We start from the raw sequence: 72,089 nt of genomic DNA, 5'->3' as shown, positions 1-72,089 counted from the left end.
GTTCTTTTCTCCAAGCACGTAATGAGACATATGAAGAAAATTGTTGTTGTTGTTGTTGTTGCCAGGTGTTGTTTCAGGTACCTCAAGCTACTGTACTGATGGTCATTAACAAAATGCATTTAAAAGGTCTTTGCTCAGTTAGTTTAGCCTTCCAAAACATGTTGACTTGACTATCATGCCCATGCACTAATGCAGCTGGTTAACACTTTGTTCAATTCAACATTATTTTCAAAGTGCATTTATTTAGGATAAGGTTCACCATTCATGCTTTAGAGACTGACCATATGGTTACTAAAGCCTGCCCATTTAAAGGTGGTGTTTTTAGTCTTATTTGAGGGAATGTTGTTCATGACCTTTATGACATACTGCATTAGAGAGTCCTGCCAGGTAAAACAAATGACAAATAATTCGTCTGATGATCTGAAATGCAGTCAGCCACTCAATCAAACCCTCCACTGATTATGTTGCTCAAGAGAACAAAGAGGAATAGTAACTTCCATTAAAGACGAAAATGTAGATATAGGGCTCAGCTATGAAGTGTAGTTTCCTGACAATGTTTTCCTTTCTGAGTTCTGAGGTAGTTCTCTGGAGAAATCACACAGGTGCTTTACTGAGTGACTCATAATCTCATATCAACCTAAACTGCATTCTTCAATGGACAGCCCATTACCCAGCAACAATGGTAGTTGTCCCTTTGGAATGGCTATTGATGCAGGTAACTGATTCCATTTAATGCCCCTTGAAAGGAGTAGCCTATGAAAACCCTGAAAGTGGTTCTCAAGCCACCATTAGTACAGTATGTTCTAGCCTGGGGACCAGATGAATCTGAGAGCTCATGTCATTTGCACTGGCACATTTCTGCCGGGCCAATAACAATTGTTGATCTGAGACAGATGACCTGGACAATGCCTTCATTGACAAGATAAAAATATTGTTGCTGTATTTCTGACAAGACTCTGTATAAGTTTAATGTACCAACTTAAGTTTAATTTACCCGTTGGTAATGCCCCTTGGAAATCGAAAATGGACTCCTATGGCCCAAAATCAATATCTCAATTGGTCTGGTGTTTTTTCTCCACAAAATTCCACTCTCTCCAGTTCAGTGGTCTTTTATTGGTATAGCTGAGTGCTGCTACTTTTCTGTTAAAATATACGACAGAACGGACAGAATGCTATTCTTTCTTAGAATGTTTATTTCAGCCGTACGACCATGTAACCGGTAGCTTTCTCGCTTTAGACACTCCTTATCATACATTTTCACCAATGCCCAGGACACAGAAGCTCACAACTATTTAGTGTAAAAATACAAAGTTGCTTTATTTTAAAAAATAGTTGCAATAATTAAAGTTAATTAAAAGAGGCGCATTATAGTCCACAGTTTTCAAACTTAATCTGAGCTGATCTGGCGAGTGGTAGAGAAGGACAAGTAGTCTGGAGCTCCCATTTAAACTTCCTGGTAAGGAAACACAGGGCTCGTCTCCGTGTTGTAAGGGTCTTGATCTGTTTTGTAGAAATGTATGCATGTCTATAAAAATTCGACAGGTGCTGGATACTAGCAAATACGTAGAAAAAAGGAGGAAGAGGAGGACGAAGGGGCCAGTGAGGACGACTGGTCTACCGAGGAGGAATGACCAGTTTCAGCTCTGGCTCTAGTCCTGACTCTGGTCTCAGAGGATGAATGGTCGACGGAGGACGAGGGTTCTCCAGTCCCAGCTCCGGTCCAGGCTCCTCAACGCTTTCCTGTCTCGGCTCCCCAATGTTCCGCAGGTCAGTCTGCAGTCCCCTCTCCAGTCCTGGCTGCCCGACGTTCCGCATTTCAGTCTGCAGTCCCTGCTCCAGCCCCGACTCCCTGACGCTCTGCAGTCTCCGATCCTCAGCACTCTCCAGTCTCCGATCCTCAGCGCTCTCCAGTTCTGACTCCAATTCTTTTTTCCAGTCTCAGCTCCTCAAAGCAATCCTGCACCAGTGCCTGCCCCGTGGTCCGGTCTGCCATTCCCGGCTCCGCGCTGGTCCCGGCTTCCACTGACATTTGGTCCCTTCCAGTTCCCCGGCTCCCTGTTCCCAGGGTTCCTTTGCCAGTCCCGGCATGTCCCGGCACCTCAACCTGCTCCGGTCCAAGCAGCCCAGTCGCCCGACGTGTTGTGTGTTTGTGTGTTTGTAAAGCTCAGTTTCTTGACACACAGTGAAAGCAATCATAAGAAACACAGCAATCTATAGTCAAGTTAATTTGAGCACTACAACCTCACCCCAAACCAGTGCTTTTCCCACCACCATTCAGGCTGACATCTACAGATCTTCTGTAGTCTATTGTTAAGTCCCTATTGAGATCAATGAACATTTAATTTAATTTTTAGTCTCTTGCAATGCTAGTTACATAAATATTTCATTTATTCAAGTGAACTTTTGAAAGGAACACTTTTGGGAATAAAGGGAATAAAACAACAACAATTAGCTAGCCAGGGAAACCCCAAGGTTAACATTGTGCAACCCACCGAGTTAATAATGTAGTGGTCCCTGTAGTCATGTGTGGACTAGTAGCACATTACACTTCAGAAATTCAAGATATAGCTGTTTATCTCATTAGACGCAATGCGCAGGCGAACGTAAACATTACAAAGGGAGAATGGATGGGGACTTGAGACATTGAAGGCCATTTATGATCTTTAACATGTTTTATTGTATACATTTACATGTATTGTAAGTAACACAAATTAAATAGTTACTACTAATGTCTAATTTGAGATTTGTGTCTAAATTAATCTTAAGCTTTTAAAGGCACCTTCAGAAAAACAGAAGCCTTTGTGTTACTATTACAATGCAAATGACTGAATTGACCCTTTGGGAGTTTGGCTGAAGGATGTTTTCTGCATGTGAGGAAATACAGTAGCCTATATAGCCTCTAACTATATGCTTTCATTAAAGTGCATCCTGCTGATGGCGGAACAAGCCTGCATGTCGATTACATGTGAAGCATGAAAGTATTTACATACCATTCATTTTGTATGCACGTTTTCGCACCTGAAGCTATTTCTAAAGGCTACATCGCCACTGGTGAAGGTAATGAAAAGATCATGCATTTCTAATAATAAATGGCACTAATGGTATTTACAGAACAAACATATAGCCTAGCCTGTAGCAGCTCAATCTGAGATGAAAATTTTTTGAAATTCCTTTAGAGCACAAGTGATACAAATGCAAATACTGTCAGTGTTGTATAAAGTACTAGAAAGCAATACTTGAGTAAAAGTACAAGTATCGTACTAGAAAAAGACTTTGGTAGAAGTGAAAGTTACCTTTTAGAATATTACCTGACATCACCATCAAATCAGAGGATATTTTAGAATATCACCTGACATCACCATCATATTACCTTTTAGAATATCCCCTGACATCACCATCAAATCAGAGGATATTTCAGAACTATTAACGTGGACAGCTCCCCTTAAGAGCATCTTAAGAGCAGTGCACGCGCATTCACACTACGAGCATGTTCGGGAAACAGTTGGAAAAACCAAACGAACGATCGTAAGATGAATCGTAAAAAAACCCTCTTAAGAGTGTGTCTCCGTGGGCCCAGTTTCCCGATAACGACGGAGACACGCTCGTGTGCACTGCTCTTAAGGGGAGCTGTCCACGTTAATAGTTCTGTAATATCCTCTGATTTGATGGTGATGTCAGGTGACTGCACGTCACAGCTATAGGCCTACTGTTTAAACTTCGGATCTACACATTAATTCACATCAATACGAAAATAGAAACACTTTGACATCTGCATGTAAGCATCCCAAGTAGGTTATATACCACACACAGACATAAATACTTGTAATTATTTAAGATTAGATTGTTGCACCATGCAATACTTTTTCGCTGTGTCACTTAAGAACACGTTTGAAGATAAGAAACAAGTCGAGTAAGAAAGTGAGGAAATGTGTAGGCTTAGATTTTGATGCAGTAGGCCTACAGACTAAACCACATGTTCCTTTCTCTGCTTGTACCCTTATAGGCCTAATAAAATATAGCCCTCACTTAGCTAAGATAATGGCAAACTATTCTGGCAACGTCTAGTTTATAACTTGATTGCATTTTTGTCCGCTTTTCATCACATTATTATGACCATTAAATGTAGGCTATGCTATTTTGCACGCTAAAATCTGATTCATCACAGGTAAACACAATAAAGAATGGGAACGTAAGTTGGATTATGTATTCTAAGTTGTAATTCCTCTGTAGGTCCTGTTGGTGACCTCAGTGAGAAGTACTGTTAAGACGCTCTTAGCCGGTAACGGGAACTCTGGAGCACTCGTAGATCTACGAGTGTTTTCACGATGCTCTTAAGCTACGATGGTTTCGGGAAACAGTCGGCAAATCTTAAGACGTTCGTAAGAGGGACTTTACGACGCTCTTAGGCTTAAGATGCTTTCGGGGAACTGGGCCCTGGTCTATGATAACGGGAGGTCCTCCAGTAGGTGCTCGTGCTTCCATGGCGGTTTCAGTTGTGCGTCCTTCTCCTTTAGCAACAAACAAGCGCTGAAATAGAGCGTGCAGCGTGCGGAGCGTGCGTAATGCAATCTAGGAGCAGTGATTCGCCAAACCCCCCTTATTGCAGTCGCACACATTTCTTCTAATTTTATGTTTTAGTAACGAGTAACGAAGATGCTTAGTGGAAATATAACGGAGTAAAAGATTACATTTTATCTAGGAAATGTAGTGCAGTAAAAGTGAAAGTTGACATAAATCTAAATAGCGAAGTAAAGTACAGATACGTGATATTTCTAGTTAAGTACAGTAACAAAGTATTTGTACTCCGTTACATTACAACACTGAACACTGTTGTAGTTATTGAAGCGGTCTAAAATGCAATGCTGACTTCAATGACACGAGTAGCTGAAGAGATATCAGCATATTGTTATATATAGGGCACAGTAAAACCTCACTGATCCATGCCATTGTCTGAACATTGGCCTAATCTTAGCTTCAAATCAGGTATTCCTTACACAGGACTTTCCTTGCACAGGGCTCCTAATAACAAGGTCAGAGATAAAAACCAAGAGCATCTGAGCATTGTCTAATGTCTTGTAGAGGAAAAATTCTGATAAATCTTCATGCTGAATCTTTGTCCTTTAAAGACTGTTGTCTTTTAATGACCCAAAAGTTGAAAATCCATTTTGTTTTTCCTAAAATGACTGCAAGGAAAACATTTAATAAAGAAAAACAGAAAATAGTGACTCCATGGAATGATATCTTCATGTTCAGTTGGAATCTTTAAGGATATGGAATGTTATGTTCTTTCTGTATGCCCGAGGCATATCAAAATCAGAAGAATCATGATGGTTTGTCCATGTATGTTTACACACTCAAGAAATCTGGTCATGCAGATACTAACTCTTTTGTAAGTACTGTATTTTCTTTTCATTCTTCTCTGAATTTCTCCTGGCATGTGTGATGGTTCAACCTCCTGAACAGGGGCGTAGCCAGGATTATTTTATAGGGGGGGCCAGCTGGGTCCAGACTTTTTATTGGGGTGGCACTTGGGAATCAAAACTACAATATGAAAACTACTCAAAAGTTTTGAAGATTAGGATACCCTGTTTTAATAACGGCAATAAATTGTGTAAAGCCAACACTGATACACAGGTCCATTCACAGACAACCTGAACAGTTTGTTGTCCACTCCAACACATTTTCCATAAATAGGCCAATGCTATAAAAAGTACATTATGATAATGCACCTTACTTAATCAGTCATATTCAAATGATGTTAACTCAAAGAACAATAATAAATACTACAAATATGGTATGCAGATATTTAATCTTATACTGATGGCAAAACTATATTTCTTTCTGTTATCCACTCCAAGTACTTGGCTGTAAGTAACATGGCTCTGAATTAAGACATTAACCCTTAGAACCCTAGACTGTTTTAAGGGCTTTTTCACTACCTTTAGTTAGAAGCATTTATGCTGGTCATTGTAAGTGCCATACACAAACAAGAACAATGAGCCATGAACAAAGTGAAGGGAAAAAGGTGTTTCTTTGTCGAATAAATTGGGATGCAATGTGAGTCTTGAATTGGATGCCATGTAGGAATTTGCTAGGATCTCAAAACCGGATTATGAACATGCTATGCCATAGAGAAACACATTATAGCGTTGGATTATGAACATGCTTTGCCACCACAACAACACACAAAAACGTGGGGTAAGTAAGTCGAGCTATATGAAGTTATTATTTTGATGTCACTTCGTCTGTTTTATAAGGATGTACTTGGTATCAAATGATAGCTCTGTGTCTCCTCTTTCATCTGACATGCGTTGCATATCTATCCGATCACGGGTTCGTGAGTAGGGCCTAATTCAAACGAGAGTAATGGCTGTGCAGCGTTGGTTTTTGTACATGATGTTATTTTGCAGTCACGTTGTCTGTTTTTATAGCCCAGAAGGATTGATATACTTGGTACCAATGGATAGCCCTGTGCCTCCTCTTTCTTCTGATATGCCATATCTATGCGATCACGGGTTCGCGAGTAGCCTAATTCAAACGAGAGTGTGGGTGCGCAGGTGAACTAAATATGATGCAATTTGATTTAATTTCATGATTTTTTGTATTTTCATACTTGATCGCACAGACAAGTGTTTAGTCTCGTTGGAAAGCCCCACTTCTGCTCTGTCACGCAGTTAAGGTTTCATCTCGTTGCAATTACCGGAGCAATGTAACAAAGAACTCAGGCAACGCAGCAGCCTGCCTCTGCCTGACCAGCTATGGCAAGAACCACACGCAGTCAGCAAATTATGTTTTTATAAAGTAGCCTAGCCTAGGCCCTATTAGCCTACTTTTATTGGAGCCATCCGGAGATATGTGCCTAATATGCTTGCATTTCACCCGAATTTTATCGAAATATTTTTGTAAAGCGTTACCGCGGGCATCCGATTATTTCTGATCAGCCCCACACGTCAATGTCAGAGCCTACCTAAGGACAGCCCAACGCAGCTCACTTGGCTATCGTGACACATTCTAACATCTTATTAGCATTAATGTTCCAACTCATCATCAACTCACCTGTTGTTACTGAGGTTAATTAATAGGCTAGTCTACTAAGTGCTTTTAACAGATGACTTGAATTGTCCTACTGCTGCACTAGCCTACTCACGATTTGATCACAACCGTGGGCTACACTTCCTGACTGGGCCAATGGTCGTAGATAGAGTGCAGTAATTTGTTCAGTCCCTGCTTTGCAAAGTGTTGGCAAAGTGCCGTCGAAAACGGCAGCAATTTTTTTTTTTTTACTTTTCACTGAACGGAGCTGGGGGGGCCAGCAGGGTGGCCAAGCTTTGACCAGTGGTGGCCGTGGCCCCCCCTGGCCACCACGTAGCCTGGCCACCACGTAGCTCTGCCCCTGCTCCTGAAGGAATCTTCCTATTTTTCTACAGCAAATGTTCAGTCAGCACTCACTCAGGCAGAGTTATAGAGTATTCCGTCTAACTATCAAACCTGGGGAGATGGTATGCATTCTCCACTTCCTGTTTCCTGTCTTGTACTGCGATGCAAGCAGGCTTTCAGTCATACATTTTGGTGAGGTGAGTTATATTAAAATGTATTATAAAAAGGGTCTAATGTGCCAGTTTAGTTAGATGAATGATGACATCCCCTGAGATGACACAAGCTTGGCCAACAGTAACACTTGCGAGGCAATAGATCACTGCTGTATAAAGGCCCTCACTTGATGGTTGAGCTGCTCTTGTGCATACTTTGGACAAACCCAACAAACAGTGTGTTTTTGTACGGGATGGGCTTATGTTGTTTAAATAGTCCCACTACAACCAAATACTGTATATGCTCAGATGTCCTATTTTTACAGTAATGTCCCACATTGTGTATAAACCACAGGCCAGTGTGTGATGCAAGCTAAAAAACAAACAAACACATTAATATCATATTAACTTGCCCTGTATATTAACCTCATAGCTGAAGAAATTTAGCAAAATCAATGTATAAACCTCTGCTAATAGTTGGGAAATTATGGTACGTATGTCATACATACTGTATGAGAGTTATCACTAGCTGCCCCCTGTACATTCTGAAATGAAACATTCACCCACAATCATTATGACCGCTGCACAGCGAAGCAGCGATGATATAGGTTTAGTCACAGTTTTTTTTTTTTTTGCATGTGTAATTTTCCGTCAAGGATTCCCAGAACACGAAACTTGGTACGTGTTTATGTTTATGTGTGTGTGTGTGTGTGTGTGTGTGTGTGTGTGTGTGTGTGTGTGCGTGCATGTGCTTGTGCTTGTGTGTGTGCCTGTGTGTGCGCCTGCCTGTGTGTGTGCATGTGCATGCGTACATATGTCTACTGTGTGTGTATGTGTCATGATTACTGTGAATGTATGTGTGTGCGTGTGTATCTGTTTATGCACATGTGTGCATATGTAATGGGTTAACATGGCCCCTGGAGGCAAACATACGCAAAAAATTGGTCATCCAAGCCCTACGGTTCTCAAGATATTCACAGAAAACTCTGTTGGTGTACAGTCACTAAATGTACACATAAATTAATTTATTGTATGGCCCCCCATGAACAGAAGTCCACGAAACTTGGCATGCATTCAGAGGGTGTCATAATGATCCTACACTTTCAATTTCCTACACTTGCAGTTTTGACCATGTCAGCCATTGTGAGATATTACAACACCTAATTTTTGCTTTTTCATTTTTAACTAACTAGGTGGCGCTATAAATGAAATGAATGGTTATGGGATGGGTTGACATGGCCCTTTAAGACCAACATACAAAAAAAGGTGGTCCTCCTAGGCCCTGCGGTTCTCGAGATATTCACAGAAAACTGTGTCCGTCCTACCCTCCATTTAGGGGGTCCAGTCCGGCGGGGTGGGGTGGGGGGGTCGACAGATCAAAACGAAAAACAATGGTGCCATGCTATCCTTGTGGGGCTACATGCCCACCAAGTTTTGTGCACCCTGGACTTTCAATGTCTTGGGAATCCTTGACGTAAAATTACTCATGCAGAAAAAAAAGCAGATGAAAAAACACTGACTAAACCTGACCGCCCGCTTCGCTGCACAGCGGTCATAATAACATGCTAGTTAGGGAAAAAAATTATAACTCAAGAGTGTCTGATTTCTGGTGGCTGGCTGTATTGATCAAATCCCCCAAAACACATTTGGCAATCATAAAAAGGTTGTGTAATGTCAAACATTGTGCAGTAAAAGTGAAGAGCAGCGTGTGGTTCCAGCGTGTGGTTTATGCCCCAACCAGCCGCCACTCTTCCACAAGAGGGTAACTTGAAAACTCAATGTTGAGGTGTAGGAGTTTAAAACTCCTTTCAGTCTGTCAGTACAGTGAACATTAAAGGTGTGTGTGTGTGTGTGTGTGTGTGTGTGTGTGTGTGTGTGTGTGTGTGTGTTCTTTTTAGCCCAGTTTTTAGGCATCACTGAACTAGAACAGTCAAAACAAATGCTTTGTATGTACTGTATGTCTGAGTCAGAAAAGGGAAGGGAATAGCCTAGCATCAAGTGACAGCAGACCCGTGTTTTGTGTTTGATGTTAATTAGTCCTTATGCTTATAGTTATGCTGTGAATTAATTATATAACAAACTTAAAAGAATCATCAAAATCATCAGAAAAAAATACAACCAACTTACTTGAAACTGTGCTCAAAAAGAACTACAAAGAAGTCGAAGTGGGCCTGTCAGTCAGTCGCTAATGACGGCACCCAAAATAGTTATCCTCTATTCAAGGCAGAAATTAATACTCAGAGAGATGGATTCAATGCTGTATTTTGCAAGTGAGGCGTCCTGAGAGCTTTTCTGTCATGAATATTTTTTGAGAAAAATTAGGATTTACTCTTTTGCTTCTCTCTCTCTCTCTCTCTCTCTCTCTCTCTTCAACTCCACTCTAAGCAACTGAAAGCCCATTGAAGCTGTGCGATTGTTATGGCTCCTGATTGAAAGGGGAAATGCTCAAGCCCTTGCTTATTGTTGGAAAAAAAACGTCAGGATACAAAATGAATGAGCTGCGCCGTGTCATATTTCTCTCCCTGTCACTTATCCCCAGAGTTTCACGACTGTGACGCTTTAGTACATTTGTTCATTGCCATAATGTCTCTGATAAGCGAGGGCTTCTGTTCCATTATAATAGGTCCCTGTGTTACACTATTGTAAATGTGCTGAGAAAATAAGAATAAAAGAAATTATATTAGAATGTGTAAGATTTAGATTTTTACCTTCACCACTCCAAGGTAGGTTGGAAACGTCTCTTGACTGTTTAATAGAACACTTCATTAGAACACGAGCTAAGGCAAGGAAGAAATTGCGTAAAATTCACTCGTTGCTGTTTCTCTACCACAGAAAATAACTTCAGTATAGAAATATAGACACATAAAGAAACAGAGATAATAAAAAGCTCTTGTTTTTACCACAGTGCTCTTCAATCAAGTTTGGGCTGTCAGCTTCCTAGAAAAGAAAAAAAAAAAAAAAAGAAAGACATAACTTGTCGAAAAGATGATTGCTCACGAAGAGGTACCCTCCTGAGGCAGGCAGGCCTAACACGTGGGCATCTGATGAGTAAGCTGATGAGCGAATTTCATTAAATTATTAATACTGTGAAAACAGTAAGTGTGGCATTGACAAAGCAAACACAAGAGTTGTAATGAAGACAAACAATGTATAATTTAGACTTGCTCTTAGAGTAGCTTTTCCAGAAAATATTAGCTCAGTGAAAAAGCTTACAAAACCCCTTTTAAAAATTAAAAACAATATATGTAGACCTCTGAAGTTCGCCTACAAAAAAGCTGCCATCTTTGAGATCCGGTATCTTGTGATTTTTCCTATGGGAAAATAACATGGGGATTTTGAATTATAACACCTGTTAAACTCTCAAAATCAACTTATCACTACCACTTCATTATAATGTATAAATTGTGAATATTTTGTGAAATGTGGCATATTCATGAAGGTGCCATATACTGTATACTCTGTTAAAGGACAGTGTGGTATATATAACAAAACAGCTGTGCTTACACCTGCCAATTTTCTTCAGAACACTTAACCAGAGCATGTCAAAGAACAGATACAAAAGGATATATCAGCAGTGGAATTGTGAAAACCAGTGTTTGACAAATGGAGCAACCTTGCTGTGCTGTGTTCACTGAATCATGCCGTATATCAGCCATCGCCTCTGCCTGGGCTGCGCCATCTCATTCCACCCGCCTGTTGTCCTTGAGGCGAGTGGGCCGAAGCCAAATAATTTTGAGTGTGGTAATCTACTTCAAGGTGAAACAATTGTCCTCTCAATTATTTCAGCGTGACATATTCAGGTCCCCACACAGAGGACCTGGAAATAGAAGCACATAATGGAGGGGGGTGTGCCTCGTGTTAGGGAGCCGACCTCATATTTACCCTGATGTGAACTGTCAAATAACAATGGGGCTGCATCTGCGGAATGGCCATCTCAGGGCCACAAAAATAGAAAGCATAGTAGAGAAAAAAGGAGACACACACACACACACACACACACTAACACACACACACGGGTACATCACAGGAGTGGGAGGCATCCTATTTGAGATATGGCCCAATGAGGAAGGTTTAATGACAGACAGATGCATGCTTTTAGCCGTCACATTTTTAGAATTGGGAGCTCATGATTCTTTCATTGGGCGTTAAATAAATGAACAGGGTGGATTGCACTGCCCGGAGAGATACAGAACGTGGCATATGTCCCAAAGAAATGGGCCCCGGCAGAGGGACTTTTGGACGGCATTCCAGCTCGGTGTTCAAGGCCCATCTAACTCTGACTTGGCACACAGCTTGCAAGGAGATTCACAGTACAGTGTGTGTGTGTGTGTGTGTGGATGTGCGTATGTGTTTGTGTGTGTGCGTGCACGCGCACAAGTGTATGTGTGTCTAGCCTTTGTTTTTGTTTCCATTTGGTTTATAATGAGCACTGGATGTGTTCAGCGATCATTTCAAAGTTTGAGGTGGAGGTCCCCAGAGAGCTGCACCAGACATAAGCCCGTGGACTCGGAGAGATAAAAGACTCCGAAGGCTGCAGTCAGAGTCCTCCTGCACTGCTCACCGGCTCCTCTGAATACATCCATATTTTAACGTCTCAATATTAATGAGATGCTATCCAGTATCTACTGTCAACTTAGCAACATGCAATGATTAAGATGTTTCATAAACAACAACTTTATATTGATGAAGAAGTGTTCAGCATGCTTCTGATGCCTGCGCTCGGAGGTACATTGCTAAATTGTCTCCTAAGTTATATATTTCATAAGGCCCTCAGTCGGTTTCTGCATCACAAAAGAGGAGAAAGAGGATTGCAATACATGATTTATGGAGCAGAGCAGAGTAGAGCAGAGCAGAGTAGGTCTAATGTGACCTTGTGAACTTCGGGTTCTAAACAAAAAAAAGTGGAATGTGCAGCTGTCTTACATAATGAATTCAAAGAAAGATCGATCAGCCAGTATCCAATCATGCTTTCATCCTTTCATCCATTGGTCTGCCCATGGTTTAATAAACATCACTGCAGATAGGTATGCTATATTCAGTTGCTATTTTCCCATTTCTGGGTAAAGTGCTGAACAGAGCCGGACAGTAACGGAGTACATTTACTTGAGTACAGTACTTGAGTACAATTTTGAGGGATCTGTACTCGAGTATCATTTTTGGGGAGTACTCATGACTTTACTCAAGTACATTTGAGAGGCAAATATTGTACTCTTCACTCCACTACATTTCTATCCATAACCGTGAGTACCTGTTACTACTTCTAAAAAAAAAAGGAAAAAAGAAAAATCTCGAAAACTCTCAATTTGTTGTTTCCCTCTCAAACGTGATTGTGCAGCCGCCACTGATTGGGACAACCTATCAGCAATCACCTTCAGCTTTCCGCCAAAGTCAACTCCATGGTCAGATTTAGATAAGAGACGAAACCATGGACGAAACAATGGATGAAGACACAGCAGGTCCATCACGGGAATGTGCCAACCTGTGGCCCCACCTCGCCAGACTATTTCAATTTTCTGAACAAGTTAATGATACTTTTCGCTTCAAGTGCTTCAATTACAAAATAGTATTTTGTATTTGAAATATGTATGATTGATTTTACTTCCAATTAATTTTATATTCTCCAAGGTATTAACATTAAAATTTTTCATAACTCCATGTAGGACGTTGCTGTACATAAATGTAAGCACTGTGGCATTAGTAATGCAATATTTAGAAAATGCAGGCTACTCTTGTACTCTTGATACTCAAGTACTTTTAAAAACAAGTACTTCAGTACGTTTACTTAAGTAGACATCTGACTGTTGTACTTTTACTTGTACTTGAGTAAAATTTAGCAAAGGGTATCTGTACTTTTACTCAAGTAATGAAGCTGTGTACTCTGTCCGCCTCTGGTGCTGAATGAACAACATCTCAAAGCAGCATATGTGAAGAAGACCAGCTCCTGTTTCCACCAGACCTCATGGTCACATATGTTTTCACCAGACTTCCCCAACAAGGAAGAAGGCTAACTATCTGATTATATGTTGAATATGTGATTATTTGTGATCATTCTGGCAAGCCAGACCATACAGCAATGGTTGTGGTGTGGGGGTACACTCAGAAAAATAATTGGTTCTTCAGAGAGATGCCACAGAAGAACCTTTTGTTGTGCTTCAAAGAGCCCTCAAGCGGTAGTTCTGTAGTTTTTGGGCTTTTCCTGCCTTTAATTGGACAGGACGGACAGTGAAGAGAGTGACAGGATGCCAGCAGTAGAGAGAGATGGGGTGGGACCGGAAATGACCCAGGTCGGACTCAAACCCAGGGCCCCGTGGGCATGGGGACCCGAATATGGTATGGATGCTTTGGCCAACTGCACTAGTACAGGAATTATGAGGAACCATTTCCAATGTGAAGAACCTTTCACTTGATGTAGTGGTTCAACACAAAGTCATGTTTCTTTTTTGCAAAAAGTGTGATGCTGATGATAATGTGCTTATAGTTGTGCATATCTGAGCTAATGTTTCGATCCATGAGTGTAAGGTTTCACTAACTGTGGGATACCTTTGATTTTAGTGTTTAAGCAATGGTAAAAACTGTAAAAACATTTGTACCTGTGCTCAAAAACAATGTCTTCATTGTTTACAATACAGTAAATGTATTTTGCATCCAAAAAATCTCAGTGGATCCAGCATTTATTGAAAATCCAGTAAAAAATAAAGTATTGAGAATCGGGATTTGTGTTTACAGTTTTGAAAAAAGGGTGGAAGGTTTCAAAAAATGTGTTGTGAACAACTGTATACTGGAAAAGACAGGCATTTCAGTACTGTAAATGAGAAGTACATTGCAGTCTACAGCTTACAATGTACTCTGAATGCCTCATTGATAGTTTCTGTCCATTGTTGATATTAGCCCGTACTGTTCAGCAACCTGTTTACACTCTGAACTAGCTTATATTGGTTATGTCACATCATTTGAAACAAGTGTGATAAATCGTTGTGTTAAACATATGACATTTGTGCTTTCTTTGTGTTTACCTTTTTCCACTTGTGGTTACCATTATGCATCATAAGTGCATCACAATGCAAAATGTGTTTTATTGAATGAGAATGTGTTGAGTTGTCTATGAAATCTGCAAATTGTGTTTTATATGTGAAAACTGTTTAAGATTTTGCCAAAAGGGTGATAGATTCAAGAAATGTCTTTTGGTTCAGAGAATGGTGTTTAGTGTTTTAGCAATTGTGAAAATATGTAACTGTAAAATCAACAATCAGTCCTAAATACTGCGCAACAGGTTGTCAACAACAGAAATTGAAGGCAATGTTATGTAGCACAGAATGGAAAAGGAGGAAAAGATATTTTTTCAAAAAGTTTTTTCATGACAACTCTGGCTCTTAAGTGTTCTGAAGAATATTGGCAGATCATGCACATCTTTCAAAGGCTGAGAATTAGTGTATGGTTTTGTATATTTGGTATGGGTATATGATGGGGAAATGGGGATATAGTGACATCTTTACTGTAAAAAAAAGTATGATATGCAAAGAATTTGTGTGCAAACATTTGAAGAAAAACTGTAGTGCACTTCACAACGCGGAGAGAAAAAAGTCCTCAATGTACAGGTCTGATCTTATGTGTCGTATATTCTGGTCCTCTAAATTATCCTCTAATCTTATTTGAAAACTATTTCTGAAAATAAATAAATAAATAAATAAATAAGTATACACTATATCTTAGGAAAAACTGTTTCGTCAAATGTGTTTTGTATTGATTACATTAGTGTGTAACTCATTCAAACATAATCAGATCATATGGTGGTGGATGTGTTTGTGATATGCAAACAAAACAGAGTTTTGATAAATCATTGTTTAGTTTTGAATGAAAGAATTCATTTTGCAAAGGGATTCTGCTAATTGGATGTAGTGTTGTGTTAATTGTGTGTAGTGTTTTGCTGCAATTGAAAAAAACTGTAAGCACCTTTATTTTTTAGAGTATATTTGCAGTCCATATTTGCAGTCCACTTATTTCTGGTGAACACCTAAGGAATTCATGTGTTCTTCAGAAAACAACTCTGACTCATTATACCATATATTACCATATGTGCACCTTGTCCAATCACACTGATATGTTTTCCACGGTACAGAATCCCATCATGCATTTCTGTTTGTGGTCTGTGGCCTGTATGTTTGTGTGTATCATTTATGTGGTTTGCATATACATTCACTTACAGTAAGTGATCCCTCATTGTGTTGGTTTACTCCCTTGACTTAATAGTGATATACTGCCAGATGACATTGAGCGGCACTAAACTCTTTTTCATGTTGATGTGTGTCCCAGTAGCATACTTTATTATGTTTGCTATAACCTTTGGGTACTCAACGTTTTTGATAGTCTATCTTGGAAAAATAATTTAAATTAGAGATGCATGCACCCTTATAATAGAGACAGACCTTATATATTTCCTTCTGAATGTAGCAGAAGTTTGTTTGATGGATTCCGTTTTCCTTTGCATAGCTTAGTAGGTTTGGCATTTGAAATCTTCATACATTCATTCATGTTCTTTTCAAGAGCAGAAATTAGTGTGTGACAGAAGACTGAATTTGCTTTTAGAACTACAGATGCATTGAGGTAGGCTAAATAGAATAAAGACTGTTGTACACTCACACCGCCTGATTCCCCTGATTCTGCTTCTGAACACCTGTGGTATTGCTTGGGCCCTCACAACCACTGCAGTTAACATCACTGATGTAAATTGACCAAATAAAAAGGCAAAATTGCCTTTGGTTGACCCCAATAAAAATGTAGCCATTAAAACACCTATTAAAATCCAAGTGTAATCAATGTGCCTGAAAAACACCTGATTGAGGGTGACAAATTCCTGTGACCTGTAAACTGCTGTGGGTTAACATAGAACTGAAAATGTCTCTAAACCTCTATCGCCTCCTCTTAGTCCCATTCCTGTCTTTAATTCTCATGAGGCACTTGTAAGACAGAGTATGTCCTGGGGATTAATGTGTATTGATTATCTTTGTTCCTAAGTGAAACAAATCACCAAATAGCCAGCTGGATGCTTGGTTCTAACCAGGAACTAGCATTAATCCTACACCCGGTGATCCTACTAGTTGCTTCATGCTATATGCCCACCTACTGCACCAGACTAATCAGAGTGTTTGAAGGGGAAACGGTTTCTGTCCGCAACATCCACTGCTGTAATGACCCTGGTGATGGATAATCCTTTTATTTGAAATGTGTAGGCTTGGTGACTACATAAGAGCAATAGGTAACCAACTGTTATGAGTTTCATTGATTGATTATTTTACCAAGATTTTTCAGGTTGGGTGGATTAATTTTAAAGATGGCTGGGTGGATACAGTATCTCCCATTTGTCCGGTGGCAAAAGCTATACACCTTGCAATGATCTTGGTAAATGGATATTGTGAAAATAATCGGTTATATGTTACTTGAAGATATTTACATAAGAGTGACATGACACTGTCATGAATGTGTCATAAACATAAATAAGTCATAAACATTTATGACAACGCTTCTGTCATTAAGTGTCATTCAGTTTTTGTCATGACAAGTTAGGGTTAGGGTTAGGTTCAATGTGTCATGACAGTGTCATTCTTATGTAGATACCTTCAAGTTAAGTGTTACCAAATAATCTAGACACTTTTTCTACCATTTTGTTGCAGGTATGAACAAAGGGTAGAAACAATGCCATTAAAACCATCACATTAATTGTTTTTAAATTGTGGAGGGGGGGTTGTTGTTGGGCTATATGAATAGGCTGATTGGACCGTGCCACTGTGAATAGGCTTTGTAACCAACAGCAAATGGAAATAACAGCTAGACCTGCATGTGACATTTTAATTTGACGAAATAGCAATCTAACTGATTTTGAACTCACTTTCAGCAATTATTTCATCTCACTCCCCACAGTAACATTAATGTAATTAGCTAGGTAGAACATGGGGGCTAATTACCTTAACATCGCTGCGAATAGGCCAAATCACTGGGGCTCAGACAGTCTCTAGCACTCTGCAATATATTGACTTATTGGAGACAAATACCAATTGGCAGAAATTATTGCAGTTATGGCTCATTGCAATCTGACGTAAGTAAACATAACAACTACGTTTAGAACCTAGTGTCCACAGCACTTTCTAGTATGTCTAGAACCGATCCTTACAGCACTTACTTGTATGTCTAGAACCTAGTATCCATACAGCACTATGTTGAAGTAAGTAAGGGATAATGTATAGAAAGCCCTGAAGTGGCTTTTGCTGAGAAACAAATAGTTTGCAACAACATACACTGAATTTGAATCAAACATTTGATCAACCTTCTGCTTTTCACATTTGAATGAAGTTCCAGTAGTTGCGTAGTGATATGAAATACCTGAATTAGAAGCACAAACTGCCATTGACAGCGGTCATTATTTTTTTCAGAGGTCCTTTTAGTCAAAAATAATGACCGCTAGATCTTTGGAAAGTCCTATTCAAGTCAATGGAGCGTTCAACCTGCATTGTGAAGAGCCGTGTAATAAGAGTACTTATAATGCATCATCATATACTGGCACGAGTCTAAAATACTCATGAAAGCGCTCATAAACTATTGTGATGTTGTAGTACATGTAATATTATAACATCAAATTGAAATCATAATTGTTTATTATCACTACTATTATTTATGTAGGATTTCAACTTTATTTGCAGCTATTATTTTTAGGCTATTAACTTTATGGTTATTCATATACTGTAAGAAGTCACTCTCGACAAAAAAAAAAAAATCATAAACATAAACTTTAAACAAGCATAATCAAATTACTAGTGGGATGTAAGTTTTGCTGTAAGGAAGATACTTTGTGTCCACTCCACTAGTTTTTTTGGATAAATCTTTGTTCAGATTTGCTATTGGAAATACATGTTGATGTAGTCTTTATGTGGCCGTACAAATAGATATAATGTTATGTCAATCATTTTGAGGCTTTATTATTACTTTAAGTAAGTATAGTATAAGTATATACTCTTTTGATCCCGTGAGGGAAATTTGGTCTCTGCATTTAACCCAATCCGTGAATTAGCGAAACACACACAGCACACAGTGAGGTGAAGCACACACTAATCCCGACGCAGTGAGCTGCCTGCAACCACAGCGGCGCTCGGGGAGCAGTGAGGGGTTAGGTGCCTTGCTCAAGGGCACTTCAGTGGCCCACTGGTCGGGGCTCGAACCGGCAACCCTCCGGTTACAAGTCCAGAGTGCTAACCAGTGGGCCACGGCTGCCCCATATATATAACCTTTTATAACCTTTTATGAATGTGTTTACAGTTTATGGATACTGAAGAAGAAAAATAAAGGTTAATGCTCATTCTGACACTAGTTGTAAGGAATTTCCCAAATATCTTATTATGAATGTCTGTCATTGTGAATATATTTACATGGAATATTTTGTGGAAAGGTGCCAAATATATGCATTTGCAACTCCTGTGTGAACATATTTAAATATGTAATGCACAGGTTGCTAGGAGCGGACTTTCAGGGGCCCCTGTTCTACAAACCTAATTTCCTCAAACGTTTGGTGGTGTATTCTCTGTTAAGATTGGCTTATTAATTATCACTGCCATTGCTGCTCGCTTCAACAATGATAGTTTCATTGTTACTTACCCCAGCTGTCCTTGTTCAATGCTTTTAAATGTATGAATGTCCAAAAGCACCAAATAGCATCTGTTGCAAAATGTATAACTCATAGCAAGATTTCAAAATGGTTTTCTTCAAAGTAGAATCAAAGATCCTTAATATACGCTTTATCAACCGTCTCTGGTAGAATTCTTTATATTGTGATAGAATGTTATTTAATCATAAGCACTGGTCTTTCATTAAGAGCTGAATACTGTTTGTTTTGAAACCTTAGGAACAATGTTGTATCCCTGTGGTTCTCTGTAAACAGCCTATAATGAGATAGGACTAGTGAAACTTAAGAAAAATCTCCATAGATTGTTTAATACAACATACCATATTTTCAACCATTTAACATCAAGAAAATTGTTAATAAAAAAAAAATCTGCATATTACCTTTATTGCACAGAACAACTGAACATATTTTTCATTTTGTATTTTTTTTTTTTCAGATATTTTAATACAAAATTGGCTTGGACTACATATTCACATAGTCCTGGGTTGAACTGAAAACAGAAAAAGAAGACATTTTTAGAGTTATCATTGAACTGATGAGGACCAAAAGGCTCAGCACGGTAGTCACATTGAAACAAAGAGAGCGGTTGTAATCATCGTCACGAGCCATATCTCTTGCTTCTGAAAAACAAATTACTTCAAAGCCTCGGCAGATCACGATGGGTAAAACCATCTGTGGCTCCATCATCTGCATATTATATCCAGTCTACACTCACAGCCCATTACTGTATACTTTCTTATGTCATCCATCATAAATAGCTGAGGTTTTATCTGTAGTTTCACAAACCCCAGATGTTCACACAGTGTACTTGAAAATGTAAGGTCATTGTACACACAACCACAATCATCATTAGAAATCTATATTGTTTTGCATGTCTCAATTACACATTTGATACCTCGAAATTCAGACCTGGTATGTGTGTTACAGGAAAAAGTATTTCCTGTTTTTGGAATTTTGTTGGCAACATTTGACAATCAAATCCCCAGTGAGCAAATCTATTGGTCTGAATTCTTGCAGGGGTGTTGAGCACATTAACTGTTTGGCATGACAGACATTAGAGTCGCAAGACGTTTCTCCAGATGAAAATGACAAGATACAACATCCAGTCAATAGAATATGTGAGTAAGTAAAGCTCTTTGTCTAAAGCTAGTCAATGGTATTTTTTTTTAAAAACAAAACAACAATGGAATCAACACAATATCTCTCCCACTGATGAGGTATTCAACTCTATGGACAAAATGCAAATAAGACATCTTTAAACAGATTTTACATTCTGTTCATCACTCTATCAGTAAACTGGGGATTCCATGACGTGTTTCATATTCAACCCAAGAAATGAAGAGATGCTGCTTCATTTCGCTCCCAGATTTTCATATGCAACAAGTCAACCTTCAGGTCTTCATCAGATCATCTTTCAACGTGTTATTATGTTCATCAGACATGTTTAATGAGTTTGCATGATATACTGTACTTAACAGATTGGAAATCAAATGAATGCGGTAATATTATACAGATTAATGAACTAATGTGCTCATCATCCCTTTCACTCCTCTGTTTCTGAATGACAAAGCAATTGAACATATAATATACCCTAGAAAAGAAAACAATACAAAAATGCAGGCAAAAGGACAGCAAAGGAGAAGGATGATCCTGCCTTTTGCATTCCAGTGATTGATACGAACATTTAGAAGGGTTCAGGTTTGTTTTATATATACTTTTCTTTAGTTTCTTTTTTTTTTAATAAAAATCCACAAGAACTTGAATGTCTTAGGACAAATTTCACTTTTTTTCAAAGTGTTGGTCCCTGTAGGCCAAGTTAATATCCATCACGTAGCGTTTCGGGTATTTTTTTTTTCTCATAGTCAAAAGAAAGAACACGTCTCCTTCATATCTACCTTCAAAGTAACTGGGGGGGAAAATCAGATGCTGTACTACATTAACTCTGTATCCAGGGGAAGTCACCGGGGAATCCTCTTGTATCTTTTTTTGTGGGTTTATTTGTCATTAAGTCCCCTGAATGCGCTAAATCATTTTCATGTTAAATTTGCGAGGAGCATCTGTGGCACTGTTGCTTATGCCAGCGTCAGACTTGCGTGGGACATACTCGATCTCTATGTTGTGCTTGGTGTTCCCTTTACCCCTGCTCCACAGAAAAAGCAGCACAAGACAAAACAGAACGACACCAAGGAAAGAGATGAATCCCATGGTGGTGGCGATGATTAAGGTTTTGATGTCAAAGGGAAAGGGGACAGTGGGTTTCGTCCCATTGGCACCATTATCGTTGGGCTGGTTAGATATGAAAGCAAAGGTTTTGTTGGGCTGATGAGGCCAATCGGGAGAGTAGCTGTGAACATGCAAGTGGGCCAATGCAGTGTCATTGCCGCCGGCATTGCTGGCGATGCACACATATGTTCCGTTGTCCTGAATCTGCGCGTACCGCACTTCAAGGGTGCCGTCTGGGAACACTGTAAGACGCCCAATGGTCTTGGTGGTGATGAACTGCTTCTGTGGGGAAAGCCACATAATGACTGGAGCAGGGTCGCCGTCGGCTTGACATACAAAGTGGACAGTAGTCCCCTCATCAACGAATTTCTGCTGTGGCTTGCGGTCACGGATTCTGGACTTGCGGCAAGTGAAGTAGTTTGGCTGGAGGATGTCTGGGAAATCCTTGAATTCCTTGCCTTGTACAAATTCGGGAGAGGCGCAGGTTGGCTGTTGCCTGTTGAAGTTGAGTCTCCACCGTCGACGGAAAATCCACAGAAGCCTACAGTCACAAGCCAGGGGGTTGTCATACAAAGCCAATGTCTCCAAGTTCCCCACGGAATGGAAAGCTGATTCTTCCAATGTGGTCAGTGTGTTTCCAGACACGTTGAGGATCTTGAGATAGTTTAGGCCTCTGAAGGCGTAGGGCTCAATCACAGCAAGCCTTCCGCCCACCAGATGAAACTCTTGAAGCCTAAGGAGATCATGAAGCTTATTACCCTCAATGGTGAGGATGGGGTTGTAGGACATATTGAGGAAACGCAAGTAGACAAGGTGTCTGAGCGCCACATAAGGAATGGACGTAAGATTACCACTAGTGATGGTGAGGGAGGTGAGGTTTAACCCATACAAGCTGTTTGTTGTCATGGTATCAAGGAAAGGCCAGTTGGCAATCTCGAGCACTTTGAGTCTGTAGAGCCTTTTGAAGGCGTAATCCTTGATGATGTTGATGTTGAGGTTGCGTAAGCGGAGTGCGATCAGGCTGGGCAGGTGGGTGAAGGCCTCTGTGGGGACGGCTGTCAGGTTGCACTTCTCCAGGGTGAGCTGCTCCAAGCTGCTGAGGCCGTGGAACGCTCTGTGGGAGATGAACACCAGGTCATTGTCTCCGACCTCCAGGGACCTGAGGTTGTACAGGTCTTGGAACATGTAGTCCAGCAGGATGACTATCTTGTTTTCACTGATGTCCAGCTGGGTGAGGTTGCTCAGACCTGTAAACACCCCCAGCTGGATGAGTTTGAGCTTGTTGCTCCGCAGCCCCAGAGTCCGTAAGTTGTAGAGGTTGTTGAAGGCCCCGGGCTCGATGACAGAGATAGTGTTCTCGTTCAGCTCCAGCTCCTCCAGTGTGGGGTAGTTGGCGAACTCATCCGAGTCGATGGTTTTGATGCGGTTCTTGCTGAGATCCAGCAGCCGCGTCTCGGCTGGGATGCCCTCTGGGACAGACATGAGCTTCTTGCGGTGGCACACGACTGCACGCTCCTGGACATTACACTCGCAGCGGGACGGGCAGCCTGTGGTGGATCCTGACAGCACAGTGCCAAGCATCAATATGAGAATGGGCTGCCAGCAAGCCACCAGGTAGCTGTGCCCACTCGCTTCCCCGGCCACCATCCTACTGGTTACTGTGGAGACATAAAACAGAGGGACATAGTTCACTCACTGAGATGCTTGCAGAGGCAAATGCTAATTTAAAAAAATCTATTAATCCAATAGTTTAATAAGACTGCACTGAGTTTTGTGCCAAGAGGAATTTTAAACACATTTATATTGCCACACAAAAAGCAAGTCACTTTGAAAAAAATGTAAATTATTGTATATTATTATATATTATTATTTATATAGTATTATTATATATTATTATAAATTGTAAATTGTATATTATTATATATTATTATATATATAGTATTATTATAAATACAAATATGTTTATTCTCAAGAGGTAAATTAAGCTGTAAATGATTCATATAGACATGTCAGTCCTTTGTGTGTTTATTACTGCACATTATTCCATACATAATAATAATCTGCTGAACCAAAGCTGTGGCTATATCCTTTACCAACCCCACTCTCACTCATGCCTTATTGCTTAATTAAAAAATACCTGCAACAAATAGTTGCAGTGGTAAGGTGAGCGATGCTAGTGTGGAAATGTAAAAACACAATAAATATGTAAATAATAAATAATAAAAATATGTCAACCATACTGTAAATGGCATACGTTTATTTTTACATTATCTAGCAGACCCAACATTTCCATCTTTCTCTACAGTCAGCATCAAAAGACTGCAAGGATATATTATTGTGTCTAGGCAGAGCTAACCGCTGGAAGCTAATGCAGCCATTACAATATCATCATTGCAACAGATTAATAGGAAACTGCTGTTGTACACAAGCGACAGCTACTGTTGAAAACATGCTTGCTCCCACCACACAGTTGCAGTGAAACAGAATGGGGTGGTGATGCAGACCTGCACTGTGCCATGCTCAACATCAATCATTTGAGGTGAGAGCCTAACACTAACTGATGGCTCTTCAAATTGGGCCAGGTGCGGTTGGAATTAACAGCATTTTTCAGCGAGTAATCTAATTCACGCTGTGTCAGGTACCCGTATGCTCGGAACATCTGTGCGATATAAGGTTTGCATAAAATAATCTTTTCTCAGCTTTCTCTCCCCATTCTCTTGACAAAGATATGTGTTCAGGAAACATCATTTGCAGGAAGCATTTGCATATAATGACATGTGTGATGTATCTTGTATGATTAACATTCATCTCTAAAAATGCCTAAGACACATAACCGTAGACATGATGAAATTTGTTTTAGAGCATGTTCAGTACAAGGGAAGCATAGTACACTTCAAGAGTAGACATAAAGACTGTCATTCTTTTTCCTGGCATTGTCATTGAAATATCGCATGAATTTGAAAATCTGAATACTAAAGAAGGTACGTGTTGTTCTGATCTGATTTATGTATCACTCACTGCACACACACACACACACACACACACACACATACACACACACACACACACACACACACACACAGTTGTACACACACACACACACACACACACACACACACACACACACACTGAATGTACTCTGAAACTGATGCATGAAATGTGAGACCGCATCAGCCTATACCAACAGACTAAGACAACAGAGAGAAATTATTTATGAAAGGCTGAAAAGTTATTAAACACAACAGTCGGCAGGCAAGTTATGCCCTGTGAAGCACTCCTATCAAACTTGGATTACTATAAAAGGGAGGCCAAAGAGCGATGGGTTGCTTGACTAAATCTACAAGAAATCATCCCCTGATAACTGAACAGTCAGTATTTTCCACCATCTGCATTCCCTGGGGTATGAATGTCACTTTGTGATAATCAGAAATGTCTTGCCAATAATTCCCAGGGCTCTAAGCTTTTTGACCTGCTTATTAATTTGTCACTCAAAACAAATGCCATGTGGGTTAGGCCATCGACTGCATGCCAACATCTTGGCAGGACCTGAAATATAAATGCTTGTCATCCCCAGAAAGAGTCAATGGTCAACACAACAGCACAGAAAGTAAACTCAATAGCGAAAAAGTCAATATTACCAGATATGTAAGCTAATGCAGTGTGGCCAGCAGTGGTGAACTCTGTACATAGCCATGGTAGCAATTTGTAATATGATACTTTACTGGAGTAGTCTCATTTTGTGATAACCAGAAGAACATGGGGAATTCATTTTTGTGTTACAGTTTTGACTGTGAACAGTCTTTACCACTTGAGAATTCATCAGATGATAATGCAGAAATCCTGTTCTGATTGCTGAAAACCCTCTCGTGGTTAGGGAGTGGTCTTGCCCAGCTTGGACTCTCATTTAGAATTTGTCTATGGAATCTGATTTGATGAGAGCTGTATGTGGTTTAGTGACTGCAACTGAAACCATTTGGAACTTATCAAACGTCTGACACCTCTGATGAACCTTTAGTAATTTAAGCCTCTGCCGTAAGTATATCACAACACGCTCAGGCCACTGAAACAATTGCAATCATACCCTCCGTTTCAGAAAATAACACTCAGGACCTCTGTTGTTTTCTCACAAAACACATGGTAATGTTTTGTGTTTATACATATAAAACATTTAAATAGACTTATTCAGATGCTCCCTGTGTGTAATAACTGATCTAAGAGCTGATTTTAAGATGCAAGGCCACTGTAGCAAAGCTACAACTCTGACACATAGCTCTTCATTTTCTGTTTCTCATCTTAGCTATTCACATAATTTTTAGTTTCAAATATTTTGTTCAAATTGTGGTTGTGACAGCACAAAAATCCCTCAAAAGAAGACACTGACCTTCACCTAAACTCTAACAGCAAATTTTCTTAATTTCATGAGGAATCACTAAGTAGGACCTGGCAAAGACACAGTAAAGCTATGTCTGCATCTATACCTGTCAGCATACGTCTGTGGCACTCCCAGCCTAAATGGCATCATGGTTAAATACCTGCGATCTGAGGTAAAATCCCTCTGACGTGGCTGTCAGGGCTGTTACTGGAAGTGTTAAACTCCTAAGCCTGTGTGGGGGACGAAACTGATGTCTCGGCACTGCAGGCTAATCCTTTGGGAAAAGGTTCTTCTGTTTTATTGCTATTCCATTACACATTAGTCTTTGAAAGTCTTCTCCATAACATGCAGTATGCATATGTCTGTTAAATAAGATTGACAAACTAATTTTCAAATATCCTTTTCCCCATTCACCCCATCTATTTCACTTAAGATGATCATTTTTCTGCAACCAATTCCCACCACATTTGGCCCAAGAACTTTAATGAAAAAATATGGATCTATTTTTTATATGATTAGATGTTAAGATGTTTTTGCTCCAGCTCGGCTGGTCTGATTCAGCCGGATCATCCACCCAGTTTCACTGCTCTCCCGAGTACTCAAATGAAATGCAGTGGAAAGGTGACCCTCATGTCATTGTGATTGAAATCTGGATCAGCGCTGGTTGACCAGACCTTCCATGATAGGGCGCCGCTTAAATCGGAGTTGACGCCGGACAGATGGGTGGTAAAGCTCTAATCCTGGTGCAACAAGGTGCAAAATTCCAACTGTGACCAGCTGTTTCCCTCCAAATACCTGAGGATCACCTCCGTGAGGGTCAGACACAAACCGACTCACCGTGCCTCAAAACACAAAGCTCATATTATCAACATAGACATTACAACCCAAAATCTTCCACTATTTTTTTTAACTCACTCTCCAAAAGCCAGTCAAAATAGGTATTTGACATCTGAAGATTAAAGGAATATTCTACAACCCCCCTCCCCTCCCTCTGCGACCTAATCTCAATCTGCCTGTAGTAGCTAAACGCTGATGATCACAGAGAATAACAATAACTAAATGGCCTGCCATTACGAGTAATGTAGTGAGGTCAGCAGTTCAGTAGGCACAGGCTTTTCACCAAAGCCAGATTTACTTTACCATTTACCACTCAAGCAACAACAACATTAACATGACTAGATAATGTGCTGTACTTGTGCGGTTAATGACATATGTATTGGGACCACAGAGTTAAGGTCAGCATATAGCCCACGCTATAATTTGGTAGAACTACATTTGCAGACTGCATCACCTTCGGTTAACCCTGTGGATGTGCAGACCCATCCTCCCATCACAACTGACCAGGGCAGCTATTACGTAAAATCCTACCCACAGAGCGCTTACAGTTTTTGCCCATTGCTTACACAGTAAAAATGATTGCTTAGACCAAAGCCTCAATACCTAAACTTCTTGTAACATACCTTAAATACAGTGTACAGTAATTTCCTGTGTATTAGCTGCATTGTATATAAACCGCAGGACAGTGTTTTATGCAAGTTAAAAAAACAAAACCATATGAACTGCTCCGGTATCAACCTCATAGCTGAAGAAATTCGGTATAAGCCATGGCTAATAGTTGGGAAATTATGGTAACCATTGCTTAAACACATTTTCTATACATTATTTGCACATTATTTGCATTCTGCAACACACATTGTGAAACACTACATAAGTTTCTTACATTAGACACTTTGTTAAAAAATGAAATCTACTGTTATCATTGAACCCTTCCATTCAAAATCCAAAACACATCTGGTAATACCCACACACATACCTGAAAACACTTACAGTACAGAGAAAACTGAACACCAATCAGTCTGAGACTTAGCTCTACAAATAGACCATTGTGCACCTGTTCAATTGTCTACTTTTAAGTACCCGTGTACAGTTTTGTATTTATTCCACATTTCTAAAACCTATTGAATAATTCTTTTCAGTGTGCCAATGAAAAGACCCTGAGGTGGGGTCAGGTCTTGTGTTTTGCTCGCAAAAACTATAACAATGGTGCTGGAAATAATAATAAAAAAGAAATTAGGTCTACATTTAATATTAAAGGTGTCATGCCATTTTATTTTATCTTTATTATTTATTTTCCGTAGAGCACGCTAGAATATAATGAAAAATACGAGCCGAGGCATTTTTTCAATACCAACTTTGCAGAATTTAAAAAAGCATCTCAGGGAATGTTCTGAAGCTATTAAGAGGTGTATGGCATGGTTCCTCTAAGGAGCCCATATAAAATTCAGACCTGACTTGTAATTTGTGATGGGTGGACTGCTCACTTTCAGTCTACACTGAATGCATTGAGTGCCAAATTGCTAAAGCCTGAGTGGTTGCAGATGTTAAAGCTAACTTGTCCTAATGCGCTCCTGAGGTAGCATTTCAGCACAGATTAGCTTAATCATTTCTGTCAAAATACTTGATTAGATCTTGCATCTGCTCCACACTAAATGCCATCGTCTCATTCATGAGTGGGATGAATGGGCGGAACGGCCAGACGGATGGTCCAGCGTTCCCTGCTGAGCTTTGGAGACGACCAAAGCAAACGGCACGCTCTCCCCAGGCCTCACAACACACGCTTGTACAGTATGTTTCGCACATATGAGAGCCCAGTCCAGTCCGAGACGCAGAAGCCAGAGTGGCGAAAGCCCCCACTGAGCTCTTACTCCTCACAGCAGTGGAGTGTCCTTCCAGCAGCTGTTCTACGCGGTGCGTGTCCCACAGGCGTCACCCCCGCCTCCACCCTCCCGAGCCACTGACCTTCAGAGTTCCTCTAAGCCACGTGCTGTTTAACGGGTGAAAATGAAAACTACACACCATGAAGAAAATGTATAATGGAAAAATAATAATTGATTCAGGGGTGACTTTCCTTTCTTTATGTTTTAGTAACCTTAAGTGATCATTTGATCCTTGGTCTTGTATACAGTACAGTAGTTTTGCAATGAGGAGGATTCTGGTTCTTAGATGATTCTGTGATTTTCAGAGTCATGTTTAACCATGCTAAAGGCAAGGGGAAATAACAGTCCCAGATTTTATTGAGAATGCAGTAAGCTGTCAGGATGTTTGCCTGGCAAAAATCTGATTTAAAATCCCTCGATCAATAAAACATTAATTTGAAAGAAGGCTACAATAATATGAAGGATGCATTCATGTAAAAGCATTGTTGGCTGCAGACTGTGCAAGTGGTGGGAAAAATATCTTATTTGAATGTTATGAAGAAATACCATATGTATGCCAGAATCACCCCCAATATCATTCAACAAAAAATGTGTCTAAGAGGTTTTTAAATATGTCTATTCTCAAGCTATTTCAGTCAGCATAGATTATAAATGTAGTCTGAGATATGTCATGTTTTTTTGTGAACCTTTGTTCAGTCATTGCCTCTAACCACCTCGTCAAGATCTCACTGCAACAACTACTTCATTGCTCACTCACTCACTCACTGAGGAAGCTGAGGTGTGCTACGGCGCACAGAGCATAATCTTTTACCTATTGTTGCAGAGTAGTGTACAGCAAACAGACACTTTGTGAAGCTGCAGGGGTTGTGACTGCCATTATATACACAATGGCATTCACTCAATGCCTATTACATAGAGTGCATCTTGATGTGTAAATATCCCTCAACTATACAATACATCCATTTGCTGTTTAACAACTGTAAACATTCAACAGAGTATCTATCGGTACTCTTGTAGAATTTCTTTCATATTTTGCCATTGGTTATGATCTTATCTGATTTGTATAGTCTTTGAAGTGAAAGTAAATTGTGTGAATATTGTAAGCCTGTGTGTATATACTGCATATTTGTGTGCATATATAATTAACACAAAATCAAAACAATGAATCTACTGGCATTGACAAAACAGTGGATATATAGCTTCAATTAAATGTCCTATGGTAATAAAATCTAGGGACAGGGGCCACTCTTCACGGTAAACATATTCTGTTTACTAAACTGCATTTGTGTGATTACCCAGAATGCAAAGAGGCAGGCTCCGTCCAGCATTGTGAATGAGTAGAAAAGATTGATATTTTCCCATGTTTCAAATACTATCACTATTTCACACTGCATACCCTGAATCCTTATTTGCCTGAAGGAACCCTGTACATGACAGAGTATCTATCCTTACACTCCAGAATATTTTATTTTCTAGCCTGATCACATGGTCTGATGTGAACCAAAATAAAATGGCCTAGAACTTCTCCTTTCTACACATTGTGTAGTACGGCAGACCTTTTCAGTGAAAGTTAGTTGGTCTGCCCTGTAATTTCATGTGGACTGTTTTATGTTGTATTGGCCCCATGTGGAACAGGATGAGGAGGAGGAAGAGAGGCATGTAGGCGATGATGGTGTTGGGGAGTTACATGTGTTTTTCTCAGCCACTGCCGTGGCTAACTCCCCACTTAATGAAATGAGCGGTGTACCTACTAAAGCTACACTGTGAAAAATGTATATTCCTAGATGCAGTATTAAGTCAGAGGGAAGATGGAGAGGTGTTAAAGGAATGCCAGTCCGGAGCTGAACTATAACTCGCCTCACCAATATGGTTTCTGTGAATACATGAATAAAGACATTTGGTGACGGTGGTGACTCACTGGGCTGCGAACGGGACGCCGGCCATAGCTCCTCCCTCCCTGACACACTAGCACACACCGTCAGACATACGCTTTGACGCACGTTACACAATGCACCATTCTCACATTGGGATGCGGGGAAAAAAGAGCCCCCTCTAACGATGAATAATTAAGCCGTTGCTTATTATGCACATGGGCATGCGTGCGGTGCATGGCGTTGCAGAGCGATATTGACTTAATAACAGCTGGCATTTAAAGACTTCCTCCCACTGCAGAGAATGCCTCAGTGTTTTCTGGGGCCCAGAGGTCCGTACAGAGACATTTTAAGAAAATGAACGGTAATTGGAGCTCACTGAAAGCCAAGTGAACCTTCACTAAAGGAGGAAGTGAACCTCAAAGCTCAGCACAACTCGATGCCTACTCGCTACTGTCGCTGCGGCGCAAACCGGAAGCCACCGAGGGACACTCGGGACAGAAGACAAGCCGAGGACGCCGGCCCAGAGTCCTGTTAGACTTGGCCACATGGCCACTTCTATTAGCCAGAAACGGCTGGGTTTACTTTCCAGCATCCTACTTCATATGCTAAAACTGACACGCTCCATTAACCAACCTCTCCATCAAAAACAGGAAGGCAGCTCGGACAAAAAAAAGTGAAATGCCACTGCCTGACCGATTACCGTCCTCATACTGGCTTTCATTCATTAACACAATGACACACACATTTCAATGCTTTGCTTTGTTAACTGTTTTCTAGTCTATTTCTAAGCAGCATCAAAATAAAGGGTTGGTTGCAATCAATGCATGTCCAGTTACACATTGCCGGACACACAGTGTGCACACATATTGGGCATAAAAAATGGACTATGACACATCAAAACTGTGCACTTAAGCCCACTGCACTTAATAGGGTAATTAACAAGGAAGTCGTGACGTACTGTATATTGTGTAAACATGGCCCAAATGTCTTCTGTGCTGGCAAATTGTGAAAGATGCTAGATACATTTTCATATCGATGCAATCCATAAAGAAAACAAAAAGCCCCAAATCTCCAAATCTATATTACTTTATGGCCATCGAGTCCATAGACAGAAAGATGTACATATAATCACCATGGCAACAGCACTGTTTACTCATTTAAAATGTATCCTATCCAATGCAACGGCTTCTAAAATATTTCACATGAATGCTTTCTAAAAATAAGAGTTGAATTCTAATGACTGCTTGTAAAACAACACATGCTGAGACTGCATCACAGTGCTGATAAAAAAGAAAAACTATAATTCCCCTACAACTTCCCCAACAATTCAAGCTGAATGAGACCCTAAGTCAAAGCCACAAGACTACCAGTGCATTATGAAGCTACAACATGGCCTCCCTGCCTACACAGTATTACAAATCTTATAATGGGTTTTTTAAAGGCTTTTAACATCAGGTTGTTGTATTTTGAATATGGAAAATGTTGCTGGATTCTCTATGGGTAAGAAGGCTGTTTGAAATTCAGAATGTTTCTGACAGTGAGTCAGTGGTAATGGTGTAACTACAATGAATCATCTGTTGATAAAGGCCTCAAAGCATGGGAATAGGGCTGAACGTGCGTCACTAATTGTCAATGGCTTACTGCACTTTGATGAGTTAGGCTACATACTTTCATGTCTTAAACTCCTTCAGGTGAATCTGCATGTCATAAAGAACATCTAAAATGGTCTAACATTTGTTGAGTAGTTTGTCTTGCTGGCTATTAGCATTGAACCCCTGAAATACTCATACCATTTAAATGACAAAGCATCATTTCCATTGAAATCACGGGCACCATTTTTCCAAGGCTATACGTTGGATGTGCTGATTACAGTTTGAGCTTAGGTCTTAAGTTTGTGATTCTTTGCACTCCTCTCATCTTTTTTCTTTTTTTCTTCTTACAAACACGGCAAAGCTGCAGCGGCTCTATCTCTGTGATAGGATGGCCTAATCCATGTCCTCTGAGAGATCTCAGGCGAAGATGGGGTCTTAATTAGTCAGATGAAAAGACCTCTGAATGGGGTTATTGATACAGCCGGGAACTGAGCACTAAGCAAAATTGAAACACTGCTATTGGGGAGAGACAGAGCGAGAGAGAGAGAGAGAGAGAGAGGGAGGGAGAGAGAGAGAGAGAGAGAGAGATGCCTCTGAGGTCCAGAAAAAGCAGGTCAGTCATGACTATCTTTTCAGCCAAGGTCCTTCTTGATCTTTTCACCTGTGTGAAATACTAAGAGGCTTATGAAAGACAGCTGACCCGTGTATTTTTTTAATAGAAGATTATGAACAGTAGGAAAACAACAACAATTTTCAGAGTGTTGAACACAATGCACGAGGGAATTCTGGGTAATTAAAGACTAAATGACTTGACTAAGCTGTCCTCACGTCCCCATTTTCTTCTCTCCATGGCACTATTGTGGAAGCTCAGGTCAGAGAGATGGCAAGAGGCTAGTTTGCACGCTGGCAGTGTCTTGTCTTTTAATCCCTGCTGTTCTTTAGGAGACCGAGTTTCACCATTGACAAGGGAAATCTATTTCACACGTTTCATGTGTATCAGTGACAAGGTGACCCTGCACGGCTATACACATGGCTGAGGCTCTGACATGCAAATCCCCTTGTAGCCCTTATGAGATGTAAGGCACAACACACATGGAGAATCATAATGTGTAAAAGCAGATACCAGTCAGGCAATATGTATTCATGCCCATGAACACACAAACACACATACAGACACAAACACACAAACACACACACACACACACACACACACACACACACACACACACACACACACACACACAAGATAACAGTCAAGAAAACATTATGAAAACTACATATTGAAAGTACATGCCTTTCACTTTTGTAAAAAGTATTGCTAGGGCTGACTGCATTCCACATTCAATAACTGCAGAAAATGCTCGCATAGCTTTAAAGATGTGCTTTCCAGAAGTGTTCCAGTTCAAAAGCATTGAAGCAGCATTTATTTGCAACAAAAAAAACAGTTTCTGAGCAGAAATGGTTCTTAGTAGCTGGGTAGCCTGCCTGAAGCAAAGGTTCCCAACCTGCCTATTCCTGTGAGTTATGGGTGTTTGGAGCAGCAAAGATGAGAGGCAGTGACTTGCCAGTGTTTCCCATACATTGACTAATCTGTGGCGGTGCGCCACACAATACAAATCGGCCGCCACATATAAATATGTTATGTTTAATTTAATGTAATTTAATTTAAATTAAATATACGATCAAATCCTTGCATTGCCATTGAGCTGCGCTTTTTACGCACGCAGCCTTTCCTTGCCCCGCCCCGCTCTCTCTCGTAGCCCGCTGCCCCTCCTCTGCATGTGCATTTAACAAACTATTCACGATTGTTGAAGGATTGTTGTTGCCACATAAAAGCATTGCATAGAAGACGTCTGGCTAAATTGCTATTAAATCCGCTTAGCATCGTGACCATGCTGCGCAAATTTGTTCAAAACTGCTGCATTGACGTTAACGGCTCCCACACACAGCTGCGTGCATCGCGTTGCTGGAGACGCATCCCATTCACTTTAAATGGGCTCACGTGATCCGTTGCCGAACTGAATTGTGGGTCCGTCGCGTCGCGTTTCTCCCGCCGCTCGCATTGAGGAGTTCAGCTGTTGCTGCACCGACAGACGGCACCAGCCAATCAAGCCAATCTACGGACGGCACCAACCAATCACATTACGGTTTTACTTCAAGTCATTTGCATAGCTACCGTCGGGAACACCCACTGGCATGCGTTGACGGAACGCAGCTGTGTGTGGGAGCCGTAACTCTGCTAAGATCTTATCACAACATAGGCTACATTGAAGAGACTAAACTAAGTTAAGTTATGCAATCAAGCAGTATCTCAAAGCTAACGTTAGAATACCGTAACGTTTGCCTGAAGCAAAGGTTCCCAACCTGCCTAGGTGAGAGGCAGTGACTTGCTGTTTCCTTATCGATGGTTTGCTACTTATTAAAGACATATCTAGAGACAGCCCAGAGTAATGCACACGAGCAGAATTATTTATTTGATATTAGCATATCTGCCAAGGGCTCAGGCCAGGGGAAATTGTATTAGGGAAGATTAATTCTCCGGCTCCTTTCTTAGGCATAACACAAGCTTCACCAACTTACCAAGCTCATTACGTGTCATCTTAAGCAAAAAACTGTAATGTATAAAAATGGGAAGCACATCACAGTTCGATATGAGACTTGCCAGCCAGGAAAAAAATAATTTATTCACGTCTGATAGTCTGCTAATGTTTCACTCGGTGCTTGTGACTTCTCTCCTTCTTCCGGAGGCCCGATAAGGTTCACCTGCTGGATGGTTAATGAGGCAGGATGAATATGACAGCTCTGTTCTCACCCTAACCCCTGCTCTAAAAACCTGTACGGAAACCTCGCCAGGCAAGGCTGGCCCATCTTGACAGACACCTTTGCACTTCTGTTGTTCACACAGAGCCTCAGAGGAAGACGAGGTCAAATGGCATTTCATTTCCTGGGCTTTGATCGCCTCCTCCTTTCATCACAACATCACTACCCTTCTCATGCTGCGGATTAACCCGTTTCAATTGACCAATTTGAAACGATAGCCAACATTGTTGCAGAGGTTTTGCAGCCTTCAGGCAGTAGACAGTACTGTAAACTAGCTTAAACATATATGACTCACCAACTTCTAATAATCTGATCATTGAAAGAAGCTTGAATTATTCACTTTACGGTAATTCACTTGATGACTAATTTCTGCAGTGCATTATGATGACAATGAATATGTAGTCTAACATTTTCTAGTACTACTTTCAGAGTAACCATATCCAGCATTTTAACCTCTAACCATCTATGCTGAATCTGACCCTTGTTCTGCAAATCTGCATTTAAACTGTGTTTATTTTAAATTAAATATTCTCTCATATGAATTCCTCTCACATACACATCAACTTGTAGCTGGCTTTTTTCACTGATTAAAGAAGATCTTCTAGGAAAGATTTTCCTGAAGGGCAATCACCAAACTGTGGGGAGTCTTTATGATGACAATGAAAGGAAAGTGTGGTCATTTTAAATATTACAATTGAAATGACTATGCTGGGAAAAAGAAGGAAACTTTGGAACATTTTTGGATACATTTTTTTTTGGATAAAATGGATAAAATCAAGACAACCTGAGCAACATATCATATCAGCCTGTCTCCAGAGACAAATCTAATTTTTCCATGGTCAACTGAGCATGGTAAGTTTGTGGATATTCAGGCAGCCCCTTTACATCTAACGTTATCCGTTTTCTCTATGAACAAATCCATTCACTGTCAATAAATATTTTGTCCAGCTTCCACTACTGATAGCTTTAACCCAATCAAAATCCAATAGCAAGTCTCCAGAGCACAATGGACGCGGTGAGAATTCATGAGTTTGCCATTAACAATGAACCATTCAGCCTTCTGGCATCGGGTCAGTCTTTGTTAAAAATTCCTCTCAGAAAAACACACACAGGTAAACATTCATTTCCAGTTATTCCACTGCTGGTCAGGGACAACCTGAATGGATTATTCCCCTCCTACACCTTGTGTGTCAGCTTGCTCAAATCTACAACTGTGTACATGTCAACCAATGCAACACGTGACTCATTCTCCAATCTTCCATGTTGTCAGCTCTTTGCAGAGCTTTTGAGGGCCTTTTCTTATGCTGGGCAACAGGGCTGATGCTAACTACCATGCACAATGGTTCTGAACCTCTGAGGATTACTGATGCTATCGTAGCTAGAGCGCGCAATGGTTCTAAGCCTCTGAGGATTACTGTTGCTAACGTGGCTAGCGCACACAATGGTTCTGAAACTCAGGATTACTGATGCTAACGTAGTTAGCGGGCACAATGGTTCTGTCTGTGCCTGTGCACAACTACTTAGGCCTACTAGGACACCTAACGATTTGCCTGCGTTGAAACACTTGATGGCCAAGCTGATCAACTGGCAGTTAATGTATGCAGTTCACAGTGACAGTCTGTGTATAAAAACATTTAAAATATGACAATTAAGTACTTGTTGTTACCGCTCCGTATGTGCAGAACGGATCAGGCAGGCGGTAGGCCAACAACGGGTCGGGTCCTGACAGGTTCTGAATCTCTGAGGATTACTGATCTGATGAGATATGGTACCATCAGTCGAGGCTCAGCTAATCTCAGCGCAGCTCGATATTCGCCCTTTCCACTGTCATCTGACTCCCAAGGACTGACCATGATGCATTGATGCGTCTGGGAGTGAGAGCATCATCACTGGTCAACGCTCCCCTCTCCAATAACTAAGTGGGTATTGGACTCCTTCTTAGATACCGTGCCATTAGCCTCCACTGGATATATGACACCTCACTTCCTTATTTGCTCCCTCTCAGTAGACTGTGTAAGCTAGCAATGTGTATGTTTGCATGTATGTGTGTATGTGTGTGTGTGTGTGTGTGTGGGTGTGTGTGTGTGTGTGTGTTTGTGTGTGCGTGTGTGTGTTTGTGTGTGTGAGTGTGACTTTACATTTCTCATGTTTCTTTGAAATTGACAGAACCGAGGTAGCTCATATGTGCTTCTATTTTTGCACCTGGTAACTGGGTATAACTGGCTACTTACACATCCCTGTGTCACAGCAGCAATTATTGAATAGCACTGACATGGGAGATCTTAGGGAAAAAAATAAAGATGCAGGAAAGGATACCATCTGAACACATAGCACAGTGGTTGACAGTATTAGGCAAACTACACATTTTATAATAAAAAAATATATAAAAATAAATACTTTTTTTTTTAAAAGTCAGTCTAACAGGTTTAGTGTGAGTATGTATGTGTGAGAAGATCTAGAAGAAGTCAGCTTGATGTGCAGTAATAAAAAACCGTAATATTCTCTTCTGGGGCTATTTAAAACAGGCACTGGGAAAGAATTAAAAGCCTAGTGTATTGTTCCGTAAAAGGCCACATTTTGGCCATCTATGAATGCTTGGGATGTTGCTGTTAACAAACAGATTAAAAGCAAGCACGCTGGACAGCTGAAAGGATGAGAAAAAAGCGGCTTCCAGAGCATTAAAATATTATAATTATCTGACAGGCTGTAATTCAAGTATCAGGAAAAGACCCCTCCGCATGCATAGGAGGCAAGAGAAAGAGAGAGTGTGCCTATCCTTAATGCACTCTGAAATGATTAGCTGACATTAATGGCTTTTCTTAATGGGCAACAACACAATGTCTTCCATGAAGCTTTATGGAACCATTTAGATGTTTTCACTTGGTGCTGGCATTAAGGACAGGTGAAACAACCACGCATTAGAAAATAACACAGCTTAAGGAAGTGGCATACTCCTCCGTGCACATTAATGCGCATTGAAGACGAGCGTCATTGACGCGCGGTCACATATGTCACATATGCCACGACACCCCACCCCGCATGGCGTGTTGATGATGCAATTCTCGTCACGTGCTCTCGTCACGTCGTTATCAGCTGTAAATCATTACAGGTTTAAAACAATGGCAACAACGTCATACTTGACATCAGCAGCTCAATAACGTACAAATATTTAGCCTGGCCATTGTTTCATCTGTCACTCAGGAGTGAACTGTTAGGACCTGAAGTGGCCATTCAGCGGGGTAATCACCACAGCGAAGGTCTCTCAGTGACAGCAGTCACGGAGGCCATCATAACGGGAGTAAATGGACACATTAATGGCCCTCTGAGCTCACTCCAGTACGGCATCTACAGTAGAGGCTTTCTCCGTGGGCTTTTGTTTTAGACCACAGCAAATGAAGGCTCTAATCTACTCTGCTGACAGAATCTGGCCATCATACGCATCAACAACAGCCCAATTGTGCCATCTTCTTCAGCAATAACAACATCCTCTGCAATGAGAGCGCCTTCCACTGGAGTACCACAGGGAATCCAAATATGGGCCATCTGATTTCTATTTCCGTTTATTTACCATATTCGCACAAATCAAATGTTGGATAATATAATGAATATTGATGCTTTCACTGTGATATATTTACTGCTGGGGCCATATCAATATGGCCACCACAGACAAATAAACAAATCCAATTAGGGGCCTGCATTTGCAGGACACTGCTTACCTCAGCTATACTTCCCCCTCCAGATGCTGACAGGCTCGCCTAGCACCAGATTCTGCCTTATAAGCCCCTGCTGGGTTGTTATCCACCCCCACCTAATGTGATTTGCAGCCCCCCGGATCAGTCGCTGACATGCATGTCAATCATCACATCTACCAAATGATGGGTGTGTCCTTTTTATTCATCCTAGCAACAGGAGCAGAGGCAGTGGCATTGATTCACACACAACCCTGGAATACTGATTTGGCTTCCTGGATGAGCAAGAGACACTTTGTAAGCATAATCACACCATTCAAAGCCTTGAACCCTGACCCTCCCAGTGACCGGGTGCTTTGCAAGGCTGCTTTGAAAATGGGGCTGGTGGAGAGAGGAGGGAAAAAAGAAGGGGGAAAAACAGAGACCCAAACTAAAAGACGACCTTGTTTTCAAAACACAGTAAGGTCTATTTTGCCATCTAATCTGTTAGAAGCGGCTTATAAATGGTAGTTTTAAGAAGCGCTGTCTGACTTGAGAACGCCACAAATGGAGATTAGTAGCTCCATGTTTTAACCATTGAGAGAATAGAGTATAAAGAAAAGACCTTCTGGAAATAGCATTGCCGAGGACATCATCTTGCTCCAGTGCCTGCTGCCTACTGCCCTTTTATGGGCCATGTTGTTTCTCAGGCCTTGGGCAGTCTGGGTGTATACTCGAGCTTTGTAAATGTTTTTAAAAGGTAATATAGCTCTTCTGGGTATGGTACCATGACCAAACCACATGCAAAGATTAATCCAGTGTGTGTGTGTGTGTGTGTGTGTGTGTGTGTGTGTGTGTGTGTGTGTGTGTGTGTGTGTGTGTACGAATGTCACAGTTCTTCAAGTGATTGCCCATTCTCCATCTGATTTCTTTAGGCCAGTATGTCTGGTTGCCATGTATACTGCCTGTCCCCAACATCTCGTGACATTTCCCTGGGATGCAATCAGTAGACCCATCTTAATTACCATTTTAAGGTTGAACACAATCACACATTTACAGCAATAGTTGAATGGATTATGAATGTACTAAATGCCACTAGGACAAAAATTATGTTGCTCATATGTGATTATGGGGTAGATGAGGGAGGGGTGAGTGTGTGTCTGTATATTTTTGTGTGAGTGCACGCATGTATGTCAATCTCCATGCCTGTGTGTATTTGTATGATCTTGGAATGACCAGAGAATAGGTAGGCATTTTATTTTGACATTTCAGTTTGGTATCAATTTGATTCAGCTTTACTAAAAAGAGTGAATGTTGCCTTTTTCTCTGGGGCTGTGCAATTTATTTTAAGATAAGGTGAATGCCATTGTTTGTTTCACCAACCAACCTAAAAACACCCTTTTGGACTGACATGCCTGAAAATGGTTAATTTTACCTCTACTGCAACATATCTATGTTGAGGTATCATATTGACATCCCTTTGGTTTCCTTTCTACACACAGAAGTAAAAAAAAACAACATCTTTACAGTAGCTTAACCTTGAGTGAGTGGCAAGAGAGACATAGAGGAATAAACAGCAGTCCCAGAGAAGCAAACCCGGAGACAAACAATCCACATCAATCTGGGTGCTCAGGTTTCACTGTGAGAGAGCCACACGGCTCACAGCTGGAGCCCAGCATACCGCCAAGAAACACGACATTCTCCAAATTATACCACAGCCAGCCAGAGACGCGTACCACTGCACATGTCCATGTTGAAAATGTCTCCCTGTGTGGATGGATTTGCTACGATTCAAGCAGGGCCACCAAGGACAAAACCACGAAACCGTGGGAGTACAGTGAGCTTCCAAATGAACTGAGAGAAGAACAATAACAAGAACTAAGTAATAGCACGCTCATCCTGACAGCACATTAGCCCAGGGATCTGGTGAAACAGCTGAATTAATATCTAACTGGCATTGCACAATAACAGCAGGCCTTTAAGCAGCCTTTCAAAAAGGAAAACAAGACCAAAAAAAAACAAACATGCTATGTCATCACGGAATTTTAAATGAAGACCTTACACATTAGGGAGTTGTCAGGAGAGCGAGAGGTGTTAACTCTACCCCACCACACCACAGCATGAACCTGTAGGACACAAAACCTTTGGGATCATCACACAAGATGAAACCCAAGCCTCTGCTCCATCACTGCTTGGTCTCGGGAGCCAGGCCCATCTGAGATTGGTGAGCACCACTTGGATAATGGCGTGTAGCACTGGGATGAGAATGAGAATTGCAAGTACACCTTCCAAATGTCAAAACCTTTGATAACAGAAATACTCCAAAATACTCAACAACACAAACATTGCTATTCAAGACAATAGGTTATGTACCTTTGACATAATTGCACTAACAAAAATCACCACAACTAATAAATCACCAATACAAGTATTCAGCTGTTAACATGTATAAGTAATACAAAAAATGGGAATGGCCATGGGAATGACCATAATTAACTGAAAGTATAGATGAACAAATTCAAAATATTGTGGCTGGATAACCTAAATGAGCTATTCCCGATGCCACTTAAATAAATGCACTGAAGTGCAAAGCCATAGCAAGGTCACTAAAGATAAAGATATTAGATAAAGTCTAATACATTTAACAAAGCAATAATGTTAAAAATATGTGGCCAGGACATTGCAGTGTTTTAATGGTTAAGAATAGAATAATTAAAGCATTTTGCATAAAGGCTGGTGATTTCTTTACTCTGACAGATGGGAACATGCATGCGCATGCACGCGCGTACACACACACACACACACACACACACACACACACACACACACACACACAACTCTCTCTCTCTCTCTCTTTCTCTCTCTCTCTCTCTCTCTCTCTCTCTCTCACACACACACACACACACACACACACACACAGACACACAAGCCAAGCAAGAATATCAGAGAAAACAGCAAACAACTGCCACACCCTGGCAGGTCTGTATGTGAAATTAAATATTTAAGCTTTCATTACAGTATTTTAAGTTACAAAAATATTGGCTTGAGACAGTAAGTAGGTAGGCTTTTATAAAGTGTAGCCAGCATTACTGATCACATAAGAACAAAATGCTTAGCTATTTACATGAGCATAGATAAAACATTTAAAAATCTGTTCAATGCAGCTACACATAAAGAATATGCCAGCTATGTTATTACTGATAGGTCCTATGCACTACTTTATATTGGACAGTATTGAATCATTCGGCTCTTAAATGTGCTGCTAGATGTGAGGGGGGGGGGTCATCAAACATCACCAAACAATAACAGTCTATTATACATCCCTCTCAATAATCAAAGTGTTTGCAATATAAGAAAGAGAAGCTGGTGTATAGGGAAAGAAGTCACGACCATAAGAACTGGGCGTTAATAGCTCTCAGAACATGCACAGCAATATTTCATTTCTGATTAAGCGCGCGAGCATACGCGAACACACACACACACACACACACACAAACACGCACACATACGCACACAAACACACACACATTGTTAGATTTACATTTGTTCATTTGACTATACAATTCTTAGGTTCACTCCTCTGAAATAAAAAGGGTATATTCGTCATCCGGTTCGACATTGTAGCCTACCTGAAGAGGACGCACGGACTCACATAAATGTGAAAGCACCACTCTTCCACAGCGGGCTGCCAATAATTCCTTCACTTAGTAACTTGAGGTATCCAGCCAAACAAGGTAAAAAAGATTGCATCCTATGTTGTTTTTTTTATTCCAAAAACGTTGTGTTAGGCTACGCAATAGGCGCGGTAAAAATCTACGATGCAAACTGCCTTTGCGCCAATATGCTGTAGCCTGTCAAAACACTCTAGAATTTATCTTTACGGTGCAGCGTCTCCATTTCAACAAAACAGTATTTGAATTCATGCTACAGCAATGTCTGTGAACCACACCTTGGCTTACTTTAGGCTACTGCAAAGCTCCGTTGGCTTAATGTTTATAGAAAGCCGATAATGACTGGTGCTAGTCTACCTGCCGCAGTCGAGCGTGTGGTATTACGACTCACCTACTGAGCCTTGCAAGCATCCTCACTCATCTCCTCAAACAGCGAGTCCCACCGCAAAAGACGAACTGACAGTCACTATCTCAAGTCCATTGCATCTGGTCAGCAATTAAAGAATTCATTTGGTTTCTGTCAGATCCCCGATTGTTCTGTATTCAACGAATAGTCCAGTGGATCTGCAAAGTCATTCTAAGGTATTTGAGTCTGTTCCTGGGATCAGGATCCTGTCCTTCTAAGGGAGAGTTCTCCAGCGTCTGATAGTGCTAGTCATCAAAAGAGGGTGGGTGTGCGAAGACAGAAAGACAGTGTCTCCTACACATTCGCCTCAAAGATGACCGTTCGTTCAGCTTCAGTCTAATCTGTACAGCTCGAAAGAATCCTCTGTGGCTGTATTGCATCGACGGGAGGGTGGGAGGAGGTGAGAATTAGAACTGTAATGTGTTGTAGCCCTAAAAGTAGTCCTACATCAAGTGGTCATAAAGGGTGTATACAGGCAACCGGAAAAACTCTCAAATATTACTATAATATAATATAATATAATATAATATAATACAATACAATATAATATAAACAGGTGATTAATCACATCTCAATTGGCTACACTGTTATTTTGTTCTGCCTGTAGCCTATGTCTGTGAGATTTGAGAGCCTGCAGGGGCACACAGGAAATTGAAGCTTCTTGAAAAGAGAGTTGGTGCCCATGTTTGGCTGATTTAATCACCACTCGAAGCCTCGTCTGTGAAACAATATTATAGCCATTTCGTTCACAATCACATGGTTTTGAAATAAAAATGTATTTTTGATCCTTAATGTATTTTGGTACTGTGCTGTTGTAGAGGATAGACCAGTATAGCCATGTTCCCTTTAGTAAGGTCCTGATGTAGCAGTACCCATACTTGAGGGGTTGGGGGCGCTGTGGGCTTCACACAGACATGATCCTCTCACTCAAGTCATGAATACAGACATTCAGCCTGGCAGTAAAATAGCGTTCTTTTTTTTTCCATCTAAGAGAGCACTCAGCATGAGAATCACAGTAACTAACTGGCCATCTGGAAATAAATTAAAAACAATGTCAACAAAGACTTAGAATGTGAATGGAAAAATGTATATACTGTACATGTATATTCCTCTAAAGTAGACATGCCTCCCCAAAAGGCAGTGAAGCATCAAGAAAGATACATGTGAATTTCATTATCATCGGCTCACGCTTGGGTAGGACAGCACTGGGTTTAAAGGAAGAGTTCCCTTCTCAAAGGGTATTTGCTTGAACCTGAGTGTTAAAGCCCACTAAGTGGGAAATATGACTGCAAACACAGACTGTGCTTAATAGCACAGTCAGGCCAACAGCTCTCTTACAGCCTCAGCACTCTAAAAAACACTGAGCAGGAGCAAAGCGGGACATTTTGTGCTCTGACAGGCTATCAAAGAATGCTTTTACAGGCACGATTATGTTATTATACTACTGCTGATTTGCAGCCATGTCCCAGTGTCTTTTTGTCACTTTTAATGGCATTATAAGAAAGAAAATGGTCTTTAGTAATCAAACACATTATGACTGTTAGAAGAGAGGGGGCTTATGATGAGAAGGCGCTGTACTGTATGGATCTGAGGGGCTTTCAAACCCCAAGATACAAAGAGAAATACAGATGTTTGGAGCTTCATCCAACAACCTCCATCCCTAAATCACAAAGTCATTTTGTATGTATTTCATTGAAAACAAATAACAGCCCAATATGTGCAGTATTTAGCCTGTAGCCATATATTTGTTTAAATGTCCAGATGGGAAAATAACAGATAGTCCAATAATTACATTTACATTTATTGGCAGCCATGTTTTAGTCATTTCTTCATAAGCAAATTGGCCATGAATCTTAACTACTTCCGGGTCATGTCATATCACGTGTGTGCTCTGTTCTGTCATTTAATGTAGTTGTCATTTAGTGTCCAAACAACATCATCACTTAGATCAGGGGTTACCAAACTTTTCCACGACAAGGCCCCCCAAATACCACTAGGTTCTGGCCAAGGACCCCCTTGATGTGTTATTAAACCCATCGACAATACTACGGCAAATGTAAAATACATTAAGCTAATCCTAATAATTATTTTAGCAACAAGCACTTCGCGATGGAGCATACAGTGTATACAAAATTGCATTTGGGGCTTTCTGCTATATGAGAGTTATCACTCTACTATTATTCCCAGTCATTATCATGGAAAATATAATGTACAGATATTTGACAAATTATTATAATGGCATTGTATAACAACCCTCATAGTAATAGGTATATTTTACATTCTTCAAATGTATTTGCTGCTTTTCTTTTTCCTTCCAACTTGCTGGGGCCCCCTTGACACCCCCTCGCGGCCCCCCAGGGGGCCCCGGCCCCCACTTTGAAAACCACTGACTTAGATCATATCTGATAACCAAATTATTTCCACTGAAATTTATTCCAACCATACTAGTTGGCAATACATAGCAGGGCCGTAGTCACCATAGACTTTGGGGGGGACGTCCCCCCCCCAATATTCAGACGTGACCAAAATGTCCCCCCCAATATTCGGACATAGAAAAATAAATAAAGAAAAAACGCTATAGGCTATTACAGGAAACCAACAAGTCCCGCCATCTGAAATGCAATCAAACGTAAATAACGCACAAATTAGTGACCTGTTGATGGTTTCAGAGAGAGTAGCCTACACTGCGAGTGGTTTGTCCTGGAGGTTTTACGTTTATTGTTTGAGGCGTGCGCTATCAAAAGCTTCCTGCACCCTGCTGCGGTGCAGTCTTAGGCTCAGGGGGCCCTGAAGCCTAAGACTGTGTGAAGTTGTTTCTCCACCCTTCTCTTCTATTTCCACAAAACTCACAAGTCGTCATAATTATAAAGGCTCATTTTTTTTAAAGTCTTCCAGGGAAGTATGCCCCCAGGCGCCCCTATCTTAACAGGGCAGGTTTTTTTTTGCCATCTATGCCCAAAGGTTCATAATCCATCCGTGCCTATGTCCGTCAAAAGTTTGGTATATCCTAATCGACTGACTTAACTAATGACTTGTTTGTGATTTTAATTATATTTTTGCATGGCAGGAAATGTGAATTGAAATTCTGTTATTGTAAATTCACACCGCACCACAGATTTGGTCCCCCCCAATGTTGACATCATGGCTACGGCCTTGATACATAGTATTGTTTTCTTTGTTGGACATCCTCTGCCTTCAGCTTACTGATCTGTGAAAAAGGTCACGGTGACCATTACAATTTAGTGGAGGGTTACAATAATGACACTAGTCTTGTATCCAAGGGCCCCTATAAGGTTCCTGAGGAAGCTAAGAAACAAGGGGCTAACGAATTTGCCACTGATATTCAGATATATACTGTGTGTGTGTGTGTGTGTGTGTGTGTGTGTGTATGCTGGTGGCCTGGGAAGCAGAGGCTCTTTTTATGTTTTTTCCCTTGGCATGGTACAATTCATTGCCCTGCTGTGGCTGTCAGCATATTGCCAAGACAATAGCTTCCTGACACTTCTGCCTCCTGTAAAAGATGTTGCCGGCTGGATTGTGCTACAGCACTCATCTAATCTCGCCCAAATCAAATCTCATTCCTTCATTTTCCAAACGGGGGCTCAGTTGGTGAGCACACCCCCATTAACCAGTGGGGAGTAATCTCTGTTTCAGAGGGAAACAAGGTAATAAACTAAATAAAATCCTCAAGGGCACAGAAATTATATGGTCTTTATAGAGGCTGTTGCCACTGTAGATTATGGTCAGCGGAATTTGAACTTACAGTCCTTATGCAATTTGCACTGTGACTGCTTTGTACACACAGGCATGTATATTCGAGGGGCTGATAAATCGAAGCTATTTGAATTTAAAGTCTCTGGACATTCTTTCCTTAAATCTTTAGCTTGTCTGGCTGAATATTTGAAGGTGGTAGATCTACCACACATGAACCCCCCTGGTATGTGGCAGTATGAAACATGTCTACATGTGCAAATATTCATGAAGCGCTGAGCCTGCTTGGGTTGCGTTTACATGCACTGCACTGACATGCTTAGAGAGTCCTTTTAAATCTTATTTCTCCAAGACTTTAGATTGCCAAAAGGTATACATGTAAGAGGAGAGAACATCTGTCAAACGTATTGAAATGTGACTATAAAAATCTGAATTTTCATGGATTACTAAAATGTAAACTGGAATCGTATGGGTGTGTTCCCCTTTTTCAGATATCACAATTCAGAGATAAACCTTTAAGAAGCCCTTAGCTAGCGCCAATGGAGTCTGTATTTTTTGAGCATGCTAACTTGCAGAAATGTATAGACCATCTGGTCTGGCTAATATTGGATGCATCATGACTGATAATTCATGAGGCAGAAATGGCATCATTTTGTTAATGCCATGGCATTGCAGATTATTATGGGACATAAACCTTCATGGTGAAATATTTAACCCTGTCATTGATATCATACCATCACACCATATCACCGACAACAGATATTTTGTCTAAATTCCACCATTCAATCAAACAATAATGGAAATATGTATTTGTTAGTTATTTGTCAAAAGCACTCAAACTCCATAACATGCAGACATGAGAAACAATCCAAGATTTATTATCTTTCAAGGCATTTATCAGTTGTTGGTATGCAGCATATTGTGTGCTTCAGTGGCATTCTTACGTGGTGGACATAATTAGCCGTCTTTATGCATGTCCAGCCTCGGATTGACCAGAGATAAAGGAGGTGAAGAAGACATGGAACCCTGTCAGCTAGCATGCGGCCGTCTCCTCGGTGATGGCCTTATCAGCATCTATTTAAATCGCAGACAGTTCAAGCAGGCCAAATGGTCAAAATGACATGTCTGCTCGGCGGTCTGTTTAGCCATGAAGAGAAGACTCCTACCATTTACATCGTATGCTATGCTGGGTTTAAACACAACAGTGCAAACTGAACGAAATATGTCTGTGAGTCAGCTGTTATTAATGAATTGGATTTATTAAGCAAACTGACCTTTTCATGCATTTTGGATATAAAATACTGTATATCTCCCTGAATTTTATTTGCTGAACAGAAGAAGAACAGAAGAACATATTGTTAAAGACCGATTACTAAGACACTCACATATATTAAACTATTTTGATGTTTGATCGTTTCATTTTCATAACCTCATTTCAGAAACTAAAAAAAAAGATGAATGGCAAATGAGTAGAGAGACCTGATCCATCGTGAAAAAAAGTATTAAATAGCGGTGACAAATAGAAGACGTAGAAATAGTCGACATATAAATCAAATGGCAAGCCTCTGAGGAGACGCACAGTATGCTGAAACCGGTCATGGCCACTTCCATTCAGGTTTTCTATGATGTGCTCATTAGTGGTTCTGGGGATGCCCTGTGGGTCACCCAGCATGAGGCTCAGGCAAACAACATGGCAAACCAGCGGCCTCCCAGAAATACCAAAGCCAATCATTCCCACAGGTCCCAAAAGGATACCCACACAAGGTTGATAGAGCTACCACATCCCTGCTTTGTCTATCTTTAGTAAAGCTGAAGCTGAATAATCTGGACAATAGCGTACATCTATTAGCATCCCTATTCTACACAGTTTGTTTGATTAGCCAAAACAAAACTATTACATATTAGGTGAAGCGAAGGGAGAGAGCAGTCACCCAAGCCGGCTTCAAACCCAGGTCTCCGGGCCACCAAACCTGTAGCTTGACCACAACGTCACAGAGTTAAGCTTGTTGGTATGGCAGTCACAGCATATACTCAACTGTAGTGACGACACTCCATCAGAATAGGTAATACAGCTTATGGTTTTTTTTTTTTTTGTCTAAATTCCATTCATTTTGGTCAGAGGTCTCTGCTCTGTCTGCTGTTGGTCTGTATTGCTGGCACTCCAGAAAAGAAAAGGCAATTGACTCCTCTTTACATAACTTGTTCAGTGCTTTCTTTGTCTGCAATTGACTCATGTTTGGTCTTTTGCACTTGCTGTTGAAACACACTTCCTGCCTGTGCCACTCCCTGACTGTGACCACCACTGTGCCATTCTAAGCTGTGTTTTACGGATTTATTTATTGATTTCTTTGTCCATTGTTCTGACGTTTTTCTGCACTTTCTGTGTGTTGGTCTGATTGTGTTTTTGTGTTTATATATGGTTTGTTTATTTGCAATCCAGTGAATACATTCTTTCTTTGAACATAATTGCAACCTTTTCTCAACAAGCAGCTGTGCTACCGCCCACCCACTCACCACAATCTCCTTTCATTTAGATAGCGCTCACAGGAAAGAGTTGCATTACACTATAGTATTCTCCGAAGGGTCCACTGTGCCGTTTCCTGTTTGCGTAGTGGTGTAGTACACCTAATTCTTGATTTTCTTTTTTTAGGAATTTGGTTTTTGTGAGAGAAATGTTCAGCTGCAGCATCTGTTGTTGTGGCAAGCACTATACACTTCGCCTTATCATGAGCAAGACCCCTTTTCCTGCGGTGAAACAGAATAATTTTACAGCCATTACTACACAGAGCAAATTTTGTTGTTTCAATTTTGTTTCTGTTAGTAGTGTTTCCTTTCTGGTATTATACTTAATGACTTTCTACCCTGTTTTACATTCTTTGAAGCACTGCCTCTACTATGTTTAACAAGCTTATAGGAGTGAGTCAACCTACGCAACCTATTTCCAATGGCTGCAATTACCAAGCTGGTGTAGAAGTTTATGAGTCTGTAAAAAAGGGCTCAAAAAAGCCCTTAAATTATTCTATAAAAGGATGCCCCCCCCCCCCCCCCCCATCCAGGCTCTCCAATTTATTTGATACCAGTTGTGACTTAAACAGCAACACTGACCTCTCCATGACATGGTCAAAGAAGAACAAATATGAACAAATCCCAATTCCATCAAATACTCTTCCTTTCAAGGGTAAACACTTGGTACAACCATAACCTTACTCTGATGTGTTCTCTTTCTCTGGCCCACAGATATTCCCTTGTGCAAGCTAGCCGATAAAAGGTACCTGAGCTCACCAAGCAGAGCAAAACTGCACCAAGGCATCTCTTATACAAATGATTACATGCACATGTTCCTCTCCATAATCCTCTTAAGAGATCATTAATGCTCCAGAATGTCTGTCCCGAATGACTCAAAAACACCCATCTCGGTATTGTATAATTTATGCTTCAAACCCACTGGAAAAACACTGGGAAACTGACAGTCACCGCCATGTATATTTAATTCACATTACACATCACGTTTCACAGATAAAAAACCCATTCGTTATTGTCACTCTCCATGTCAGCTCTACACCAGAGAATGTCTACATGGGCTTTTATCCATTCCTAAACAAAAGCACATGACAAATACTGTCAGCCAAAGAGGCCATTTCCAGAATTAATAATGGGCCTTCACTGGCTAAGGGTTACATGAAGGTGGTCATTGTGATGATGCCGAGCTGTCACTCATTTAGCTGACCCTCCTAACCCCCCCCCCACCCCCCCAATCATCCAACCTTTTCACTCTTCCCTACTTCCCCACTGTTCGGTCGCCCTAAGCCCAGCAATATACCTGATGAATTATCCATGGGGCTGGTACTCGTGCCTGGGAGGGGAGAGGCAGTCGCATTGTTCTTTATGTTGGATAGTCCACCCAGTGAGCCGCAGAGGCTATTACTGGGGCCTTCTGTCCCATCAGCCTTAACTCAACCTGCTAGAGCCCCCCATGCCTCTACGCCTCAGCAACACACACACACACACACACACAAGCTCTGTAATTGGCGGTATCCATTATAAGTGTGCTCGCTGTCACACTCTCATACTCCATCGCTCACTCCACTTTTTCCTCCGATGATCTCTGCATGATGAAGGACCACACCTGTGCTTGAGCCATCATCACGTCGGCATATGGCAGCCATGATGAATCTCACGTATGCCATGACGCACATGGCGTGTGACATACAAAAGGATTCACCACGATGAAGGAAGATGCCGTAAATTGTCACAGCTGCCAAAAAGAAGGTAGACACCCCCTTCTCCTCCCAACGCCTGTGATCAGTAAGTGATGTTCATTTGAATGGCTGCTGTTGCCATTGTGATGGTTTCATTCAGTCTGAACATTCTTTCACCCTGATCATCATCTTTAGCTCATTCATACAGTACATTTGAGTCAGACAGTCAGCATTGTAATGCTAATTCGTGTGTCTTTTGTACTGTTACACAAACCACATATTTTATTTCAGTAGGATATCCTGTAATTAAGACAGAAAAAGCCTTCTGTTTGGTAATGTCTAGGAAGTAAATGAACACTTAGGAATTTGAATAACGCAATTAAAACAATTTAAATAATTAATACTTTCTTTGTGCTCTGAAGGGAGTTTAAGGACAACTGCATGTTCACGTTTCCAAAAATGCGACAACTGAAATTAGCACTTGAGGCTGATGTGAACTGATCCTATGGAGGGATTCATTTTCATCACAATTATAAATAGGCACTTTGTCACATTCTCTCTCTCTCTCTCTCTCTCTCTCTCTCTCTCTCTCTCTCTCTCACACACACACACACACAGCACATCATCCTACCACCCACTAGTTACCCAAATGCCTTCAAGCAACAGCCTGAACCCATATTAGGAGGCATAGAAACACGCAGCAAAGATAAGCCTGTCAGCCTTTTTGAGAAGCGACTGCAGTTTCTTGTAGAAAAGCAAATGGACGGAAAAAAATGTAACTTGTGATGTATGCCAAGAGACGAACAAAGCTGTTACAAAGGTGTGCATAATCTTATGGATATCTGCACCACATGCACGCACGCAGGCTGAAATCTTAAAAAAGGAGACAAAAACCCTGCCAACTAAGAAGATGGTTATTCAGCTAAAACCTGAAGTGGACTTATACGGTACAAGGACTAGTATCCTAGTAGAAAGAAACCAGCGGCGAAGACATAATGTGATTTATTATAACACCTTCACGCAAGCTTCATCAGTGCTAATGGTTCAAATCCCATAGACACTTCATGTGCGAAAGAGGATGAATCCTATGATCCGTCACAGACAGAATATCTGTGTGGCATGGTATTCACCTGACCTAGGGTTGGTTTAATAGTTGGATTTCACAGAAATAAATGACATTCACACACACAAAAAAAAAACACACACACAATCCATTTGCTTATTTCAGTTGGCAGGAGCATGTCATAGTTTTTCCATTAGGTTGACAACCTAAAGGCAATACAATTAAGTGAAGTGGACGGTCTCTCAGTCCATAATCCCTTAACTCCCAGGATGATTAAAGTACCATGCTACATTTCATAAATATGATAAATGCTTTGTGGACCACTAAATCATTCATGACTGGATAATTACCTAAAGACGGAGCATTTTGGGCCAAAATTGAAAATCAAAATGAAGAATAAAACACATTTCTTATACTCAAGTATATTTGTGCTGCAGTATTACTCCCTACTAATTAGTGTCCATAAATAAAAAGGAAAGGACACTAGACGTATAGTAGTAATAATGGTATAATATTGTTCATTAGCACAAACCGCTACTTTGGAGTTGCACTCTGTGCATCAAAAAGCACTATATACAAATAACATTTTACTTACTTACTGTCCATTCCAAAGAGCTCTATAACTCTATAATATGTGAAGGTTGTAAATTGTACATGTTGTAATGTACACCCTAGGCTATCTATAACCACACAGTGAGTTGCATAGCAGAATGCTTAAATAACCCTTGGTAGTAAAAATAATGTTTATTAAAGACTGCCTGTTGCATATGATAATATAAGGCTGGTGGACAACGCTTGCCGGTGTGAAAAAAAGAAGAAATCTACTAAAAAAGAATCCTCTCAGCCGTGACTTTTTAATGTGGGGGCTCTCGTACCCCGCTATGGATTTCCCATCTCAGGTGGAACTGCGGTGAACAAGGTCAGAGTCAATCTGGGCCAGAAGAGAGGCAGGGGGAGCGGTGGCATGACTGACTCCCACGCCCAGGCGGTGGACTGCGGAGTTCCTCGGCGGGTTAAAACCACCGATCAAGGCAACACAGAAACCTGCTGGGCAGGCAGAGGTGGTGGGATCAGTTCCAAGTGCATGCTTATTCCTGCATGTGGTGTGGGCTTATCCTAGGGATGTGTGTGTGTGTGTGTGTGTGTGTGTGTGTGGGGGGGGGGGGGTGGTTCCCCATAAGCATTCCGTTCTCATGTCCTCTCTGTAAGGAGAGTCTGACCTTTAATCCTGCTCTCTGCTCTCAAACTAAGATAAGAGAAAATCTTTTTAAACACATTTTAGTTCAAAAGCTCCATTTAGATATACAGTACAGTGCACTTTTTCAAAACAAGAATGATGGAAGTTTTACATGTAGCTACATAAAAAATGTGGACACACTTTACCTGGATAGTCAGCCCATCGACTATCTACAGTACACATATTCAGATTATCAGCGACCAACAATAATCAACAATAATCAGCAAATCTGTTGACACTAGGTTAATGACAAGTTATGATTAAGTTTAAGGTTAGGGGTTGGATTTGGTTAGTATGTTTTTTTTTCAACACCAGTCAACAACAATTTCACATACTGAACTTCAATGTTAATCAATGATCTGTTAGTCTCTGTGAGAGGACTATCCAAGTAAAGTGTTACCAAAAACGCAAACTACTCCTGAGTGATCCTTTACAGGATCACTGCCTTTTTAAAGCATGTCCTTTGGGCTGGTCATTGTAGAAGATTTGTGTAGCCTATTCATAATCTGGCATTTAAAAAAAAAGAAATTTGAATCAGAAATATGAAAAAACTAGATGTACCGCAGAGCGGTACAAAATATGACCGCCGCCCAGTCCAGCACATTTTTTCCACAAAAATAAATCACGCTGAAAGGCCTATATGATTCTAACTGTCTCACTAAATTGCATTATCCACACTCAATTCTCACTGATATCTGCTAGACAACAAGTACCAAAACATGATTAGTTCATAGATTTCACAACAAATTCATTTTATACAACCCCACCTCCATCTTTCCTGTTCATAATTCTGAGAAATTCTTGAATTGTGTGCATGTGTGCATGTACATGTTTATGTTATGTGTGTGTGTGTGTGTGTGTGTGTGTGTGTGTGCGTGCTTGTGTGTGTGCCTGCGTATGTGCCTGTGCATGCAAGCGTACATATGTCTACTGTGTGAGTATGTGTCATACGTATGATTACTATGAATGTATGTGTGTGTGTGTGTATCTGTTTGTGCACATGTGTGCACATGAAATGGGTTAACATGACCCCTGGAGGCAAACATACGAAAAAAAATGGTCATCCTAGTCCCTACAGTTCTCAAGATATTCACAGAGAACTGTGTCTGCCCTACCCTCCTTTCGGGGGGTCCAGTCCAGCGGGGGGGCTACAGATCAAAACGAAAAACGACGGTTCCATGCTATCCATGTGGGGTTACATGCCCACAAAGTTTTGTGTACCCCGGACTTTCAGTGTCCCGGGAATCCTTGTTGGTGTACGTCACTAAATGTACACATACATTATTTTATTGTAAGGCCCCCCATGAACGAAAGTACACAAAACTTGGCATGCATTCGGAGGGTGTCATAATGATCCTACACTTTTAATTTCGTGCAGTTTTGACCTTGTCAGCCAGAGATATTGTGATGAAAACACCTAATTTTTTGCTTTTTAATTTTTAACTAGGTGGCGCTATACATGAAATAAGTGGTAATGGGATGGGTTGACATGCCCCCTTAAGACCAACATACATAAAAAAGGTGGACCTCCTAGGCCCTACGGTTCTCGAGATATTCACAGAAAACTGTCTCCGGCCACCTACAGGCCAGTTGGTGTATAGTAACATAAATGAATTTATTGTGTGGCCCCCCATGAACAGAATTCCACGAAACTTGGCGTGCATACAGAGGGTGTCATAATGATCCTACACTTCCAATTTCGTGCAGTTTTGACTATGTTAGGTCACAGATACCTGCAATTACAACACCTCATTTTTACTTTTTTGTGTTTAACTAGGTGGCGCTATACATTAAATGAGTGGTTATGGAATGGGTTGACATGGCCCCTTGAGATCAACATACAAAAAAAATGGTCCTCCTAAACCCTACGGTTCTCGAGATATTCACAGAAAACTGTGCCTGCCCTACCCTCCTTTCGGGGGGTCCAGTCCAGCGGGGGGGCTACAGATCAAAATGAAAAACGATGGTTCCATGCTATCCATGTGGGGTTACATGCCCACCAAGTTTTGTGTACCCTGGTCTTTCAGTGTCCCGGGAATCATTGACGGAAATTTGGGCAGCCGAAAAAAAAAAAAAAAGAAAAGAAAAGAAAATCTGACTAAACCTATATGACCGCCGCTTCGCTGCGCGGCGGTCATAATAATATCAAGATGCCGACTGAGTTCAATGCAAGTCCATCATTCGATCCTGTGCTAATATATTAAGTATATAACAAATATGTTCCATCTAAGACAATCCTTATAGTTTAAAGAACACAAAAAAATAAAACTTAATTCAATTAGGATGTCAAATATATTTTGTCTAAATCTGTTTGTGATGAACTATGAACACCACATTTGAGCACTGTCACAGCACATTTACCTTGAGTGACCTTTTTACCCATCTGTAGTTCTGACAACCTGAAGGCCAACAGCTTGCATGCTACTGCTTGTTACAATGAATGATATGCAACATGCATCTGTTGTACAAGTAAGGGCAAGCATTTGTAGCACAAGTATAATCCAAAAACCATGGCATGTACATGCATATTCTCAGTGGTGTAGTCTACGTCAGTGGTTCTCAAAGGGGGTACGTGAAGGCACTCCAGGGGGTATGTGAGATTTTAAAATATACATATATTTAAAAAGTAGAATAATTTGTAATAAATTTAGTCATGGATTATTCAAATTTAAAATGTTCAAAATATTTTTTTTCCAAATGTTTGAATTTTGTATGTGTTTATCAGTTCCAGAGTTTAATAAATTAGACACTGATGGCACAGTGATCTGTTTTAAGTCTTTTTTTTTCTCAACTAAAAATGCTTTGCGCTGGTTAGGGGGTACTTGGCTGAAAAAATATTTGACAGGGGGTACAGTACATCACTGAAAAATGGTTGAAAACCACTGGTCTACGTGATACGCAGGACTACACAGTATACCCACTTAAAAAGCACCATCTCAGTATACCCACTTAAAAAAGGCAAGGATACATATTACGTAACATTTGGGGTTGATCACAGTATACCCACTACAGCTAACAAGACTACATCACAGTAGCCTATACTCACTACAGCTAACTAGACCACACCACTGCATATTCTGATATAAAATTGGCAATGCATCAGGCAAAAAAACCAAAATATTAATGATTGAAATAGCCTTGTGAGATAGGTGTCTAACACAGGACAACAGCTTGTTCTGTATTACAGGCTGTGCACACAAAAAGATCACAGCACTTGTGTCATACTGCAGCTGTGTTCAGTCTCATTTTAAGCCTCAAGTACCACTGTAGAGCACACGAGAGTGGCAGATGCTATAGTCATTCAAAACAGGCAAAGTGCAGGTCTGATTCAAACCAAAAAAGGCTTGTTTGTGAAAATAAATGAATGTTTTCAGTTTGAAATGCTGTGCTGTGAACACATGCTTAGTGCTTCATTAATTTCTTGACCACCTCCTATCTGCAATTAATCCAAGTTTGTGTCTGAGAACCCTCTGTAAGGTCAATTAACCATTATTTCCTCATCAAATCATGATTATTTATTCTAATCATCTGGAAACTCTATTTATACTATTCACAGGAACAGTTAGAACCGTGAGCTTAACATTTTTGTTGTGAAGTGTTGATTCACTTGGTAGGTGGTTTCATATGAGCAAAGATGCTTTGGAAAAATATTAAGGACTTTCCATTGATGTCGTAACACATTTTAAAACCACAAATTACGGCACGTCGAGGACAAGCTCAGTCCAGGGGTCCATACTTCAGTTGCAAGAGTGCTCAGCTTGTCAACCCAGGGCTATGAGTTCAAACCACACTGGCACCTTAATGTCCGCTGACTCATGTTGGGTCTTTCCAGCATCCTCCTACTAAAAGGTTCCACAACATGCACCACATCACTTCACCTGGAGTTATGACAAGCAGTCTGGGAAAGTGGGCTGTTGAGTTATGCCTCCACAAGGGAGTGGTACACACTGCAATGTTCTGCTTTTGCTTAGACCCTCACACACAAGCAATTTAGCCACCAACAAAACAGACTGCCTGTGTGGATGCAGTGTGTGTATGCATGTATGTATGTATGTATGTACAGTATGGATGTATGGATGTATGTATGGATGGATGGATGCAGTGTTTGTGCTGTCTATGCAGTGCCTTCAGTTATCTTCACCGGCAGATAAGGTTGTGCTTTTGGCATGCTTGGATGTCTCAAGGCGACTGTCAAGGCCCTAATGTAGCTTTGACTGTTATTTCAGTAAAAGACAATACAAGGAAGTATCCCTGCCACCTTGCAAAAGTATCAACCCGTATCAAACAGTGGAAAATACCAAGAGGGCATCATTTTAATCAGTGCCCATACAATTAACCACAACAAATAAAAAAAATTGAGACAATGCTTGAACCTGTTGCACTAATAGCTTTTAGGTAGCATTTGATGACCCCTCTCACAGAATGGTTTCACAACTGATTATACGTTAGCTTATGAATTCTTGCATCCATTTGAAAGTATGCCTCCTTTTATAATCCGACTCAACTGAAGACACTCTTAGGCACAAATGAAGGTGGCCATCTCCTTATGGACACTCACTCTGAGTGGGAGTACTTGAGAAATAGTAATTATATTAACTCTTATGAGATAACATGTAAATTATACAGAGAAGAGAAATGTTTGCCTGTCTAAATGAACAGCAAACCATAATCTAATTCCTTTAATGTAGAAAAAGAAGTGAGTTTTGGAAATTATCAATGTCACCTACAAAATGTTCAATATTGAAAGACCACAAAAGACGCAATAGTTACAGTAATTTCAATATAGTATGACATTATTGTTTCAATTTCAGATAATAATATAAATATTTGTTTCTTCAAGCGAGTAACATAGCCTTTTTCCAAATGTCTAATTATTTCCAATTCCACATGCGTCACCTAGAAGTAGAACACAGAATCTTTCCGCAGCTTATTGGCAGGCTATCACACTTTTTTCCATTGCCTTTGAACATTATGTTGAGCTGTCGAAAATGTGTGCAGGGTCCTGTTTAATGAAAGCCTCGTGTCATGGCTTCTCATGCCATACAAGGAATGATACACAAAGAAATAACAACAGTAGACTCCACGGAGTAAAATATGTAAATCAACAAACATCAGCCAAACCAATAATAAACATATCCTAAATATACTGTTACCTTCTTTTGTTTTAAGATGACCCATCATGATTTGCACAAAATGCAATGTCAAAGAAAGGTGCTTCTGCAATGCTAATGAGTACCTGATCAACCAGATCCAGGTGTTTTGTTTATTGTGTGTGTTTGTGTGTGTGTGTGTGTGTGTGTGTGTGTGTGTGTGTGTGTGTGTGTGTTTCTGTAGGGCATTATTTTTTAGAAGTTACATGGATGTCTACTCTGTGTGTTCCAAACTATGTTAAAATCACATGCCTCAGAAGGTTTTAAAAGCTTCATCAAAAACAATTTCTTACAAATGCTGACAAGGCGACACATCTCTCTCTCTCTCTCTCTCTCTCTCTCTCTCTCTCTCTCTCTCTCTCTTTCTTAATGCTGCAAAACCAGTCAAGATTGTCATGAGATGAAGTCAGTCATAAAATCCCATTGAAAAATGAAAGCATGGTCACATCAATACAGTTCCCTGTGGTCAGTGTAGAGAAGAGCCCAACCACTTCTCTGGGAAAACAGCAAGGTCATCAATTATTACGCAGCTGAACAGGCAACTTCCATAGTCATGCTTAAACTCATTTGAGGCTATGTCCACATCATTAAACAGTTTACATTTTTTGTCTCTCTCATCATAGGGAAACTGTACATAAAAAGAACATTATTGTTAATCGGACATGAATGACAAAGCCCTGTGGGGGCACTTTCCTCTTTGGACACACTCTTAATAAATACATTCACAAACACAGCCATGGTCAAAGAGCATTGGAATATACAATAATTGATTACTTGCATTATAATTAATTAATCAATGCATGTTAAACCTTTGATTGGCACATCTGAAGGTTTAATGCAAATCTTTAATCCACATTGTAGACACTTTTGTCAATGTAATGATCACATATTAATGAAGTCCCAGAGTTCAGTCTACATGGGGGGCTATTTGAAATCCATTACATGCATTGCACACATTAAAGAATAATGCAGGCACTGTCTAGACAGATGTTTTTTTTTTTTGTCATCTAGTAGAATATCTACAATTTAAACAAACAAAAATTCACAGATGCTGCATGTAACTCAGAATAAACAAACAAAATCTGTCTTTTTCATGTCTGGTAGCAAGATAATGTTTGTGAGAAATCTCTTACCTTGAATATATTTTAAGGTTTCACACTGGGGTTTTCAATTCTCTTCATAGCAATCACCGCAAAAGCTTTTAATGTAATCAACACCAGCTTGGCTTTAAATTCCCTCAGTAACTATATGTTAGAGTTCATGACCGCATTAAAAATGTCTGAGGGCATCATGATGCTCCCCTCGCTGTCTGGGTTTTCATCAATATTAACACAGGCACCGGCACATTTAAAGTAATTAACAATTGCCACTTGTATATCCCCTACACTGCTGGTCTGGGCTGTGACTACTGCCATTTTGTGCTGATTTCTGTCTGTGTTCAGTGCACAGGTCTCCTCCTCAGCACAGTAGCACTGAGTTATAGACATAGTTCCTCCAAATAGTTCTAGCGGGCACGATGAATTCTGTATGTGTAAACCTCAGAGCTGGATGAAGAACGGGCTGCTTTGGATGCACTTGAAAGGAGGCAGCAGACCATATATATCTGCTTGTCATTCCACATTTTCTTACATGTAGGCTGGTGCTGTTATGTGAATTCTGAATTGATCTTTACACTAAAGCTTTGGTTTTGTTTTCCTTTAACTATTGACAATAGTTATTTAGGGAAGGAAGCAAAAATTAGATTGTCATTTTCGTGTAGATAATACAAGGCCCCTTGCAATTTGGGAACTCTTTTAACAGATAACTGTTCAGCTAAGCAAATTCAGCACTAGAACAACAAGAACAACAACAACAACACACACACACACACACACACACACACACACACACACACACACACACACACACACGTGGAATACACTATCAATACACTATCAAAAATACCTTGTCAACAGGGTCAGCTAATGTAGACCTTTCATAAAGTTACTGTGTAACCCATGAAAATAGGCCAGACTCCACACACAACCAAAGAGGAATTCTATTACAGCTTACTGCATTCTATGATAGCAATCCCTGATAAAGTGTGACCAAAGATACCACCACATTATCTAATCTCTAGAACATAGTCTATCAACCCCATGCTTGAATAAGGTGCATGTACCTTTAACAAAATAATATGTCTGCAATAAATCTTTGCCGTTGGACATCAGCTTATAACCCAGGCCAGGGCACAGTAGTGTCTAAGCACGTAAGCATGAAGGACACGTAAGCATAAAGTACTTCATGAACACTTTCAATATGTCATGCCAAAAAGATCAATAATTGGGACCCACTTTTTTGATGGGACCTTTAGTACAATGTTACTCATTCAGTCTTTTGGAAAACATTATACAAAAGCTACTTTTCTCAACCGCTCAGGCCAAAACACTTCTCACAGGAATCGAAACCAGGATGAGATTGCTGCTAACCAACAAACTGACGGTTGTATGTATTCACTGAACAAATCTTATGAAAATAAAACACAACTTTTACACCAGAAAATTCATCAAAACAGATATTAGTGCCGAAACCTTTCTGAATTCTTATCTTTCTGCTGACGAAAAAACAAATGCCATGTTTTTTGTTCATGCGCAACGCATTTTTTTGTCACACATCATACAGGGTGCGACCCAGCTGTGTGGCCAAGGCTAATTGTACCTGGGGTGCAAATAGTCACTCTGTTTAAAAAAAAAACAGAAGCCAGCAAAAAAGAAAGAAAAAAACAGAAACTCTGTTTGTGTGTGTGTGTGTAATACTTACAGACAGTTAGCGCTTGCCTGTGGTTTGGAACAGGGACCTGCTCACAGAGAGGGAGTAAGTAGATGAGAGTGAGACTGGCACCTTCTCTCCTCCGGCCACATTCTCACATTCCCCTCACCACTTCCTCAGGATCCCTCTGCAAAACAGGAGAGAGGAAGTGGGTTAGCATCAGATCTTTTTCTGATCAGAGCTGCTTTTCATACATTAATTACATATTAATTAACATGTAATTCATTGTTATTCATTTCAAACGTTTACTTTTTAGCAGAGGTGGAAAAAGTACTAAAATATTGTACTCAAGTAAAAGTACCAATACTTTGATGAAATATGACTCAAGTACAAGTTAAGTTACCCATCTGAAAATGTACTCAAGTAAAAGTAAAAAGTAGTTCATTTAAAATGTACTTTAAGTAAAAGTTACTTAGTTACTTTTTTTCTGGGGGGGGGGAAACCCCCAAAACAATCGGTTTTACCCAGCTCGAGTTGCTGCAGCCAGCAGCTAAAGCAGCCAGGCAGCTACAGCACTACATTCTGGGGACATGTTTGTGAGCCCCCATGTTCATGCCCCCCAGAGTGTAGCGCTGTAGCTGCCTGGCTACCTTAGCTGTTGCCTGCTGAAACGGAGATATACAGTACTGTATGTGAAAAATCGCCAGAGTTCTCCTTTAAGTTTGAGCAGCAGTTGATTTTCAAAGTTAGTTTACTCATCCTTGCTCACTTTGCAGTGAACAGTAATCCAGTACAACTGAAAAGCTGCTCACAGGCATCTGAGGCAGGCAGGCCAGGCAGGCCCATGTCGAGTTTCAGTTCAGTTTACTTTATTTGTATAGGAGTTCAGCAGATCCAAGGGCCTCGGACTGTGGGAAAAGTGGGACTGAAAATGTAAAGTTTGACTGACTGAATTTTGTACAAAAAAATAGTGAAGACTGTCTAAGGCAGTGGTGTCAAACATCAGGCCCGCCAGCAGGTTTAACAGCCCCCCAGATGTTTTTGGTAGGAACGGAAAGTCAGAAAAAAAAGAAATTCACATCCTGTTTTCTTCAACAATGTGTTATAACCGATATTTCTATGATATGACAAACTGATTAAACCTAACACTACAAACCATCCTCAGCAAGGAATAAGCAGAGAAACATGGAAGTAGGGCATTTCAAGAGAGAAAGAGCAGTATGTGACATCAGCACATTATTGTGTACTTGTTTGCTCATAAGTGATAATCAAACAACACTCTGATACCCATGCAAATGATATTGACCATGACAGCCCCCCACGAGGTTTCATTCCAACAAACCCGGCCCACTACCTAATATGAGTTTGACAAGGTCTAAGGTCATTCTCACTCTCCCTTGCTAAAGCACAAAATGGTTTGGTCCGCCTGCACAACGATTCATAAGGTATCTCATTTTGTTTACGTAGTTGAGCATCGCTAGTAGTGGTCAGCTAATTATTGTGCAGCTGGTACAATGTCTTTCTCCAAGAAAACCAAGTCGGATTACCAAAAAACAAAGGCCAAAACAGGAAAAAGAGAGAGATCAAAATGAGGGAAAACAGCTGCTAATAAACTTCTTTCCAAAGAAAGGTGAGCACACACGTAAAGACACGAAATCCCATGGTGTTAAACTGCTTGAATGTCTCCGCAATAGAACTGAGACAACCCATTGAAAGAGCAGAAAATACAGTTCCTAGGTTACACAGATAATCTGAGGTATCTCGTGATCCACTTCCATCTCCATCTTGATTCATGCCCTATGGTAGGCTACATGCTGATCATTGTAGTGGTTCCGTGCGCAATTTTCCCCCTTCCTTTCCTTTTACTGTCTATGTTCCTTTCCTTTCGGTTGTCATTAGTCTTAACTTTTTTTTTTTTTACTCAGTAACGGATGAGATTTGTGATGTAGCGAAATACAATACTTCACTCAAAACGTAATCAAGTAAAAATAAAAGTACCAATTTTAAAAACTACTTAAAAAATACAAAATACACAAAAAAACTACTCAATACAGTAACGTGAGTAAATGTAATTAGTTACTTTCCACCTCTGCTTTTTAGTGTCCCAAAATACACATTTAGTGTATTTGAAGGCTTACAGCTTTTACTTGATGTTGGCAGCAATTACTACAAACTCTCCTGCACACATTTGAACTTAAAAGTATGCCTTTGAACACTTTGAACCCAATTTGAAAGCAAAGGGGTGACCCATGCATTGGCACACCAAACTCACAACAGCAGCACTATGCTGAAGGTCAAAGGTTATGCTTACTTGCTAGTGCATTTATGTGCTCATCGTACGCCAGAGCAGGGCCGGTTCTCCCTATACGCACACTACGCAAGTTGCGTAGGGCCCCGCAAGTTAATGAAGGCCCCCTCCCCCGTCTCCTCTTGAGTCAAGCTAGTGACAGACAAGTTAGTAGGCCCTATACAGTTATAGCGACAGTGCCTCATACATTAAGAAGATGAACATGAAACCGAATTACCATTCAGGGCATGAAAAACGGAAGAAACGCCACGAGAATGACAGCGGGTAACAGCAATCAGGTAAACTTGCGTTCGTTCCATGGTTTGATGCCAACATGCGTCTCTCCAGCGTGTGTTGTCGGTCTAGCATAGGCCTACCTAACAGGGAAGTGAATCCCCTGATCTGTCTGCGGCTTGCTTGCCAGCCTTTCCCAGTCACAGTAGCCTACTTCGCAAAGTTGTGAAATATAATCGCATATTCCGTTTCTTTGAATGCGGGCGACTGGCTACATACAAAAAAAAAGACCGCATCTTTAAATGCGTTCATAATAACGTGCAGCTCAGGATGAAACTAGCAGTTTTTCAGCAGAAACATGCGAGGACCCGTCTAAACTAATAGTTGATTTCACTCTTCCCATACATTTTTAAAAGAACTAATTGTTTTACAATGTTTCAGTCAAGCTTTATAGCCTACAACTGAACGTATGCAAAATGCAAAGTAGGCCTAGCCTAATGTATTTACTTTGATCCGCTGTGCTGCATGGACAATAGATGCACATCGTAAATTAGGCCTATATGAAGTATTAAAATGATTGTTTAAAATAGTATACGTTTGAAAAAAATATTGAAATAATAAGAGAATCAGGGGAGCCAGTTCATAGCCTATGTCTTTGGCAAGTACACACTACAGACACACAGGTGAAGAACAGTCAGCCAGTAGGCTACTAGCACAACCAGACCCTTACAAAAAAACTGCATTACTTCAAGTGTCAAACTGCAGATTTCTGAGTATGAAAACCGCAGTTTTGGAGAAAATATTTGCAGTTTTTATGCAGGGAATGCAGTATTTTAGACACAAAAAAACTGCATTGTACTGCCTGGTACTACTGTACTTCACTACAGAAATGCAGTAGGCTATTTTGGACATGAAAATACTATACTGCACTGTAGCCTACTGTGGTACAGTGATGGCCAAAAGTATTGGCACCCATGCTAAAGTTGACTGAAAAGAGGAATATAAAATCATCTTTTGGAAATTGATCTTAATGCCTTAAGTGAAAAATGAGGAAATATCTAACCTTTAAGGACACCAATTTTCTTAGCATTGATTTGCATTGAGCTCAATGAGCATCAAATCAGCTAATAGGCTAACTGAAATAACACCCATGCCAATCTCTAGGTATGGTGAAGGGTATGTGATGATGTGGGGCTATTTTAATTCCAAAGGCCAAGGTAACTTTATCAGGATGCACAGTATTCTGGATCCATGAAATAACTGGCCTTTAAAAATAAAAATCTGCCTGTCTCTATGGGAATGTAACATAGGGGTGGGAATACTTATGACCCCTGTATTTTAAGGAAGAACATTTATTTATTTATGATACATTATTCATTCACTAAGAAAATTGGTGTCCTTAAAGGTTAGATATTTCCTAATTTTTCACTTAAGGCATTAAGATCAATTTCCAAAAGATGAGTTTATATTCCTCTTTTCAGTCAACTTTAGCATGGGTGCCAATAGTTTTGGCCATCACTGTATAACTGAACTGTACTTGAAAAAACTGCAGTTATTTTTTGCAAGGGGATATGTACAGCAAGCATCAAAAGCAAACAGCCCAGACACTGAAACTGGGCATTTATTGCTGTGCGAAGGTGATTCACACATAGTTATGTTTCTTTCTCCTAGTCCTTTATAGGGAAAAGCACTGTATTTGGTAACTTCCATAGACATCCAAAATGGGGTGGGATGATTGTATTGGGAGCACTGAGGTGTCAGACGATACTGTAAAAAAATGGTTACATTTTGGCGCTCACAGTTCAGGTAGGAGGGCCCCTTAGCAGGATTTTGCTTAGGGCCCCATGGAGGTCTGAACCGGCACTGCGCCAGAGTGCCACAACGTCTGTTTGGCACAAGTGAAACTCCAGATTTCAGGGTGTGTCACTGAAATTGTGTCCTCTGAGCTAATAGCACCAATCGAAATTCTGGCGTGCACTGTGATGACAAGCACATTTCAATTGTGACTTTTACTGGTTCAAATGCAACAGACTCTAATGTTTGCTATGAAAACATCAAATTGCTATTGTGAAATAACTGAATATTTTGGATTGGACTGACATTAGCCCATCACAGTTCAAATCACGACAGCAGACATGCACAACTTCAAGTGTAAACATTGATATGGTGGCAAACAAGCCACAATACTCATAGACAGACTCATTGTCTTGACAACCATTAATTTGCAAATGTACATGACCAGGATATAAATTCCCCCTAAAACATCAACTGTGGTTATACGTTCTTTTGTCCCCCACCGTCGACTGCAAGGCAGGGTATAAATGTTTTTGTGTGCAGATCTCAGAGCCTCGGCTGCTTACAGAGACACGTTTTTTTGACGGCCTGCTTATGGGGCGGGCAGCTAGCGGATCGTTAGGAAAGATTAGATGAATGTGATCATTTATGTTTGGGCCTTTTTTGGGCCTGCAATCGCTGATTCAACCTTTAAGGTTAGGGTTAGGGTTACGGTTAAGGTTAGGATTAGGTGCCTTGAAGTCAACGGTGACAGTCAACCGCTGCCTTGAAGTAGACAATGGGGGCCCAAAAGCTTTAAGCTTTATAACATGGAATTCCCATGTTTTTGACTGAGCACACCTAAGCAAGTTGTTCTGCTTCTGATGGTGATGAAAATGAACAGATTCTTAGATAAATATAGCTCTGCCTGCAAGTGAAGTGTCATATCATAATGTGGGATGTTCAAGACAACAGATGGCTGATCTCTCGTGTGTTAGATCTCCACCCACTAAACTATGGCAATGACTACTCAAGAGAGTTTGTGATATTATTAGTGGCAATGATACTTTTTTTTAGCAGCAGTTTTTTGGAGGTGATGGAGGTGGCCAATCCATGTACAAGGATGTTTGAATGCAGAGCATATGATAGCTTGACAACAAGACACCTTGTGTAATACATTCTAAATTCTTTAAACATTTCTATAATACGAGATCAATTTCACATAGACTGCTCCTGTCGCTAAATTACCAAACCCTAAAAATACAACAAAAACTTTGATAGAAAGTGCTTATTCAAAACAATTGACAACTTTTGAACTTTTGTCATGTCAAAAAATTTATTTAATGACTTGCAAAACAGTCATGTAATTGTTCTGGATAAAAGTACTGAAGTTCTTTGACTCATTTGTGTGGTAAGTATTCAAGTATGTGAGTTTGAATAAAATAGCCCTACACATTATCCACTGAGGAGAAGGCTGGAAAAACCGCAAAAAGACAGAGAAAATGCTATAACCTTGCTATGATTATAGTATAAGGAGAACATAATCCTGAAGTACATTCAAACAACTAGTCCAGTCATTGTATTGTTGCATAGCTGTTCCACAATTATAGACATTTTGTGAAGTGGCTTGTTTACGACGGAGTATTAGGGCCACACATAAAAAACAAATATTTTTGCCATGACAACATTAAACTCGAAATTTTGAGTATAAAGTTGAAATATCATGTTAACTTTAATTTTGACGTTCATTTTGACCATCAAAGTTAGTTTGGAGAGAGAACGACCGCTCCAAAGTACCAGCCACTGAATCGGACAGTCAGTCTCATACTCAATCAGTTCGCCGACGACTCAACAAAATGCCTTGTGTAGCATAAATTATTTGGTGAAATTGTACTTCAGAATCAGGTTTAGCAACAACTATACTAACTAGTTTTGAATGTCAAGAATAAAGACGGAATGTCAAAATTAAAGTCGACCTGATTTTTCAAATTTATTCCCGAAATTTCAAGTTTAATCTCGACATGTTGACTCGACATGTCGAGTTTAATTTCGTCATGGCAAAAGTATTTTCTTTCTTCATGTGTGGCCGTAATACTCCTTCATACTTATTTAGAACACATTAGAGATCAATGAAATTAATTTTCCCGCATTTGTACTGCAGCCTTGACCCACAATATTGGTTGAAAAGTACCAAATGCTAAAAATGTTTTTTAAGCAAAGGCATGGCATGGCTGCATTAGTACAACAGCATGTTTTGACATATACAACAAAAAAGAGAGCTCATTCATTTGAACTGGAAATACTTTTTAATGAAGAATGACATTTGCAGATGAGATATTTAAGGACAGTCGTGGTCTGGTTGAAATGTGAAATGGCTGAACAATGGGTTTGCTTCAAAAATGGAGGCAGGCTTTATGGAGTACAGTGAGAGCAGATGTCAGAGTGTGTGTGTGAGAGTAATGAGCATTCAATAGCCTTGCTGAAAATAATTGTGTTTAGTCTATCAACAACACTACAGCCACCATTTTCTATGCCAGATGAGGCGGTATTTCCACACTGTGATTTCAGCTGACTGCCCTGCTGTTAGTTTGTGCAGTGCCTGGCTCATTCTTACAGGCAACAACCTTCTTAGCACTTCATCCAGCTATTACGCACAGACAGACAGCATGAACCACATGGACGAATAATGTTGCTCTTTTCATCTCAGACACCTTGTTCATTTCCAGTCCTCTATGTGTAGCGCTTCTAAGCTATGCCAACGTGTTGTTAAATATCATTTCCCAAAGACAGACAGTGTCTACCCACACTAGAGACAAGTGAATAAATGTTGTACTCTCAAAATAAGTGTAAACAATACTTTGTATGTAAGCAAAACAAAATGTGTTGTACAGTGTTCAAACAAACTAAATTTATGGGGGGAAAATACCATCAAGAATTAACATGTCACTGAGGACAGGCATGCACGTCAATCAATCCTGATCTGTGTTAAGATTTAAGATTTCATAACCAATAATCTATTGTAAAAATGAGAGATGAATATTGTCTGTCCTTTCTGGCCACACCAATTTGCACAGGCTACAGTTTGGTACATACAGTGTGTTGCGCTTGTTATGGTTATGGTTATGGGTTATGGTTATGGGTATGGGTGTGGGAATGGGAATGGGAATGGTTATTTTTATGGTTATGGGTATGGGTATAGGTATGGTTATGGTTATGGGTATGGGTATGGGTATGGGTAGGGTTATACAAAATTTGGCCCTGGCCTACTGCCAACTACTGGACCGACGAAACAACCCCCCACCCCCACCCCACCCCCACCCACACACACACACACACAAGCCCACCGATACCAAAATCCCCCCCTGATTCCCCCCCATAAATAACAGACACACTGTATCATGCTGTAGCAACACTTCATAAACTGAACCCAAACATTTAGAATTGGACCTATAGGTTATTATAAACATAATAACACGGGGGTCCGGGGGGGTCTCTCCGGGATTTTTTTTTTGAAATTCTGGTTGCTAATCACACCATTTTAAAGTGATTTGAGAGGGACAGGATTCAGGGATAGGCTACTAAAGACAGGCTCATCTTCTGTCTGTCTCACGTCATGTTACCCTATGCATTAAACCACATGTCACTGCTTGACTAAATGAAAAATATAGGCTACTGAACATGCATGGAGATCGTCATAGTTGACAGAAATTACGATTTGTGCCAACATGTTGTAGAAACACAACCACAGCCTTTAGGCCTATTTGGTGCAAATCTTCTCCTTTACTTTGGTAATAGTCAGCAATTCACATTAACTGTAGGCTATCACCACAAGTGTATACTAAACGTTTTTGCCCAAGTTTGTGTGCCATCATCACATTTTGCTAAATTAGGCTACCTTCGTTACTAACCTACCAGTTGATACTTTTTACGTGCATCGACTCGCGATTGATTGTGCATCTAATGTAACACTCGGTGGAGAGACTTCCACTTTCCAAGTTTCACTTTCACTGTCGTTGGGAGCTAAAGGGCTACTATATGGGAAATACTTTGAAGTTCCTTTTGAGTCCAAACATGAATAGGTTTTCTTTAACCTGTGCTACACTTTTCCACCAAGTTGTGCGAAAATTGTAGGCTACCCGGAGTTTTTTTTATGTTGACAGACAAACCGCACTACAGTAGCCTACATGGTGCAGTAAATGGAAGCTCTTCGTAGCGCGTGCAACTAACGTCTATAAAAACAATATATTTATGGAAAAAAACTAGACACCTCTGATTGCTGTTTACGGTTAAACTGCGATGATGTGAACACCAGCCAGCGGAGGGCACTTATATAGCCTAGGCTACCATGCATGGACTCGTAGGCTATATTTCCCCACAAACCAAGCGGCTGCTTGGACAAATCCACTTGAGGGGTGGGGCAGGGGGGCGCAATCGTAACACACACTGAACCTGTCATGAAGAGGCCAAAATGATTGACCTGTCACCCCCCAATCCAAATGGATGCAACTGCATTTATAGGCTAAGCCTTGGTCTACATGACGGGCCGCAAATAGGCTAAATAACTTTTTTTTTTTAATCCTGGAGGTCACCGGCCCACGGCTGTACAGATTACCAGTCCGAGCCTGATAGCAGAGATGGTTAAAGTGGAGCTAGTAATCAAGGATCTTTGGTTATAGTACTTGCCAGACGCTTTTGTCCAAAGTAAAATAGAGCAATAACTATACACATTATTATTATAATTAATAATAATAACTAACAATAATTATTATAAATGATGGATGCATTATTAAAGGTGCTCTAAGCAATTTTACGCAGTTTCTCAACTAAAACATTTTTTGTCACATACAGCAAACATCACCTCACCATCCGCTAACTGCCTGTCCCCTGAATACACTGTAAAAAAAAAGCTTGGTCTCGGTGGACAGCCCAGGCTCCAAAAACGGCAACAAAATAGCCTGGTCCAGCCTGAACCACGAAACATAACAAACTGTTCCAGCCAATCACCGACAAGATGCAAGAGTTTCAGTTGTACGGGAGGGAGGGGCAAGCTAGCTCTCTGTTTTGTTTGAATGTCAACAGAAGTGATATTACCAAACATCGCTTAGAGCACTTTTAATAAATTATTTGCAACACTAAATACTTTACTGATGTGACTGGCTTAGCCATTTTAACAACATGAATCAGCTGTGTGGCACACTCTCTAAGATCCTACAGATTTGACGTATTTGTGTTGGAAAGTCACTGTACCCGGTTTGTCAAAGCATCAAACACTAACATTAATTTGCAAAAACACATGTTTAAATGGTGAACTGTCATTATTTACCACAGTAACATATTGTGTACTCTCTCTCTCTTTCTCTCTCTTTCTCTCTCTCTCTCTCACACACACACACACACACACACACACATACACACACACACACACACACAACACACACACACACACATACACACACACACACACACACACACACACACACACACACACACACACACACACAAAATGTGATCCATGACCAGACCAAGGTCACTGCAGATTCATAGTGCTAATGTGACATAATAAAAAACCATGAGCCATTACAGTAAATAATTAGCAATAACCAATTACAACTTATTGATTTCCTGACAGGCACAGCCTGTTTGTAAATTTGGCCCAATTATGGTCTCTCACAGCAAGGAGTCCTCCACCCCTTGAGGTCAGATGTAATGACCATCCTAGAACACCTGCCTGGAGGTTGTACTTATGAATGATGCAACAACAACATATTGCTATGCACTATTGATTCAAACACAATGCTGATGTGAATTATTCTAGATAACAACCCGATTATGTATGAGGCAGAGTGTGACTGTATGTGTTTCCCAAGTCATATCTGCCCATACTTGAAAACACTTGATTTATGGCTAATGTAAAATGGTTAAAGTGATAGCAAGGCAGAGGTTAATTCTAATGAATGAATAAATGAAGAGCTAATTGACTTCATTATGATGTACAGTATGGACTGAAGAGGATGACAGTGGTGAGCTAAGTGCAATGCAGCTTATCTTCTTACACGAGGCCTTTACTTTTCTCCTCCTGCCATACTTGTTGTTGCACAGAGAAAATGTGCTTTCAGAGGAGTGAAATCAAATCAAGTCAAATTGCGGACTTGAATGCAAGATGGCTGACTCCAAGCTGGCAAGATTCCTTCTTTCAGTGAAGCAGAAGTATCTTGTGAGAGGGAGCGCAGTGGATTTAATTCTCTGTCATTCTCATCACTATCACAACTGGCACTTTGTCATTCATCTGGATATGAGAATTACTCTATTCATCTGGTGCTATTGGTATCTATCAGTCTTGGAGTAATTATTCTTGAGACTCCATCACGCTGACAGGACGGCTGTTGGTGCTCCCCCCTCTGATAGCGTGTACAAAAGTCACTAATCCCTTTCACTTTGGAGGGTGGCGCTGAGAGGAGGATTACTCAAACAATGCCAGGCAGCGAGAGCTCAAACGACCGGGCAGAGTGGCATGGGTTGGGCATCTTTCCAGACGCGCTCTGGAGACACGACAATTGAGAGACAATGCCACACCTGGTCTTCTTGGCAGAACGCTGCGAAAGAAAATTATACATTCTACCTACACACTGGCCTGAAGGAAGGGAAACGTGATCAGACCAATACTTGGTATATACCTGGTAAACAATCAGGCTAATGACAAGTTGCATTGAAAGTAGTATTACATGTATTTTTTCACGTTTTAGAGTGTCATGTGATTTGCCTAAGTACCTGCTGTTACTGTCAAATAGCTTGCTGCCCTTGGTAAGATTAGGCTATCTCTCTTTGCACATGAATGACCGGCTCTTCAAGGCTCATACCTACGCACCGTCCCCCATCTTTCATGTGACAGGCTCGACAAACATGATTTCAACAGAATTCCCTTCCCTACTGGCCACCTGACACCTGAAAGCAAAATTCCCAGAATACACACTTCTAAGACCACACAGAGAACTGGTGTGTCTCCAACACTTATCATTGTTTCTAGATCCACTGAACAAAAAGATAGATAGATAGATAGATAGATAGATAGATAGATTAATAGATATAGATACTTTATTGATCCCCAGGGGAAATTCAAGAAAAAAATATGTCTTCATGAGTTGAAGTA

At 40.5% G+C, this 72,089-nt stretch overlaps 1 protein-coding gene across 1 annotated transcript; it reads right to left on the bottom strand.

The window, feature by feature from the left end:
• Window positions 1-19,687: 19,687 nt before the first annotated feature.
• lingo1a (leucine rich repeat and Ig domain containing 1a) lies at window positions 19,688-60,762 on the bottom strand. The gene is made up of 2 exons (XM_076301651.1): window positions 60,700-60,762; window positions 19,688-23,078 (listed from the first exon to the last, which is right to left on the bottom strand). Exon 2 carries the CDS (start codon window positions 23,065-23,067, stop codon window positions 21,220-21,222), a length of 1,848 nt encoding a protein of 615 aa, XP_076157766.1. The 5' UTR covers window positions 23,068-23,078; window positions 60,700-60,762; the 3' UTR covers window positions 19,688-21,219.
• Window positions 60,763-72,089: the final 11,327 nt, after the last annotated feature.

The sequence above is a fragment of the Alosa pseudoharengus genome, unplaced genomic scaffold (assembly GCF_046254945.1).
Source record: "Alosa pseudoharengus isolate Yale_2024_CS ecotype anadromous, Long Island Sound unplaced genomic scaffold, YU_APseudo_1.1 YU_APseudo_1.1_scf_10, whole genome shotgun sequence".
NCBI lineage: Eukaryota > Metazoa > Chordata > Actinopteri > Clupeiformes > Clupeidae > Alosa > Alosa pseudoharengus.
Note: the sequence above shows the minus strand (reverse complement) of the source record. Positions and strands in the feature narration are given on the sequence as shown.

Excerpts from the sequence above, each read along its gene's own strand:
- lingo1a (XM_076301651.1), bottom strand. The coding sequence starts at position 23,067 with ATGGTGGCCGGGGAAGCGAGTGGGCACAGCTACCTGGTGGCTTGCTGG.